General features: G+C 31.3%; 1 protein-coding gene across 1 annotated transcript; it reads right to left on the bottom strand.

Moving 5' to 3' along the window:
- Positions 1-44,260: 44,260 nt before the first annotated feature.
- Positions 44,261-71,175, bottom strand: LOC148310669 (uncharacterized). Its single transcript, XM_088258010.1, has 5 exons — positions 70,970-71,175; positions 48,169-49,834; positions 47,063-47,994; positions 45,555-45,687; positions 44,261-44,678 (listed from the first exon to the last, which is right to left on the bottom strand). Exons 1-5 carry the CDS (start codon positions 71,136-71,138, stop codon positions 44,630-44,632), a joined length of 2,949 nt encoding a protein of 982 aa, XP_088114136.1. The 5' UTR covers positions 71,139-71,175; the 3' UTR covers positions 44,261-44,629.
- Between the last annotated feature and the right edge of the window lie 914 nt (positions 71,176-72,089).

Below are 72,089 nucleotides of genomic sequence, written 5' to 3'. Positions count from 1 at the left end.
TGTTCGGGTTGTGACATCGACCGACTATTATTGTTATTTGCATGTAAATAGAGAATCACCATTCAGTGAACTCAATTTCATAACCTTATGTCTTCGTGTTGGCACATAATGAGAGTCAACCTTGAGTATTCTGGATACATATTATTTTACAATGATTAAAGAAAACACTTCGTTTTTTACCACTTGAGTTTTATTTTAGACTACATTTTTCAGAAGTTAAACCTCCATCATTCAGGTCTGTATAATAACTAAAGTATAAAATATAAAATTGTTCTATAAATAAGGAGAGGGTAAAGTAAGGGGAAGGGGTTAGTCAAGGAACGGAGTTTGAAAACAAAGGAAAAATGGAGAGCAATGGCGAAGAATTTTGAAACAATATATTATTTAATAAATTATTATTAGAATTCAGGTTTTTTTGTATTTCTAAATTTTCAAGATAATTCATAATTTGGCCTTTATATGGAACAAGGTGTAATAATTTTAATTTATGAGAGTGAAATGAGTGATTGGTATCTATTATATGATTTGCAAATTCCGAAAAATAATTACTAACAAGACCGCTATGATGTTCTTTAATTCTAATCTTTAAATTTCTCGCAGTTTGGCCAGTATATTTTCTATCACAATCTCCACAATTTTATATTTTATATTTTAGTTACTATACAGACCTGAATGATGGAAGTTTAACTTCTGAAACATGTAGTCTAAAATAAAACTCAAGTGGTAAAAAACGAAGTGTTTTCTTTAATCATTGTAACATGTCTTACCACAAAGTTAATGCCGAAACAATAAATAAAACATATTATTTTTATGTAAATATTTACATGAACACTATAAAATATGTCGGCAAAAACTAATTGATATTTTATCGTTTAAAAATACAGGAAATATCTAATGGTATGTGGGATGTAATTGTTATTTAATATGCGTGTGTGCTTAATTAATATGGATGTGTTTTATTGATTTGGTTAGGTTTCGTATTCAAACAAGACTGCGAAAGGTTAGTTAAATTCAAGATTTATTGATATTTCAACATCGATGAAGAAGTCTACATGTATTTGATGTGTCTATCCTCAAATACCCCTCTTCATCTCTGTGGAGATATCAATAAACATCTTGATATGAAAATCTCCAAATTGGAACTAATCTAGAATTTATGAACAAATATGGACACACTCAAGAAATTATCTTTTTTTTAAACTATACACAATATCTTCTTCTTCTAACCCATATCCGTAGTCAATGGTGGATAGGGCGCTGCATCGTATTGACGCAGTGTTATCTTGGTCGTTACTTACATGAAGGCAAAGTAATCATTACTTGCACTCCTGCACTTCAGGGACCAGTCCACGGTAATATTAATAGATATTGAGTGTAAAATCACCAATATTTATTTTCATCCCCCTGGGAATTGAACCCGGGACCTCCAGCACCGTAGATAAACACGCTAACCGTTACACTACGGAAGCGGACAATATACAGTATTATAATGTAAATATAATTCTTTTAAAGTTCAACCTTTACTTTGGAGTTCGATAAAGTTACCATAGTAAGTCATAATATATATCTTGAAAGTTCAGTTTTTCGACTTAGATAGTATTTGAAAAAATGTAATGAAGATTTTGATACATAAAATGAAGGTGGTTCGAAATTGACTGGGAAAAATTAAAACTAAACAAAAAAATCAGGCTTCAATCATAGGATCAATTAATTTTGTGGACACGTCATATGGGAATGGAAGAAAAATTGAAATATGTAATTAAAAAATCCTCCATCCTTTGTATCGAGTGAGTTTTATTCTGGATTAAATCCTCGTTTGTTAAAAATATGTTTTGCAGAAGCAAATGGTACAGGAAATTAAAAAGGATACGAAAATGTAGTATGTTTAACGAAACGAAGTGCTTTCATTGATTTATAGTTATGTAGGAAAAAACGGCATTCCGCTTGGGAAATTACAATTTTGGTTCTTCTGTAAATTACTAACGAAAAAATAGATAGTAACAGTATGAAGTATTTGAATGTATTAACGTAAATAAAAAATACTAATTGTACAAGGCATTTTATTTAAATCAAAGTTGAAATGCTTTTTCACCGCACAATACTTTTGTTCATAGAATCATCATCATATTTTGATAAAAATATACCAATAGTGTAGAATTTTGTTAGTAAATGGAATATTTGGTGAAACATTATTTTTCTACTCTAGCAACATTCTATGTTTTAACTTTTTGTGACTGGTGTACTTAATATGTTTGTACTTACAAAGGGAGAATATGAGTAGTAAATTACTAATATATATATATATATATATATATATATATATATATATATATATATATATATATATATATATATATATATATATATTGTTTTCAATTATGTAACATTAAATTCATATCATAAACGTATATCCAAAAAACAACAACTAATTCTTTCTTTTGATTTGATATATTGGACGAGATTTCAGATGTTTCTGAATGATATAGATCTTCTCGTTATTTTCTCTTCGGTGAAACCAAATGAAATAAAATTACGACTCCAACGATGGAAGTTGATACAATTCCACCCTTAAAAGATTTTCCTATTGATGATAATCTTTTTCGATAATCTAGTATTGAATTGTTTCAACATTTCGACCTTCTTTGGGACATTGTGTGATGGAAATGAGAATTTATATTTTTGAAATAGAGTTTACTTTTATTTATTTTTATTTTTCTATCTTAAATAAAAATCTTAAGTGTGACCAAATTACTTTAGAATATATCAGTAATATATATATATATATATATATATATATATATATATATATATATATATATATATATATATATATATATATATATATACGTGGTAATATTTTCCTTTTGAAAATTAAGTGTAAATAATATGTAAAGTGGGTGTATAATAATAAAATAAACAATGTGTTGCTTTGTAATTAAAGAAACGACAATAAAAGTTTATTCTTAATTAATCTTTACAATAATTTTTATATCTATCTGATTCTGACAGTTATTTTTTCCTATCGGATCTCTTTTGTTTAATTCTGTGCGACGCATGCGACATCTGTGGTAGAACTGTTTTATAATATGTAGGTACTTTTTGTAAGTACTTAATAAAATGTATAGGTAGGTACCTAGTTATTTTATTACATCTCCCCCCTTGGGGAAGAAAATTCATAGTAAAATTTTCACTCGTCCTCCGGATCATCTCCTTGAAGTGAAGGGACTGGTATAAGTTTAGTGATATGATAAAGGTTTGATTTTATTTTTTTGTGACCTGTATCAATTCTGTATATTGAGTTAGAAATTTTTTGAATAATTTTATAAGGTCCAATTTTTAGTTCATCCAATTTTTTTCTGTTTAGCTTGTTTCCATTTTCCACATACACCATGTCTCCTACGTTGAATTCGCAGCCTATTCTATTTTTGTCAAATAATGTTTTATTGTAATTATGTGATTTTATTGTATTTTCAAGCGCTATTTGCCTGTCTCTAATCCAGTCATTATTAGATTTTCCTTGTTTTAATTCGTTGGGTAAAATATTTACATCTGTACCATATAAAAGATAACTTGGGGAAAAGTCAGTGACTGAGTGATTAGTATTATTATATTTATTAACACATTCTTGAGCTATTGTGGTCCATGCTCTTCTTTTCCCTTTTTCATTTATTTTGCATCTGATTTTGTTCACCAATGTTTGATTCAGCCTTTCATTTAGGCCATTTGAGAATGGTGCATTTACTGCAGTGAAGATTATTGGGATCCGCTTGTCATTTAAGAATTCCTTGAATTCTTTCGAATTTATTCCTGGGTATTGGTCGGTGAGAAGCATACCAATATCCTCGGTTTCTGTTATTTTCATGACTAGTTTTATAAAATCATTTGCATTCTGAGTTTTTGAGGTTAAAATAAATGCGTATCTTGTAAAGTGATCCACTAAGAGATGTAGATATTTTTTTGTTGATCTTGAACCTCCTAAACCTCCAATTGTGTCTAAAGATATTATTTCAAAAGGCTTTGTGGCCGGGCCTAGATGAGACATAAATCCAAATTTTTTTGTCCTCTTGATTTATTTTTAATACAAATTTCACAATTTCTACAAATTGTTTTTATGTTTTTCGTCAAATTTTTGGCTGTGTAATGTGGACTAATAGTCTTTTGCATTTGTCCAATTCCAATATGGCATAGGTTTTCATGTATGTCTTTTATGATTTCGATGCTAAACGGTTCTGAAAGAATTATTTTTTCTTTTTTCTTGACCTTTTTAAAATAGACATTGTTTTTTTCAATCCATTTGTTTTTTTTCTGTTGAATTCTTTCATTTTTATTCTGATCTCTTAAAATATCTTCTAATTTAACCAAATTTACAACTTTTAATTGTTCATCTGCATTTTCACTCGATTCTAATACTGGATTCCTGCTTAGACAATCTGCTTCTAAATTCTTCTTTCCTGGATTATATTTTATTTCAAATTCATATTGCGATAAATAATATGTTAAATCACCTAACTCTTCATCGGTCCTAGATTTCAGATTCATATTTTCCAAAGGTTTGTGATCTGAATAAACCGTAAATGATTTACCTATTAACCAGTATTGCCAGTATCTTACTGCTTCCTTAATTGCTAAACATTCTAAATATATTGCTTTTTTTTTCTTCTGGGCTTCATTTAGTTTTTTTGAAAAGTATGCCACAGGTTTTTCTCTACCATCGGGCTGCTTTTGTTTCAAAATGGCCCCAACACCTTCTAAAGAAGCATCGGTATAAATGTTGATTGGTAAATCCTGATCAAAAATTTCTAGAACGGGCTGTGAGCAAAGCATGCTTTTTGTTATTTCAAATGCTTTTTGGCATTTATCACACCAAATAAATTTTTGATTTTTCCTTAGTAAGTTATGCAATGGATCTAGTATTATTGCACTCTTTGGTATGTATTCATGGTAAAAGTTTATTTTCCCCAGAAATTGTCTTACATTTTTTATCGTTTTTGGAACAGGAAAATTCTTTATTGAAATCAAATTATCCTTTACTGGTTTTATTGAATTATTTTGAATTATATGACCTAGATATTTTACCAAGTCTGACGCAAATGCGCATTTTGTAAATTTTAACCTGAAACCTTCCGTTTCGATCGCTTCCAGCAACTGTGTTAGATGTTTAATGTGCTCAGCAAAAGTTTTAGAAAATATAAGAATATCATCTATGTAATTAACGGTGAAATCTGTAAGTTTATACTTTCTTAATATGTTACCCAGTATCCTTTGAAAAATTGCTGGTGAGGTCTTCAATCCAAATGGTAGGCAAGTCCATTGGAAATGTCCTTCTTGTGTAACAAATCCCGTCTTTTTTCTGTCTTCGATTCGTAAAGGAATAGACCAAAACGCTGAGTTTATATCTAGTGTTGAAAAAAATTTGCAATTCCTGGTCTTTATCATTAGGTCTTCAATTAAAGGAAATGGTTGAGCTTGAGGCACTACTATTTTATTCAAGTCTCTGAAATCTATACACAGTCTGGATTTTTTGTTTTCCTCTTTTTTAAATGCCAATGTAACAGGTGCAGCAAATGGACTGTAGGATTCTTCTATTAGCTTATTATCCAGTAATTTTGCAATTTGTTTTTCTATCTCCTTTTTATCTTCTACAGTACATCTGTAAGGCCTCTTACTGCAATATCTGTCTACTAGTAAGTCTATCCTCGCTTCGTATCCACTAACAGTGCCGATATCATATTTGTCTTTTGCAAAAACGGATTTATATTTGCAAATCAGTTCATTTATTTTAGATTTTTGAAATTGATTTAAATGATTTATTTTTATTTCAAAATCTTCTTCTTTTACATGTTCATTATAATTTATTTTGCACTCCTTGCTGTTGTTATTTTCTGTATTTTTAAATTCACTATTTTTAATTTTATATTTTGTAGAAATTTTTTCTACTTTCTTTTTATTTTCATTTTTCAAGCATTGTCTTTGTGTTATTTTTAAGTCTTCATTTTGGATTAGTTTAAATTTTTTTATCATATCTAATCCTATCAAAAAATCATATTTGAAATTTTCTTCATCAATAATATATACATCAACGTTTTTTTCCAATTCAAATATTTTTATTTTCAAAGTCGTCAAACCGTTTGTCTTTTTAACACCATTAATTGTTACTAAATCTGCTTCATTCATATTGTTTCCTTTTCCTTTTAGTTTTAATAACTTAGAATTTATTAGAGAAACATTTGAACCTGAATCGTAAATTCCAAATATTTCAATTTGATCATTTAGTAATAGTTTGACATTTATTAATGGTGTTACTATTCGTTTTTTTGATCGGTTTCGTTTAACTTAGCTTCTATAACTGAATTGTTTACATGTCTGATAGTATTTTTATTATTAAACTTATCATCCTCCTTTGTTCTAAACCAGCACGTTACTTCAGGGTGATATCGAGTTCCCTTATTTAATTTTTCACAAATCTTACATGGACTTTTATCTTTAATTTTACCACTAGTTCTTAGATTTCCATATCTTCTTTGATCCGAAAACCTTTTTTTATTTACAATGTTTTCGTGTTTTTTTACTTCATTGAATAAATCGACTGTATCTTCTATTTTTTCTCTATCAATCTTATTAATTATAAATTCTGGTAAACCAGCCACAATAAGATCTACTAAGGTACCCATGTCGATCGTTCTTCTCATCTCCAACAAAAGTTTTTCCTTCCTTATGGCATAGTCTAACAAGGAACCGTCGTTATATTTAAAAGATAATGCAAACATTACATGGTTCCATCCCTTGTTTGTAAATGTTTTACAAAAGTTGTTTTTCCATACTATCCATTCTGAGTTCATGGAAAATTTTATCATCATCGAACTGTACCAATCTTCACAACTTTTATCCATAAACAATCTTAATATTTCAATTTTTTTCTCATCCGTTGTCACCTCAAAACGTGTACATTCTTTTTCAAAAATATCCATCCACTGGTTTGCATTAGGATTTTTGCTTGTAAATTTTTCAATGATGAACTTCTCTGAAATATCTTTTAAATTTTGATGTTTGCTTACCTGAGCATTTTGTATTAATTTTTCTAGTAAGTTTTCTAATGTTTGAGGAGCAGTATCCATTTTATTTTTATTTTGTTTCTTCATTTTTGATTAACAAAATTGTCGTTTTATAACGTGGTAATATTTTCCTTTTGAAAATTAAGTGTAAATAATATGTAAAGTGGGTGTATAATAATAAAATAAACAATGTGTTGCTTTGTAATTAAAGAAACGACAATAAAAGTTTATTCTTAATTAATCTTTACAATAATTTTTATATCTATCTGATTCTGACAGTTATTTTTTCCTATCGGATCTCTTTTGTTTAATTCTGTGCGACGCATGCGACATCTGTGGTAGAACTGTTTTATAATATGTAGGTACTTTTTGTAAGTACTTAATAAAATGTATAGGTAGGTACCTAGTTATTTTATTACATATATATATATATATATATATATATATATATATATATATATATATATATATATATATATATATGTATATATATATATATATATATATATATATATATATATATATATGTATATATATATATATATATATATATATATATATATATATATATATATATATATATATATATATATATATATATATATATATATATATATATATATATATATATATATATGCACACATAATGAACCTTACTACATAAATGTTATCTACTTAAATGAGTAGATAACATGTAAATTTTAGCGTATTTTTCTAGATTTGAAATTAATTAAATGGACGTAAGTCTGAAACGACAAAAGACGAGAAAACGTATTTTGCTGTGTTACTACGATATCTGTGTAATATATTTACGCAGATATTTATTTGTAAGAAACTTACTTATTTACTTATTACTTATTTGTAAGAAATCTCTATAAATTTAGTGTATCGCCTTGGTATTCAGTACTTGACGGGTAGTTGCGGGCACTGCTGGGCAATGGGCAATGGGCATGTTCGCTGTTCACGCTTGGCCAATCCTTACTAAACCCCGACTTCCGTTTGTAGTTTCACATAAATCCTGTCCGCTTCTCAAGTGTATCGACTCCAATAATAATTCCGAATCGCCTCGTTTCGGTTAATCGAAAACAATGATAAATCCAGTGACTGTGATGAAATATTTTTAGACTTAGCAGGAATTATAACTAAGAAAAGACGGAAATTACAAAACCATCAAATAAGAAATTAAAGAGTTATTTATCATACGAGTACATCGTAAAATTAAACAGGTTCAAAAATAGTTAGATATATTTGAATTGATATTTTAACATTGTTTAAGAATTTGTTGAAATGGTAATATCGTATTCATACAGGAGAAAGTGACCAATTGCATTGTTTTACAAAAACGTGATCATTGACTTTTTGATATCTTGCTAGCTTAATATTGCCCTGAAAAAATCCCAAAGGATTTTAAACTTGGTAAATCCCAAAGGATTTTAAAGTATAATATATTGATTCGTCAAAAACGACTAACTGCGTTGGTGTTTATTTTCTTGCCAAGCAAAATTGACTTAAATGGCCCTCCTGAGCATTTTACGTTTTGGTAGTTGGTCACTTTCTCCTGTCTACGATATGGAAGTCTGGGTATTTACACGCCTTACGACCATTCATTTGGCTGATTAAGTGATCTCTTTATACTTTTTTGATAAAGATGAAAAAGAATATGATAGTCTGGGCATTTCAGGGCTAACGACCTGTCATAGGCTGGTTCAAGTGATCTCTTCATGAACCATTCTTCCCATGATGACAACTACACTATTGATTCTCAGGCGTTTCTCAGTATGTGAAATAATCCGGGTTCGAATGTGGCATTAAAATAAAAATGTTTCTGCTAAATGAAAGCTTTCTAAATCCAACTATGGATGGCTATTGTGAACTCAATCATGGAGCGTCATTAGATGGTTCATATATCTATGACATTCAAAATTTGAGCAGTGTGGTTGATTTCGCAACAGCCGCCTATGATTGGATTTAGAAAACTTGAATTTAGCAGAGTCCCTTTTATTTATATGCAAGATCCGATATGGTCCATTTTAGAACAAAGAAATGTCGAACGAATTTTGACATTTCTGGTAAATACGTAAAGATGAAAGAAATTCAAGAATTGGAACCTCCGTTTCTTAAGCTCAATTTGCAGATTTACGCGAAAAAGTCTTATTTTTAAATACAGAAGAAAATTTATGTAATAATTTTTTTAAATCGAACACTTTTTTTTAGTCTACTTAGTTGTATTTTATTGTTAAAAAGCACATAACAATTAAATTGTGACAATTGTTTCGCCTAGTTATGGCATTTACAAACAAATGTCATAAATATGCCATAAATAACCGAAACAATTGTCAGTATAATAATATTTATGTGTTTTTTAACAATTATATTATTAGATTAAAACCAATATTTTTAGCTTTTCCACTTTATTTTTATTTGACCAGCGACCGGGTTTCGTCGTTACCGACATCATCAGACTGGTGATGTCCAGCCTGATGATGTCGGTAACGACGAAACCCAGTCGCTGGTCAAATAAAAATAAAGTGGAAAACTAAAAATATTGGTTTTAATCTAATATTATATTAAAATGCAATTCCATCACGAAGTGTCAGTGGATAATATAATTTTTTAACAAAACTTGGTAGACTCAAAAATATATGTTTGATTCAAAACAAATTGAGTACTGCAAATTAAACGCCAAATCAATAAAAACAGAAGAAAATTCTTCAATATTGTGTACTATGGTTTTTAAATTGGACTTTCTTCACTGCTAAGCTTGTGGTATTGGACTCAGCATACATAGCAAATGTAATGTGTACGAATAGACCACTATCACTTGTCTATGAGTGATTTGTGGCAAGACAATTAAAATAAAAGTATCATTTCTTTGTTTGATTATAATGCCAGCAGATAATGAGTGAAAACCTGTGTTCATTTAACTCGAACGAGCAAAACATGCGTTCTATGAACCCGGTAACTTTTCATTCATTCGTTCACTAGCGGACATCACAGCTATGTTGCTTAATAAATGTATTCTACAAATCGCTCACTCCTTTCCTCAAAAACTTGATTTTTCAGGAGATCGTTTTTAAAGTTCATAAATATAATACAATATATTAAAAATAAATATCAAGCCACATATTGAACTTTTAATGTGCAACAGATCTTTTAAGGTAAAACCTGAAGGTTTTTTCTCCATTTGAAAAATATTTAGTATATTTAAAAAAATAATTAAACAATACCTTTTCTTCGAAATGCAAAAACAACACTTTCTGCCCTGTAGCGGGTAAATATTAAGTTTGAAATATGCCTGTTTTGCTGGGATATAGTACATTTTCTGGGCATTCCGAAAACATGCACAACTGAAAATTGACGATTTTTGATTTATGACATTCTCGAAGGAGTGGGAAAAACTTAGGGAGGAGGATTGATAGACAGTTAGGATTCAAATGATAATTAGTAATGTCTCAGACGTTTCTTAAAAGTTATTAGAGAAGGTGTAAGGAGAAGTATGAACTAGTACAAAAATGGTGCAGTTAAATGATTTTGAATTCAATTGAATACTGTGGCCAACACATTCTTCAAAAGTTGGACAAAGCGACACACGTGTTGCTGGAATCATAAATTGTGTTTGTTCATCAATTTACCGCATTATTCTTCAATTGCCTCACAATGAGTAAACTAGGTTTCTGGGACTCCAAACAACTATACAAAATAGTGCATTTTTGGTGTGCACAAGACGCTGCCTATAATTTGAACAAAACAATATACCATTTCATTTGAACATCTCAAACAAATAATACACGAATAACCATTACGAAGGCCAACAATGGGTTCGGTTGAACTGCCAGATGTGATAATCACAGGTGTCGTATCTGATAGCAGGTGTCTCACGTCATAACAATACAAATTTCTCTCATCTCCATAAAATTAGCGCCCAAATGTAAATGATCTTTCACACAAATTGGCCGGAACTTGTACAATACGAATCTCGAGATTAATTGCGATTTTATTTAAAGTAACTCATTCTGTTGTATATTATAGTTCCACTATCAGGGCTGCATCTAATCTCAGTAACCCAGATATTTTTTTTTCGTTTTTATAATAATATTAAACTGAAGTGAATATTCCACAATTTAAAATAATTGAAAATATATTTAAATACCGCGTGAGATCATATTTTTAGTTCCATTTTCCTTATTAATATATTTTTTATCTTATTAACTTAACATAAAGGTAAATAAATAAATTGTGTTTATACACATATATGCCCGTTTTATCAATATGTTTGTATACTGCAGCTGTCAAGTTCACAATTGTCCAATATGATTGACGTGTGACGCTATTTGCAAAAATTATAGCATCTTCCGATAAGGTGTTTCATATTATATATGATTAAATAAACTAGAAGTTATAAGAATAAGTACCATAAAAATTATTAATTTAAAATGATTTAAGTTTTGTTCTGACATTTATTTTTGGAACTTCATTTTATAAAATAAAATAACGGTTTTTTAAGTTTTTAACAAATAAATTATTTAACAGTGATCGGGTTTCGTCATTACCGGTACTATCAGACTGTGGCTAGACAAAATTATATGCCATATCGCTTACTCCTTTCAAGAACGTCATAAATCAAAAAACTTGATTTTTCAGGAGAACGTTTTTAAAGTTTAAAAATATAACACTATGTGTGAAAAATAAATATCAAGCCACTTTTTGAACTTTTTACTGTCCAACAGATCTTTTTGGGTAAAACCTGAATGTTTTTTCTCCATTTGAAAAATATTTAGTGTATTTGAAAAATAATTAAACAATACCTTTCCTTCAAAATGAAAAAACAACATTTTGTGCCCTGTAGCGGGTAAATATTATGTTAAAAATATGCCTCTTTTTCTGGGATATAGTACATTTTCTAGGCATTCTGAAAACATACATAACTCAAAATTGACGATTTTTGATTTATGACGTTCTTGAAAGGAGTGAGCGTTATGTCAACAAGGTGATTGAAAATCGGTGGTTGAAAATCACGATTTTATGTATATTTTTCTGACAAAATGAATTATAATTTAATGAATTTAAATGAGTGTAATATAATAATGATCATACACAAATTACACGTAAGGGCATTAACATAAGTATGAGTTCTTATAATTTTATTATAGAAATGGATTTTAATATGTAAATTTAAATAAAATATAAACTAAAAAACTAACTAACCATCACGCCGCTTCCCCGCAGGGGTAGGCAGAGAGAATCGAACGCCACACCATTCTGTCTTTGCAAACATTCTTTGCCTCTTCTACATTCATGTATCTCCTCATCCTAATCCTCACCCGACGATTATTACGACTCCTGACCCGGCCGCTTTCAAGTATTTGACATACCTGATTGTGCCAAGTTTTCCTCGGTTGTCCTCTGCTTCTTTTTCCGACTACATTCGCCCCATAAATTTGTTTAACCGTTCTTTCTTCACTCATACGCTCCACATGTCCAAACCATCTCAACACACCTTTCTTAATTTTATCGATAATGCTTATCTCAGCCTTACATTCTTTCCTTATTTCATCATTCGAACATCTATCAAACATTATATAAATAAAATATTACTAATATATTTTAAATAACATATAACTAAGCAGAATTGAAAGCTTTATTTTACAGAAAAAAAATATTGTTTATATTTTTATATGGTATGTGGCTATTTAAAGTTAATGAAAGTTGATGAAACGCTTTTGATAAAAAATTACATTTCTTAATTATTATAGAGAAAATAATTATTTTGGCTTGCGACTTGTGACGAATTTGATTTTTACACTTTAATTTTGTATTTTGTAACATTAGATGTTATTTATGGTGGAACTTTTACACATGAAATAATTTGACTAGAAACTCCGTATATGAAGTCTCCTCTTTCTTTATTCTTCACGTCTTCGTGAACACAAAATTATAAGAGAAAATTAAGATCATCTTAGTTATTTATGCATATTTGGACCGGAAAATAAGGGCAAGGTAACGAAATTCATATTGCGATTAAAATACTATGAAGCGAATACACTTCACTGGCGTCTAGAGATAGAATATATTATACGTTGATAATTTTTCTTCATTAAAAACGACAGTAATTTACACTCGAAAGTTATTGTGGTTACTAAGAAAAATTGATTGCTCTTATCGAATTTCGAAATTTAAATGAAAACAGATTTTTGTATGTGACAACAAATTACATGTATTTCTTTGAATATATTATTAGATTAAAACCAATATTTTAAGCTTTTCAACTTTATTTTAATTTGACCAGAGACCGGGTTTCGTCGTTACCGACATCATAGACAGCTAAAAATATTGGTTTTAATCTAATAATATATTAAAATGCAATTCCATCACGAAGTGTCAGTGGATAATAAAAAATCTATTTCTTTGAAATTATACGAAATGTTATAACAGACAAAGCATACAACAAAATTAAAAATTTTCATCTTCCAACAATTATCCGCTACCAATGGTGAATAGAGTACTGCATCGTAATGTCAAGCATGGATAATTGCATTAAGGCAAAGTGATCGATCCTGCGCTTCAGGCACTAGCCCAGGGTAATATTTGAAAAATATATTAAAATGAAGAAGAAAAAAAACACTTCCATTTAAAGAAAAATAAAAACCTTTACCACCTTGGGAGTCGAACATGGGAACTCCAGCATGGAGCTAAATGTGCTATCCACTAGATGATGAAGGCGGAAATACTACAACTAGTTAAAATTGTCACTTTTTTGTATCCATTTTTAAAAGTTTTACTTGGAAAATACATTTATTTGTGAAAATCCATTTTGGCACGTGTTTTGATGCATACGGGGTTTGAAATACGGTGATAAAAGGTACAGAGCCCTGTGTCCAAACGTTGCAAATAATGACAAGATGACGATAATTTGTAATTATAAATAATTTGAGCTTGAATTCCTTCTTCTTCTTCTTCTTCTTATGTGACTCCTCCTGTGACGCCCTGCTATTCTTTCATCTCTTTGATGGTCTTCCGGGAAGGCAAAGACCTTTGACAAGACAAAAGGTGGTATCTCATAAGCTGCGATGCATGCATTCCTTGAATCATCCATCCTGTTGTTATTGTCTCTCCAAGTCTCGTTCTTTCTCTACTTCATAGTACGACATCCTAGATTTCACATGTCCACCTAATATCGTCGTTTCGAATTCTGTCTCTGAGCGTCTTCTCTGTTATAGCTCTTAAGACTTTTATTTCCTATGTTCTGAATAGGCCCGAATTGGTCTTATCTTTTGAAGGATTCTTATCAACAAATATATATTTAAATGTCTTACAGATATTCCTTCCTTATTATCATCGATTTGTAATATTCATAAATAATTCATATAAAGTAGTTGCTTCATTAATACAACAGTAAATCGTAATTTATGATTTTTTCTCATTTATACTACATGTTCAAGCACTATCTGTCCTCTGATTGTAAAACAGCTATATCAGATATCAAACGTTTTGGCCAATATCACTAGTCTGTTTTTGGTTGGTTGGAAGAAACAATAAGCCCGCCAATGTACATATTATTTTCTGTACATAAAGTTCAAATAAATAAATAAGATATGAAGCAACTATTGGGAAAGAAATAGGAAATATGGATGATGAATTTCTTCGCTCATTTATTCATCGCGCAACGTCCAAAAAAGCAGTTTAGAAATTTGACGTCATAATGCACGTGTAACGTCTCACTTACCTGCGTCCACGGTAGTGTGCCCAAAAACAATGATCCATTATATTATTCTTTAAAAAAGAACTAAGTTGCGAAATTCATCCGAAATAAAACGACGTTTTGTAAACCACATTGTCAACAATAAGAGTATGATTTTGTTTCGTAAGTAGTTTTAAAACAATGGCAAAGGATACGCTTAAATTTACAATAATGTCTAAATCTATGTCTTACTTCCCCATCATAATGATGGGATATTATATATTTAATTGTCAAGTGTTTAATTTTCGTAATGGAACAAATCAAACACAAACTTAGTAAATTGAGTTTTTTTTCTGTTATGTTACCAAAAGTGATTTTTTTTTTCACGATACATACATTTTTTAATAAAGTAAGTAAGCCGTGGAAATTCTGTTATAAATAATATTTAAAACCTAGTTTCGATCATGATTATGTACCTTATAATGTATATATATATATATATATATATATATATATATATATATATATATATATATATATATATATATATATATATATACATATATATGGATATATATATATATATATATATATATATATATATATATATATATATATATATATATATATATATATATATACATATATATACATATATATATATATATATATATATATATATATATATATATATATATATATATATATATATATATATATATATATATATATATATATGTATATATATGTATATATATATATATATATATATATATATATATATATATATATATATATATATATATATATATATATATATATATATATATATATATATATATATATATATATATATATATATATATGTATTTATATGTATATATATATATACTGCAATATATATATATATATATATATATATATATATATATATATATATATATATATATATATATATATATATATATATATATATATATATATATATATATATATATATACATCAAAATGTGCAAATTTAGTAACCAAATTTTTGTTTTCTTAATTTTATAGTTAATTTGTAGATTTTCGATTTTATCGCACAAAAATTAAAATAAAACTGATAATTTCCGACTGGAAAGATTTGACTGCTCGCTATTGTAAGTACAAAAATTTTATGTATAAATTGAAATTGAAACGTGTTTATAACTATTTGTGCGTAAGTACCTTTTTTAGAATTGATTTGAAATGACAATTTAAATTAATATTGATGTTCGTCGATATAAAAACATAAATTAAACCCTAACTTAATTATCCATCACCATAGTGTGAAGAGAGCGCATTTGGCTACCATGATAGTGGTTCGATTCTCATAAGGGTCAAAATAAATGTATTGTGAGCGACCTTTCACTCTATTTGGTATCACCCTACTGAAGCGCTGGGCTGATAAGCCATCCTTCGTGAATATAACGATCAAGATAACACAGTTTATGCAGTGGCGTGCGCACTATTGGGTGCGGATAAGGGTTGGAAAAAGAAGAAGAAACTCTCATTCGTGTATCTATTAAATTCTGTTTTTAATACATCTACTTCTTCAAACCCTCGTCCACACCCGATGGTGCATAGGGCACTGCATCCTATAAACGCAGTGTTATGTTGATCGTTAACACATGAAGATAAGGTGATCGACCCTCCGCGTCAGGGTAATACTATGGCATAAATATTAGAGTGCAAAAATGAAAAAAAATCACTTATATTTATTTCATCTCCCTCTAGGAATCGAAACCGGGACCTCCACTACGGTAGCCGAGCTTGCTGACCATTACACTACAGAGGCGGACATGAAAACATTAGTACTCATAATATGCAATCTATTTTTTATGTAAATTTTTAGAGGTAAAACCTTTCAAGTCTTATCTTGAAAATCCATCATTCGGAAAACGTAAGAATGAATGTACGTTTTTTTTTATCATAAAAGAGACAGCCCGGACAAGATAATCACGAGGAAATGAAAATCGTCTGAATGACGTGTGAACGGATTTCTTTACTGCATGAAATTGATTTTTAATAAGATCATAATGACATTTGTGTGAACTGGAAAGATGGAGAGAGATGCCCTTACAAAGATTGATGAGGCTGTCTGACTAATAATAATTATATTTCACTTAATACATTCGTCATAAAACAAACATGCGAAAGGTGACGGTTTTTTCTTTAATTAATTGATTCGGTAGTCTCGTTATGGAATACATATCCATTTTAATTTAAATTGCACTTGGTAAATACCACTGCAACTGGTCCGCCTCCGCAGTGTTATGGTCAGCACGCTGGGCTACCGTTCTGGAGGTCCCGGGTTCGATTCCCAGGGGGGGGTCAAATAAATATAAGTGATTTTTCCACAGCAATATTTATTCAATATTACCCTGGACTAGTACATGAAGCGGAGGGCTGATCACCTTTCCTTCATGGATCAGTCTCTAGACTTTTTGTCGACCGCCAACTCCCTCGCATCCTCTCAAGTCAGGTCTGTGTCCCGAAGTTCAGACGAGAACTGCCGACGAATAGTCAGCAGTGATCGTTCTGGGCGGCGCGAACCTGATGCCTTGCAAAAGAGGCAAGCTTGATTAAGGGTCTCAGGAGGCATGCGGAGTGTATGGCCAAGCCAACTGAATCGCCCTTTCTTGACGACTTTTGTGACCAAGATTTGGTGCGTACGCACCAAATACAAGTGAAATTAAATTAAAGTCGGATTATTCCTAGATGTTCATGGTTTATTTTATTCTTTATATGGACCAGTTAAAGAATATCTTACTAGGAGAAGTAAAATTATAAAAAAGATTCTTTTATTGTCATTTATAATTTATTATAGATCTTATTTCATTAAACACATTTATGAAGGATATATTTTTGACATAACGAAAAATTGTATAAAAAACGATATCCCGTTTGTATCACGCATCTTCACCAGCCATTGTTTTTTTTCTAATTCGTAAAGTTTTATTCTCAATGTTATTGAAAAATAACATACTTTTATACTGTAGTACTCTACTCATTACATGTAAAAATATGTATTAGAAATGTACCGTGACAACTCGTGACAAAAAGTGTAATCGACTTTTCTACTTTCACGATGCACGAAGTTGTCGATAAATTTACGACGTTACATCGTTTAAAAACTATGAACATAAATTCTCGAATATAAATTTGTTTGCTTTGGTTCAGTTACGTTGTATTAAAAAAGAACCCGCAAAGACTTTTTTTTAGAGGCTTATCTGTAAGTAGAAGAGTAAGGATAGGGAAGGTAGACATGAAAAATATTGATTAACACCCAAATTAATTGAAAATAAATATTCCTTAAATTCATTTTGCGATTGACAGAAATCTATCTACAGGAGCTATCGACCCCAGTTTCACAGTCAAGCGCCTGCCCAACAACGCTAGAGTTTTTGTCAAAATCCCGACAGTAATACGCTTTTTATTTTCTTCGTAAGAAAAACACAAAATATATACACAAGATATAATTTTCATCAATATCACTTGTCTGTTTTTGGTTGGTTGGAAGATATGGCTTTTTAGCAATAAGCCCGCCAATGTACTAATTTGTTTTCTGTGCATGAAGTTTAAATGAATTAAATAAATAAATATACGATACATTATATCAGTCGCTTCAATTCCAGCCTGTTGAAGAGGTTACCATGAACGTATTGAATTGCCATGGTGAAAATTGATATAATGTTGTATGTGGTATGAGCAAGCTTCGGTTGATATATTAAACTTAATCAAAGCAGACGCGTTTAGAATTGCTGGGTGGAAGTAATACGTCTATAGCCGGGCAGTTTGTTCGAGGGGGGTGAAGATACAACGTAAACCGGATCATATGATTATGTATCCTTGTCTACCTTTGTGTTCCTGGTACTTTGATATTTATAACTACAAAATAATTTCATTTTTATTATTAAAGCTTATAATTTGACCAGATAATTTATTTACAACATTTTGAGTGTGTCCAAATACTTGTTAAAAAAAATTATCTCCAATCACAGGAGTTATTTTCATTTTCTTGGCATCTCATCAAAGATGAAGAAGAATATGGAAGTCTGGGTATTTACGGGGCTGACGTCCGTCATAGGCTGGTTTAAGTGATCACTTTTCACTCGTGTAACATTCACCAATTCTACCCATTATTGACAACCACACTACTCAAATTCTTGGAAGTTCTATATATATGAACCAATTTTGAAACATTTTTCTTGAATCACTAGAACTTCACTAGAGACATCCATTGGTAAGATAAAAATAAGCTTTTTATTGAGCAGAAACTCTTTTATTTCTCATGTCGCCCACTCCTTTCAAGAACGTCATAAATCAAAATACTTGATTTTTCAGGAGAACGTTTTTAAAGTTTAAAAATATAAAACAATATATTAAAAATAAATATCAAGCCACTTATTGAACTTTTTACTGCGCAACAGATCTTTTTAGGTAAAACCTGAAGGTTTTTTCTCCATTTGAAAAATATTTAGTATATTTAAAAAAGTAATTAAACAATACCTTTTCTTCAAAATGCAAAAACAACACTTTCTGCCCTGTAGCGGGTAAATATTAAGTTAAAAATATGCCACTTTTGCTGGGATATAGTACATTTTCTGGGCATTCCGAAAACATGCACAACTGAAAATCGACGACTTTTGATTTATGACGTTCTTGAAAGGAGTGAGCGATGTATGTTATTATAATCCAGGATTCGGATCTCACATACTAATAAAAGAGTTTCTTCAAAATAATTTTATCATCTTTTATAGATTTTATTGTATCGGAATAAATTTTATGGAATATCATGATGATTTAAATATATTTCTTTCTTTCTTACCCTCATCCGCACCCAATGCTGCATAGGGCACTGCAACGTATTGAAGCAGTGTTAATTGATCGTTACTTATGGTACATGAAAGCAAGGTGATCACTTTTGTGCTTCAGCGTCCAGTCAAGGGTAATATTACATAAATATTCAATTGTAATATCCCAATAATCACTAATATTTATTTTCACCCCTCCCAGGGAATCGAATTCGGGACCTCTAGCACGGCAGCTAAACACGCAAACCATTACACCACGGAGGCGGACATTATTTAGCATGCATAAAAAAATTAAGGTTTATTTTACTTTTAAGATGTCTTCTTCTTCTTCTTCTTGGTACATAAAAAACTATATATCGCTATTCAGATGTTGTAGCAACAGAAATTGCGCTGCTTTACTCAATCCTACAATGACACTCGCGCCATCTCGCAGCATTTCACCACAAAACCAATTCAGTCGATGTTTCTCCCGATGTAAATAGTCTTTCCACACATTTTGAAATATTTAACTTGTTTTGAAAAATAAGTGTAATTACGTCATTGTTGCACCAAATGAGCGATATCGCTCATTCCTTTCAACAACATCGTCAATTTTCAGTTGTGCATGTTTTCGGAATGCCCAGAAAATGTACTATATCCCAGCAAAAGCGGCATATTTTTTAACTTAATATTTACCCGCTACAGGGCAGAAAGTGTTGTTCTTGCATTTTGAAAAAAAGGTATTGTGTAAGTATTTTTTAAAAATATACTTAATATTTTTCAAATGGAGAAAAAACCTTCAGGATTTACCTTAAAAGATCTATTGCACATTAAAAGTTCAATATGAGGCTTGATATTTATTTTTAATACATTTTATTATATTTTTAAACTTTAAAAACTATCTCCTGAAAATCAAGTTTTTTTTATAAATGACGTTGTTGAAAGGAGTAAGCGATATGTAGTTGTTGTTTTATTATGTAAATGCAACTCCACCATGAAATTTCAGTACAAAACTTGAATCAGATAAGGAGATAGTTCTCTTTTTACTTTTGATTTGCACTGTGGACGAACAAAAGAAGATGGGTACCAATTCTCGCAAGTACCTATACCAATTTGTAATTTGATCATAATAAATTCCTAAGTACCCAGCTGGTACAAACCACAAGTAATTTACGGCATCTCGGCCTTGCCGGTATTGATTTCTATTGAATTTAATGCATCGATAATTTTAATACTGGCGATACGCATCATGCCCCATGCCCAACGTCTTTGTGTTTGTAAAACTATTAAAATTAACCGATCTAACAGTACTTGACAGATGTTCAGATCGAAGTGTCAGGTTTTAGCCTGCCTTCGTAATGGTCAGCACGATCGACTACCGTTCGATTTCCCAAGGGGGGTCAAATAAATATAATTGATTTTTTCACTCTTATATTTATTCAATATCACCCTGGACTGGTACCTGAAGCGGAGGGCTGATCAACTTTCCTTTGTGTGTTAACGATCAAGATAACACCGCGTTTTTATAATCCAGTGCCCTATGCATCATTGGGGTGCGAATAAGGGTTTGATATGATATACAATGTAGCAATTGGAAAATATTGAAATAAGGCAATGTTTTTTACTCTGATTCATATTTTATAAAATACAGCATGTATAAAAATGAGATTATTTAACGTAAAAATAATACTTAATATATAAATAAAAGAAATATTTCTGAGTAAACAATTATATTACAAACAAAATTTTGGGATGATTTTTTTTGTTGTTTGAAAACAAATACAAATATATACACATACAATATTATTATACGAAATATCCTACAGCAAGTTTAAGGCCGAGATCTCAAGCGTTTTTTAATTATTTTACTATTTTTTTTACATAATGCGTTTTGAAAATTTATTTTTTTAAAGAATATATATTGAAAAAATACTTAAGTATTTTTTTAATCTTACCTTTCAATAACTCTTTTCTTTTCAAAAACCATTTGTTTATTGCGAAAAATTTTTGTTTTGTTTTTTAGTCTTGTTGAAAAATGAATGTTTTAATATAGTATATAAATATTTTTTAATTATGAATTATTTTTAAATATCATTAGTTTAATTCATTGACATTAAATTCTGCTGATTCCACGGGAAGCTATTAGGCCTATGGTTAACCAGGATTACAATTTATTTATTATAATTTAAAATACATGCGTTTATGTACAAGACAACGTGGTTATTATTCGATATTAACAGGAAAGAAATCGAAGCCGACATTCCTACCATTGCGATCAGACCAACTGATATGCGAATTAAAATTATTTTCAAATGTAATCGGACGCGTAAAAAGGTTCATCTGAAAACAACAATTCTACTCGAAGTATTCTGTTCATGCTGCAGAGATTCCACCGAGAGCACTCCTGAAAAGGATATAATGATACCTTTAATTATCGACTCGAAGATAACCGTTTTTCAAAAGGTGATGTAGGCATGTGAAAAATAATAATAAAAATACGTATTTTTGTCAGGTTTTGGTTGATGACGCTAATGATGGTATGGGAAAGAAAGGCGATAAATCAAAATGAACAGTCCCAATGAAACGGTGAAGCCTTAGTAAGGCAAAACATAATCTCTATCTTATCCTTGAACTCCATGCTCATTTGCTTCAATGCGACATTCTTTATAACCAAGAAATTTTACTAACTAACTAACTAACTAACCATCACGCCGCTTCCCCGCAGGGGTAGGCAGAGAGAATCGAACGCCACACCACTCTGTCTTTGCAAACATTCTTTGCCTCTTCTACATTCATGCATCTCCTCATACATACCCGACGATTATTACGACTCCTGACCCGGCCGCTTTCAAGTATTTGACATACCTGATTGTGCCAAGTTTTCCTCGGTCGTCCTCTGCTTCTTTTTCCAACTACATTCGCCCCATAAATTTGTTTAACTGTTCTTTCTTCACTCATACGCTCCACATGTCCAAACCATCTCAACATTTCTTTCTTACTTTTATCGATAATGCTTATCTCAGCCTTACATTCTTTTCTTATTTCATCATTCGAACATCTATCAAACATCGTTTTGCCACACATTCGTCTGAGGGATCGCATTTCGACTGCATTCAGTCTGCTTTCATCCTTCTTTTGCCAACTCCATGCTTCGCTTCCATACATAAGGGTTGGAACCAGAACTCCATTGTGTACTGCCAGTTTAGCTTCCGCTGATAGATTTTTATTTGCTAAAACTGATTTTAGTGCACCATTCACTAAAAAATTTTTATGTATGTACTGGAAAAAGGCGTGAAACACTTGTAGACATAGTTATTGTGAAATAATTTTTTTCCAGCGTGAGTCTATTTTATTAAATTTCTTTAAAATATTTTGAAGACTAGTTTTTATAAGGTACTTTGTAAATACCACCTTTTCTTACAATCTGTTGTGACACGTGTTTTAATGCATTCCGCATAATTTTCAAACAATAGTAGTTCTTGAAAATGTAAATAATAATACCCACATAATTAAAAATAAGACTATGACTAGAAAAATAAGTCTATAACTAAAAAAAAGGAAATAAATAAATAAATAAAAATAAGAAACAGCTCCTACCCTTACTACATCCTTCAACGTCACAGGGCACACTTCTAAAATTTAGACGTAGCTTTGCATACGGTGCATCGCGGTGTTTGAAAGTAATGCAAAATGCATCGAAACACGTGTCACAATACATTTTAATAAAAAGTGGTATTTATCAAGTGAAATTCAAATTTAAAAAATATAGATATTACAACAAAGTGACTGCTGAATAAATTTATCACATTTATAGGGTACACTAAAGTTTACGAATTATTATGTATGTAAATCTATATATGTAGGTGCATAGGGTAACTTCCTTGTATACATTTAAAATCGTTATGTACGTTTGAACGAGTGCCTACGTATATAAAACGCTCACGGGGTTGTCATTTCAAAACAACAAAAAATCCTTTGCGTTCCTGTGAGTCCATGAGATGTCACTGCCTTTCCGAGACCACGCCAGAGTTCATCAACCACACATTCAGTGGCGGCCAGAAAAAGGTATTATAACCTTATTTTAGTATTTTTTTAAATCACTGTAATTTCAACATTCTCCGCTTATACTAATATAAGTTAATTTAATTCCTTACCTGAAGAAATGAGGATGGAAAATGGTTATGATAAATTAAAAAATGTAATTCAAAGGAGATTCAATCACTTGAATAATCTATCTTACATGTTTTCTGTTACCTTGTTTCATAATTGCATATCCTTTTTCATCTTTTAATTCTTCTTAGGCTTACTCTTTTATTATTGTTTCAATATATTAAAGGATTCATTTTCAGATATTCCAATTACTCTATCCAATATATTTAAAATTTCAGTTATTAATTAAGTTTGTAAAACGATCTCCCTACCTAAACACAAGCAGTACACTCCATTAGAGAGGCAACTCGTAAAAAATACTGTACCGTTTAATGTCATTTCTTCTCATGAATCAAATTATAACTTTTTTACAAAAATTAATTTTAAAAATTATCTTGGATAAAACAATAAAATTTAAAATCTCATTGAAATGGTTTTGAAAAAGTTTATTTAAAACCTCTGTAAAGTTTATGTAAAATAAAACTTTTTTCTTTAATTATCTAAAGAGTGGTAAGAAAAATATGATTTGGAGACGCTGACTATACAAAAGTTGATATTCAAGTAATATAGGATCCATTTAATTTACATAAATGTAAAAACAACGAAAAAGAATTATACAAACTGAGCAGTCATTTTAATTGTTTCATATTGATTTTTTGGCGTATATATAATGTATCATATTTATAAAAATATATTTTTTTAAACATATGCAATTTAGAATTTTTTTTAAAGATTGTTTTTCAGATGAGACCGTGGAAGATACAATAGATACACCGGAGGTTTTAATTTAAAATTTTACTTGTTAAACACCACTATTAAAAATGGATATATATTTTAACAAAGTAACTGCCGACATAAGCAATGGATAAACGAGTATTTATATTTCCAAAAAATGAACAATTTTTTTACTAGACTTTACATTTATTTAATGCCATGCAATTATTGGTTACATATTTTTTCAAATTATTAAAGTATATTTTAATTTGAGTGGAAGAAACTTTATAGTTGTTCTGCCACTGGAATAGCAGGGATAAGTAGAATCAATTTACTGAGCCCAACATAACTGCAGATAAACACTTGAAGACGATTCGCCGCGATTATTCTAAGTAGCGTAATAGTCGCGTGTTACAAGATGATTAAACTGATTACATACACGTCCTAGGTACAAACTACCTTCTATTTACTAGGTATGAAGTACCTACTAGATATAAGTTACGAGGTACCAACTAGATATTAGGTATGAGGTACCAGCTAGATAATATGCGGTGTGAATTACCTACTAGACAATAAGTATGAGGTACCAGCCGGATAATATTAGGTATGAGTTACCTGCTAAACATAAGGTATGAGGTACCAGCTAAATAATATGAGGTATGAGCTACCTGCTAGACATTAGGTATGAGGTACCAGCTAGGTAATATTAGGTATGAGTTACCTGCTAGACAATATGTATGAAGTACCAGCTAGATAATATGAGGTGTGAGTTACCTACTAGACACTAAGTATGAGGTACCAGCTAGATAATATTGGGCATGAGTTACCTGCTAGATACTAGGTATGAGGTACAAGCTAAATAATATTACCTGGTAGACATTAGGTATGAGGTACCAGCTAGATAATATGAGGTGTGAGTTACCTACACGACATTGATTATGAGACCAACTAGATATTGGGTGTGAGCTCCTGCTTATTAGGTATGGAGTACCAGCTAGATAATATTAGGAATGAGTTACCTGCTAGACATTAGGTATGAGGTGTCAACTAGATATTATGTTTGAGTTACCTACTGCATATTAGGTATGAAGTACCAGGTAGATTATATTAGGTATGAGCTACCTACTGCATATAAGGTAGGAAGTACCAGGTTAGATAATATAAGCTTTGAGTTACCTACTAGACATTAGGTATGAAGTTCCAGATAGATAGTATTCGATATGAGTGACCTCAATTTCAAAGTAATATTAATGTAATATGAACGTGAAAAACCCCTTTTATTTATTTTGAGCCTTTTGGGAATCGAGCCCGGGACCTTTAGCATGGTAGCTAAATGCACTAAGCACTACACTATGGAAGAGATTGAAAAAAATGCCATAATTCATGATAACTTTGTTGAGAAAAAAACTGTATATATCTGAACTTAAACTGTCAAGAATTTAATTATAAAGCCAAAATTCATTCTTGACTTTAAATTTAAAAAAATGCTTTTGGCATTAAAACTAAGTTGGATTGTAATTTTATACAATGTTATTTATATAAATGTTAGTATATATAATCTTAAGGTTATGAGTGTGAATGCTAAAAAAACATGGTTTAACTATTTAAAATAGTAATAATAAAACCCTTATCCGCACCCCAATGGTGCATAGGGCACTGCGTCATATAAACACAGTGTTATCTTGATCGTTTACACATGAAGGAAAGGTGATCAGCCCTCCGCTTCAGGTACCAGTCCAGGGTAATATTGAATAAATATGACAGTGAAAAAAATCACTAATATTTATTTTACCCCCCTTGGGAATCGAACCCGGGACCTCCAGAACGGTAGCCGAGCATGCTGACCATTACACTACGGAGGCGGACAAAATAATATGGCCATATATAATGATAAAATGTTATGGCCCAACAAACGTTAAAAGCAACTTTATTTTCTTTAAACCCAGGTATCATTTGACGTAATTGATTTTTTATTCTCTTTATACACCGTTTTTGTATTGAAAACCCAAGTTTTTCTTCAAAATAAAGTGGGATGACGACCGGCTCTCAACGCAGCCTGACAGATGCTTTATGAATTCTATTATTGCGAGTAAGGTATTAAAGCTACAAAAAATATTTAAAATATTTATAATTATTATTTTAAAATATTTAATAATGTAGAAAACAATAAAACTTTCCAAATTCTTACGATTGCTGACCATTCGGAATGTTCCACTTCCAAATATGCTGAATGGAATATTAATGTTATGCAATAAGAATGTTTAATGAAATTTAATAATGTAATTTGCGGTTTTCGTGCATAGAACGGGCTCACGCGGTATTAAACGGAGGGCAAATTCCCTCACGAATGCGCTCGTTAGACGGAGTACGCAGATAAAACATATCAAGCATGCTTTGGATGATAATATATTTTTCTAGGGGCACGAATTTCACCAAATTAAAAACAATAAAAATTATGATACATGAACTTTCACAACATTTTTGGGTGTGTCTAAATTCTGGTTCACAAATCTGAGTTTCTCGACTTATAATACACTTACAATAACAATATATATTTCCTTAAATTTTCAATTTTTTGCCGACGGAGAAAGGAAGTCAAAATAAAATATGTAACTAAGGTAAAATAAAGGAATGGGAAAATAAACAAGAGTTTATTCTTTGAAAAATGTAAAATTGTTTTATTTTTCTTTCTTTTTGTGTATATATTAGGTTGAACTAGATAAATGCAATAATAAAAACTACGTAAAAAATACTCCACCGACAAGATACACAATGTGGCTTGGTGAGTCTCTGCAAAAAAATATTTTATATGTTTGTAACTTTAAAAAAAAGTAGTAAAAAGGTGTTTTAAGAATAAAATTCAATTATGTGAAATGTTACGTGGGTTTTAGAAAATTTAATTGCGGGCCATCGATTATCCCACTTAAGCATTATGAGATTTATGATGTGAATAAAATAATATGTTGAAATCATAGGTTCCATAAAAAATAAGAATCATGTTTTCAGACGTATGTAAAATAACATAGACACCAATCATTGAATATTTTTTCTGCCTTGTTGTAAAGCATACAAGTATTTTTGATAATGCTATGAAAAGGAGGTGGATTTAAGGGAAATTTTTTTTATACTTTAAAGAAATAATATCAACCACTTTTTAACAACACCATCACCAAACTTTAGGTCATTCTTGTTTACAAACGATTTCAAGAAACATTCCTATTGCATTTTTTGTATGTAAATCTCTCATAGGTAAGTTCCTTATAGAGCTTCGCCAATTACCTCGTGCATAACCCTTCCCGGGGCTGTCTCAAGCAATATCAGGATGACATGACATCCAAGTGATGGATGCTTGTCATATGACGTCATGTATGGACATAATCCATCTTGTCCCGAGACGAAGAATTGTCAGCGATGAACGTAATTAATAGGTATACAGTACTTGAGGATAATAATATGGAACCCTACAAACAATGCCTTGTATTGTTACAAATGAATGTCTCAGCTTACGTTTGTCTCATTTTAAAATTTGGACAGCTGTTGATATGTTGTTTTCATACATTATAGAATTGCTGGTGTATTATTTCAGCTTGATGGAAATTGCTGATAGATTGTGAGAGTGGTCATTCAATTCATGAAAGAATTGATAGTGTTATGTTTCAGTGGCCAACGAATTAATTATGGTATTTGTGTTGTATTGTGACTGATGTCATCCAATGCAGAGGAGCATTGTTGTTGTATTGTGACAGTTGAGAGAGTTCGAAACAAATATTATATTTAAGGTTTGTACTGTCATTTCTTGGTGGAGCTGCATTTTGTATAATAAAACAAGAACGATTCAATTTTTATCAGCGGAAAAAATATATTCGTATGAATCAAATATGTTTTGAGACGCATGGGAGAAAAACGTTATGGACACTGGACTGGCACTGCAAAGAAAGGGAAGCTAAAGGACTTTAGCCATTTTATTAATAGAAAGAAAAACGGAGTAACTCGTACATAATAAAGAGCAAAGTTCAAAGTAAAAAAAAAACACAGGAAAAAGACTTTATCTTGGCTTAATGACAAATACTTGGCCGTAGTGACAAAAAACGCGCTAAGAGTGTCATAAATGAAGACTGTAAGGAGCAAATAAGAGTCTACGAGATAAAATAACGAACACCAGGATAAGAGAAATGTTTGAGATCGAACATGTCGGTAGCTGGTGAAGGCAACAAAAAGACAATGGTATACGCATGGGAGAAGAATGGAACTATCCAGAGTCCCCCACATTGCATTGCATGGCCAACCTAAAGCTAAACGACTTCCGAGCAGACCACTAAACAGATGGATTGACAGTTGGGAATTAACATCGTAGAAGACTAAAAACAGGCAAAATGCCTACACCAAGAAAAAGAAGAAGTTATTCAACTAAAATATTTGTGTATCCTTAAATACCTATAAAATTATTTAATATTCTCTTTCTTCTTATGGCCTATCTGCATTCAAGTGGTGTATAGGGCACTGAATGATATCAACGTGGCGTTAACTCGAATATTATCAACATGATAGAAGCGTTGGCATCCCCGCTTCACAGATTGTTTTTTAAATGAAAGGGTAGAATAATTATTAAAATGTTATTTATCAAACCAACACCGCGTTGATTCGATGAGGTGCCCTATTTACGCCATTTGTGAGCTTAAAGTAAGGTTTTATTTTGTTGTTGTTGTTATATAACAAGTTCCTCTTTTTTTAATCTGGGCTTAATTATAGCGTACATTGGATTACTTCGAATTGAAAATAAACTCGTGACACCATTTTTCGTTTCTATAGCTTTACGAGTTTTTCAATATACCCTCTTGTGCTGAGAAGCATCTATGCATTTCTCGTCAGTTGCATCTGGGTAAAAACCGGGAGAATAATGAACGCATCTCTCTTTATAGGAATGCAACTTTTTACCATTTGCAAGCATGTTTGCTGCAAGATGCGACCAAGAGTCTCCAGTGCCGGACTGAGAATCAATACATTATACTATTTTTTATCAATAGTGAACCAATGGCTTTCATTATTAATTCCTAAATGTGTACAAAGATAGTATTTAATTTTTTTTCGTAAACCACTACGCTGTTTCCCCGAAGGGATAGACAGAAAGTATTAACATGCGTGTAAGGGAGTATTTACTTCCCTGAAAAAAACATACAACAGGTAAAATTTCTTGAAAATGAATCTAAAAATATTTTTTAGGTAATTAATTAATTGATAATTCTTAATATAACATATTACCTGAAATTTCATTAAAAGTTCTATTTCAATAAAAGGTATTTTGTTTAATAAATATTTATACATATTTAATGAGTGCAACACCAAAATAAAATATTTTACTAATAAACTAAATACATGTAACATACATTATAGATACATGTGTTTGGAGGCTTTATTGTTGATAACTACTCTAAATGTTATTATTTAATTCAGAATTTCTCCTTAATAAAATTAATATATATTTCTTAAACTGCGTTTATTTATTGTATATAAATCGTTTTGAACTCATCAAAAAAATTAATAGAGAACTAATTTTTCAGATTCACTAACACCAGCCCTGGATAATTATGATCGTTGGTGATCGAAGAGTTCTGCATTGGTGTCGTGGAAGTGATTAGATAAAGTATCTAGAATATTGATACCAGATACGTAATATACAGGATGGTATGAATATTCCGTCACAAAAAATGTCTGGAAAAAATAAATAAAAATATTTATATATTTTCAATACATATTTCTTTGTAGAAAACATAAATTTATTATTATGACAAGAATGTCTTGTGGCCCAGAATAACAAAAATAACTTATTTTCCTATGAATTCATAGAAAAAAGATATTTTAAAAAGTGTATCCCTGAAATATTTTAAGTAAAAAAAATATCGGAACATTTAAAATGCATGCGCTTATCATTTTGGGGGGAAACTTAACTCTTAAAAAAAAACAAGTATTTGTAATCAATAAAACTCTGGTCACAGCATTACGAAGAAAATGGTTTCAAGTAATTTGTGAGATTTACTTTTTTGAAATAAATATTTATATGATGAGACTCTAAGACATGCCAATAAAGCGTTTGAAATATCGGGATGCCTAAGAGAAAAAATCTGAAAGAACAAACACATGAATATTAAAAGCAAAGACAAAATATACAAGACATGTGTAAGACCGATTACCACATATCGCTCACTCCTTTCAAAAACGTTATAAATCAAAAAACTTGATTTTCAGGAGAACGTTTTTAAAGTTTTAAAAAAAATATCAAGCCACTTATTGAACTTCTTACTGTGCAACAGATCTTTTTAGGTGAAACCCGAATGTTTTTTCTCGATTTGAAAAATATTTAGTATATTTAAAAAATAATTAAACAATACATTTTCTTCAAAATGCAAAAACAACACTTCTGCCCTGTAGCGGGTAAATATTAATTAAAAAATATACCTATTTTGCTGGGATATACTACATTTTCTGGGCATTCCGAAAACATGCACAACTGAAAATTGACGATTTTTTATTTTTGACGTTCTTGAAAGGAGTGCGCGATATGGGATAGAAGCCAAAGCAGAAACAGCGAGAACCAGATCTCTTCTAAGAACTTCAGAAATGAGGACATTGAGATGCATAACCTTAAAAAGGAAATTCAGAAAATGTGTAGTACGGAGGATATAGTCAAATGATGAAGACAGCGAAGACGATTCTGGAATACTTGCGTTAAAAGAATGCAAGAAAACAGACTGGCCCGAATTTCTCTTCAAGAGAACTCAGACGGAAGAGCCACCAGACCTTTGGAGGTCTACCAGACCACCTGGTAGACCTCCAAAGCGATAGCGTGGTAGCTGGCAGTCCACAACACAAGAGACGGATAACGGAAGTGACAGATCTTCAGATCTATAAGGCAGAAGAAGAAGGAGAAGTATTAACATTATTTCAAATATAAATAATAATAAAAAATCAAAAATTTTGTACGATTGTTTAATGTGGTAAGTTGAAAATTATTTTTAAAACACACAATAAGGAAACAAGGTGCATAAAAGACGCGTCATATTTTCGTATTGATCATTTAATATCATTTTACAATCAATAAATAGATTTGAAAATAGCGTTTAAATTGAATATACTTTATTTAAGGGGAGATAACAATAATTTCATTCATTAATTCGGCAGTCACATTGTGGTAAAATCGATGGATTTTAAATTTATGTTTTAATTGGGAAATACCACTATTTCTTAAATGTGTCGAAAATGATGCGGAATGCATCAAAATACCTGTCTCAATTTTAAGAAATACTGGCATTTACCAAGTAAAATTTAAATGAAAAAAGAGATAACGATAGTTTATTAAAATGAATAAGTATAAGCGTTGTCTATTCTTCTGTTTTCATATCATTGTTTATGAAGTACGCCAAGATTTATTGGAACATGAAAAACTAGCCTTACGCAGGTACCTTAAGCATTCTCATCTCGAGTTCCCCAGAGTCATGTGTCTACGTTCCTTATCAAACACAATAATTGCGGATGTCTATGTCACAGTATGCAGGAGAGCAGCAAGTATGCAACGAATGCAACATGCTGCAACGAGTCATACAGAGGAACGAATCTCAAATTGCAACACGTGCGAGTCCTACCAACTCGATAGGGGTATTTAAACTAAACATAGACGCTTTTAATTTGTTGATGTATTACTTTTTATGGAGCCTCATACAAGCACACAAGTATATATACATATATATATATATATATATATATATATATATATATATATATATATATATATATATATATATATATATATATATATATATATATAAATATATATATATATATATATATAAGGTGACCAGTCCAGAGGAATATTGAATAAATATTAGAGTGAAAAACTCACTTATATTTATTTGACCCCCCCTCTGGGAATCGAACCTGGGACCTCCGGAACGGTGGCCGAACGAGGTAACCATTACACTACGGAGGCGGACAATATCGATCTACAACTAACTTCGATGACATCGATTACATTATATTCTATGTATAACGCATCGATAGAGATCTATTGTTTGAGGTTCCAACATTACATGTAAATAAGGATAGCCCCTTGCTGCATTGTTTGTTATGCAATATAATGCAATTCATCCCATATCATCCGAGCGAGGTACAAACACTACTCGACCTGAATAAAGGATGACCCTTTATACAAACTATGGAAGCTATTATACTAACGTTTCTATCCATCATTCAACGCTATCAAAGTTAAGGGGATATTCACAAATGCAGAATACATTGCATCGGAGACCACCGGAGAGATCACATAGCTCACTCCTTTAAACAAAGTAAAATATCAAAAATCTTCCATTTTCAGATGTTCATGTTTTCGGAATGCCCAAAAAATGTACTTTATCCCAGCAAAAGAGGCATATTTTTAACTTAATATTTACCCGCTACAGGGCAGCGTTGTTTTTGCATTTTGAAGAAAAGATATTGTTTAATTTTTATTTTTATTAACTAAATATTGTTCAAATGGAGAAAAAAACCTTAAGGTTGTACCTAAGAAGATCTGTTGCACAGTAAATAGTACAATAAGTGGCTTGATATATATATATATATATATATATATATATATATATATATATATATATATATATATATATAAATATAAACTTATATATATATATATATATATATATATATATATATATATATATATATATATATATATATATATATATATATATATATATATATATATATATATATATATATATATATATATATATATATATATATATATATATATATATATATTTATATATATATATTTATGTATATATATATTTCAATACATTTTGTTATATTTTTATACTTTAAAAACGTTCTCCTGAAAAATCAAGTATTTTGATTTATGACGTTCTTGAAAAGAGTGAGCGATGATTGTTCACATCCGATTTTTTTAAAGAATGTATTTTGGATATTTATTTCTTTTTTAGAATATGTATATAACTCCTTACCTTTAAATAACTCTTTGTATCAATTACGATATAATAATTATCAAAAATCAATTACGTAAAATGTTACCTGGATTTAGAGAAAATTAAGTTGCGACCCAACGAATGCTGGGCCTTAAGGCCCTAATATGATGAATCGCAACTTTATTTTTTTTAAACAAGTGAATTTTTTCTTAAAACACCGTTTTTTTATTGAAAAAATAAGTTTTTCTTCGAAATAAATACACGGTTTAGAAAAGAAAAGAGTTATTAAAATGTAATGATTTAAAGAATATTGGAAAGAAGGGGAAGAGGACTATATCCAGCAGTGGAGGTCAGAGGGCTCATAAAAAAGATTTAAAAAGTTAAAAAAATATTTTTTCAAAATACGTATATTCTAAAAAAAATGGGGGTAAACTAACGTCCGGGTCTCAGCGTTACCGGAAGCTAACTGATTTTTTCTTATTACAATCACATTTTTGCTAGTAAGACCTTATGTTACATATACACAGTTAAAAACGACGACAAGAATAAACCATTTTTTATTAATGTATTATGCGTAATTATTATTACATGTAGGTACGCAGGTTCTTACATATATGTATTATGAAAATTTGTTTAACTATTTTGCAATGAAAAACAGTTACATAGACATCATGAATATCAATCAAACTTAAAATTACATTAATCGGATTAATATAATTTCATACTTCTGTAAATTACAAAATACATTATGTTAAGATCAGAGTCCACACTCAACCGTACTCGTATGTAATGTCAGTATGTATTTCATTAGTAAAATTAATTTTTATAAAAATTTAATAAATAATCTTTCATTAAATTAAAATAAAATAAATAATATTTTTGTGTTGTAAATATAAAAATAATAAAAAATTAAGATAATAATTAATAATATTTAGATATTAATTAATGACTAAGGAAAGGGAAAACAAATTTATGACGTGAATGTGGTTAGAAATGGGAGCAGAGGAAGACCGAGAAAAATTTGGCATGTTAAAGTATGTCAGATACTTGAAAGCGGTAGGGTCAGGAGTCGAAATAATTCTTCGGGCATATATGATATGTATGAATGTGGAAGAAGCGAAAAATATTTTTAAAGAGTGGTGTGGCTTTCTATTATCTCTGCCTACCCCTGCGGGAAGCGGTGTGATGGTCAGTCAGTTAATTAGTTAGTTAAACGTCATTTATAACTCTTGTTTTAAGGCTTGTCTTAAATTGTATTGTCTACTTTTGTATTGTCGTTCCACAAATTTAATTTTAAAATATTCACCATTATATCGAGAGTTATATTAGTTTACACCTGGATTCATACATATTATATTTTACATAAATAAAAAATCGATTGATTGTAAATTATCTTTAGTTCACGTATTCAAAGACTCGACTCTTAAGATAAGCAGAGATATTACAGAAGCTACGCCATCTCGCATTTCTTACTTTAATTTAAGTCGAGTCTGAACAGTGGCAGATTTGATTTCAAAGTTAATGAAGCTTGAGTATTTTGAGGCCCTGAGGCCTTGCAGGACGCCTCAGACTAATAAATTCCTTTAAAATATTCTTTTTATACGTAAATTTAAGGCTTTAGGTGGATATCACCTTTATTTCATCTGACAAAAATCCTTCGTATTGGCGCCGAGGGCGGTCCTTTCAAATTTGAATCAATCTACATAAAGAAAGCGAGTGAGAAAAGCGTGTAGTGTACTTTATATAAAAATGATTATTTTTCATTTTAAAAAAAGAAGGAAATGTGTTCAGATAAAGAATTGTAGGAAGAGAAGAACAGAGAAGTACACTTCTGCTTGAGCGATAAGAAATCAATGATTAAGTTATAAATGTTTAAAAGTTTATTAACGCTATTGAAAAGAGCATGTATTTAAGATAATGTGGATCATTTCAACGAGCCTTTAGTTTGCGCTTAAATAAATCATTTAGAAAAGATTTGCCTAAGTAGGCAATTGACGACATTAACATTTTTCTCTATTTTATTTATTGTATCGGCATTAACTTTGTGGTAAGACATGTTACAATGATTAAAGAAAACACTTCGTTTTTTACCACTTGACTACATGTTTCAGAAGTTAAACTTTCATCATTCAGGTATGTATAATAATTTATTATACAGACCTGAATGATGGAAGTTTAACTTCTGAAACATGTAGTCTATAATAAAACTCAAGTGGTAAAAAACGAAGTCTTTTCTTTAATGATTGTAACATTTTTCTCGTTTAAATTACTTTTTTCGTAAACTTATTTGGTGTTTTGAATATTGAAATCATTAACTTTGTGGATCATATTGATATATTATTTTGAGAAACAAAAAGACTTTGTTTTTTGATCCACTCTTATTTAAAAAATATATATAATGACACACCAATCTGTATTTTTTTATTTTTCTGTCTGTTTTTTGTACATCTTTGCTTTGCTGGCCGTACTCGCCAATACTATCCAATGTGAGTGCATCAAAAAAACATAGTCTTTTTATTTCTTAAAATAATATATTTTATTTGGTGTGTAATATAAAAAGATAATTTATTTCGGCCCCCTAATTACAAAATCCGACACTGGTCTGCAGTGTTATTATTGATTGGAAAATATTTTACATTTATACATCGTCCATTATTATAAGTGTTGGAACGTATTTCATAGTACTTATTCAGTTTGAACACATGAATTAAAGTAATTATCACAACATATTGCAAACGGTTATCTCATGAATACAAACTTAACACATCATGGACCTTACGTTTAAGATGGAAGTCTCAACGACAAAAATCGTTAGTGAGCCATAACATTTTTTGTGTAATACTAGCTGTACGAGTTACTGTGGCTCAGTGTGCTTTAATGGAAAAGAAAATAAATATAGAAAGCATATATTTCTAATATGTTTGATTTCACAATGCTTCTGAACCAATGAAAACATAAAAATATATGAAACAAAATTGTTATCCAAAATAATGAAAATGCTAAGCGAAAGCAGCTGTCAAGGAAAACGCTGTCCGTTATGAGTAATATTTAGTATAGCGTATGTTGCTGTTATATTTAACAGATAGCGCTGCCATTGCTGTGTTGGTTCAGAAGCCTAGCTCCTGGATTCTCCAATTTTTCAATCTATCAAATCGCCTCTAAGTTCGCTGAATATACCAATATTACGTTCATATAATAAAAGGATAACTGTATTTTTTTTTTCATTTTTATTTCATTTGACCAGTGATTGGGTTTCGATATCAGTAACGACGAGACCCGGTCACTGGTCAAATGAAATAAATTTGGAAAAAGTATGTAGTGGTTGTTTAATTATTATATATAAAATACAGTTCCTCCAAAAATTAAATCTAATACTACGCACATTTTATTTTCACATCAATTTAAAGGTAAGGTACCTACTATTAGTGATTTAAAAATATATATTTGGCAAACGGTTTGCGGTAGCACAGGATATGAGATTGTGAATTTGTTTTTTATCGACTTCGCAATCAAACATTGACCTATTTTTATTACCACCTATTGTCGTTTAAGGACCTTTTTGCGATTGCTGAATCACATTTTCACTATTTCCGCTATTTCCTGATAATACAAGATAAAGATTAATTTGGATAACTTTGGTATGAAAGTTTGCTTAAAAGGAACCGAATCGAATACCACAACCCAATTGTAAATCATTATATAATCACAACCTTTTGAGTATGTTCAAATATATACTTGTTCACAAATCTGTGTTTCTCCACATAGGAGTTATTGCTTACATTTTCGACATCTCAACATCAGTGAATGTGCACAGAGAATCAATAAGTGTAGGCAGTAGAGATAGGTAGTAAGGTAAGCTAGTAATTACTTACTAGGGAAGGCAGTAATGGTAGGTAGTAAGGTGAGCTAGCCAGTACTTGCTAGGGTGGGCAGTAATGGTAGGTAGTAATGTAAGCTAGGTACTACTTACTAGGGTAGGTAGTAAAGGTAGGTAGTAAGGTAAGCTAGGTACTACTTACTAGGGTAGGTAGTAGAGGTAGGTAGTAAGGTAAGCTAGGTACTACTTAGTAAGGTAGGGTACGTACTGTTTGCGTTTTTATATGTCACGCGGGTAAGTTAAGATGGCACTGCTTTTCTGCCTATGTGGAATGCACGCCCATCTTCAACTATGTTGAGCAGGGGCTCAACGTAGATGAAGAGAAACATGGAAGTCTAGGTATTTACAGGGCTTATTACATGTCATAAGCTGGTTAAGTGATCTCTTTACACATGTGTAACATTCACCATTCTACCCATGATTGGTTTCGTCTGGCCCGTCTCGCCTGGAAGTGCTAAGAACATCTTAATCCATGTAAGACAGTTTGAGTATTGTAATTTGTCATTGCTCGTTACGAATGTAAATATAATTCTCATGAACAGTGTCATTAGGTCACCCTAACTGTTTAGGAGTCTACTGCATGCTGCAGACAATAATTATTTGTGTAGAGTGGATGGTAGATGGCACGTTGGTACACGAGCTTGCGGTCTCCGCTTCAATGGATTCCCATCGGAATTCAAATGATTACATGGGCGTTTTGACGACACACAAAACAGCCTGTAGAGCTGTAAAAAAACCAATGACTCTTTGACACAGTTGACAAACGCAGATGAATAAAAAAGTATCTAGTGTTTGCTGTGATGTTAGTTGTATATGAATCACTGTTAAGGAAGGATATTCGATAGCCCGAAACATAATTGCTATAAACCCAAGAAACGTTTAACGTAATTGAATTTTTTACTTTCACACCGTTTTTTTTTAATTTTTTTTACAAAAATGTAAGGAATATTAGTATATAACCACTCACCGACATTAAAAAAATGTAAAAAAATAAAAAAGTAAAAATGACTAACCACAATGTAAATGCTTTAAACATGAATAATATTTTCGTTTTGAAACAATAAGTTTTACTTCGCAATAAATATGTGTTTTTCAAGAGAAAAGAATTATTGAAAGGTAGGGAGTAAAAATAATTGACTTTGTTGTTCTAAATATATATATTTTTTAAATGAATTCATTTTGTGATTTTTTTAAATCACGCGTGAAAAGACGTCCGACCTCTAGAGCGGTCGTTTGCGTTCTGAATTTAATGATTCCGAGTTCTCCCTTAAACATAAGGATCAAATCTACTTACAATTTGGTCTATAGCCTATGCTAAAAAACTTATTAAGTTGAAGCCTAAGTAGGGCCATGATAAGCGGTGTTGCATAAGCCGTAGCCATTTTTCAGAGAAACTTGGTCGTTAAGCAATTTTAAAAAAAACTTGTACATATATTGTAGTAATGTTATTTTCTATAAATATAAATAAATTAATATTTTTTTATACATTTATTTAAATCACAATTTTTACATATTTAGAACCTTTTTTTGCAGAGACCTACCAAGCCACCTTGTGTGTCTTGTATGCTATACATATGATACATGCATTAAATGTATCACTCAATTTTGGGTGCTTTGCCAATCAAAAAATAAATAAAAAAATACACACATAGTCCTTTGTGTCACATATGTATATACATATGTATGTAGAGACACAACATACTGAAAATATCAGCATTTTGAGAAAAGGCAGTGAGTTGGCATGTCCCAAGATGACTGTGATTAATGCAGGAGTCATCGGTCTCCTTCGGGAACCATTTCGTCTGGCAGATAATGTAGAATGGAGAACGGAGGATAGTTCACGTATTGAAGCCAGGCTGTCCATACTAATGTGCCTCGGAATGAGTACAAACAGATATCAAAAGGGGTTTTACAGAACTCAAAATGAATACGTAAGTTACGAATAGAATACGTAGGTATGTAGGTTATACGTAGAATACGTTATACGTATTCTGTTTATTTAGAATACCATGAAAAATAAACCTTCGTCTTATATAGATTACTTTACAAATTAAACGTTCAACGCTCACTGTCCCATTGAAATCATATGTAGTATGTATTTTATCTCTTTAAACATGCTTCTTGCCTTATGTTTTTTATATGCCTATTTACTGTACGTTTTATTACTTTTTATTTTTCATTTAGCCCTGTATTAGTTACTTTCTTATTTGTGTTTCAGTCTTGTTAACCTTAATCCCATGTCCCAAAATGAGTAATGGAAATTACTCTCCGGGAATGTTATATACATATCGCTCACTCCTTTCAACAACGTCACTTTTCAAAAAACTTGATTTTTCAGGAGATCGTTTTTAAAGTTTAAAAATATAATAAAATGTATTAAATATAAATATCAAGCCACCTTTGAACTTTTTACTGTGCAACAGATCTTCTTAGGTAAAAACTGAATGTTTTTTCTCCATTTGAAAAATATTTTGTGTATTTAAAAAAAAAATACACAATACCTTTTCCACAAAATGCAAAAACACACTTTCTGCCATGTAGCGGGTAAATATTAAGTTTAAAATATGCCGCTTTTGCTGGGATATAGTACATTTTCTGGCCATTCCGATAATATTTTCAAGTGGATATGATATTGACATTTTAAAATTTAAATGGATGCTATATCAATATGTATTATAGAAGTCTCCACTCCAGAAAAAAATGTGAAAGCTAAATACTTCATAAATTCGTAACTGATGGGAGCGATGTAAGCTAAATTTCCACATCTAACAAAATTACAACAAACGTACAAAAGGAATCTAGCAACAGTGGATATCTCAAATCTTAAAAAAAAATGCAATATGGATGAGAACGTTACACAAGTGTATGAAGCCAGTCAAATGCCAGATCGTAAGCCCTAGAATTCTCACACTTCCATTTTCTTTCGTTAGTTGAGACACCTTTAATATATATTGATATTATACAAATTATTATCACTAAGGCCAGTTGAGAGAAATACATTTTTCAGAGATTAAAAAAAAAATACTCAAGGCTCAAAATACTCATGTTTCTGAATCACTCAATTTTGGGTGCTTTGCCGATAAAAAAAGTGTTTCTGAATTCTACGTACTACTCAAAGTCTCGAGTGAAAAATTATGTCAAAAAACACTCGCTTTTTGGCGATTGCTCTAGATAGTAGGATTCGACGCAAGGTTGTCATTTCATTGTATACTCATACGAGTAAAAACATTAAAACGAAAAATTACACTTTAAGCAATGAAGCCAAATGATTACAACAGAGTATTATGTTAGATTTTTTTTTTTACTTTTACAGAAATAAATTATTCTCTGCCCTGGTTTAAAATTTTCAGCCACAGTCGAGGACAAAAGTTTCTTGCCTATTTATGAACTGGTTTTAAGGTTTACTTCCCATGTATATTTGTATGCCATGGTGCGTAGGGCATTGCGTTAGATCAAAACTAGATTAACTTTATCACTGAAAGAGTTTTCGAAATGTTAGCGAAAAACACAAACATTAGTTTTAAACGCAAATTAATGTTAAGAAACATATAAGTATACATCAATCATAAATTTCAACAGATATTTAAAATTATTTAGAGACTGTTTTCAGCTGTTTTTTTTCTTCTGAAATAGCTCATGAGATGAGTTTATCATGTTTTTTTTTATTAATGTAGCACTCATTTTCTGAATCTAGTCTAAATTTTATCTCATGTTTGCTTTTTGTTAGATATTCTTCTGGTTATTATAATAATCATTATTTGAAAATAAATAAATAAATAAATATATTAACAACTAATGTGTAGTAAATAACGATAACAAATGAAGCGAGCGTGGGATTTTTTTATAATTTTTCAAGTGTTTACATCAATTTATGTGTCTCCTTTATAACAATATTTAATGATATTTAAAATCAAATACGTAAGAATAAACAACGAATATTTCTAGGTTATCAACAACTGCCGAACTATGAAAATTATGATAACCATGTCAAGTCTTTGTTTCGACATTAATTAATTATTAATTGACGTTAATTATGGTAGTATCTGCCATTTTAAAACATAAGTTAATTTAGATATCAATAACAATTATATAACTTTATTGTGACCCGTGTTTTTTGATGAAATTAAATACCATATCGAGCGTATCGAAACACGCGTCATAATAAAATATAATAGTCAATGATATTTACCAAGTTATCTACAATTTTTTTCCTTTATTTACGGCCGTAGTCAATTTGTACATAATAAATACAATGAAATGGTTGTTGTATAAAATAATAATCTCTTTTTAAGGATATTGAATAAGGATAAACATATCAGACTAGGAATTGTACATCAGCCTGAAATATTGTTATTATTTTTACTTTATAGTTAGCAAGTGACAAGTTCCAGATATCGGTATGGTTTTGCATTCGGTGAATGGGAGTATTAAATCCAGACACTCTACGGCTGTTAAAATAGTTTTTTTTTATTTACTTTAAAAGCTATTCAAAATCATTTAAAATCAAGCTAAAGAAACATTTGCTCAAGACTGTACCTAAAAGTGGTGTTTTGTAATTTCTAATTTGTCTCAGTCGCATTAAAGTGAAGAATATAAAAAGAACGCAAAAGAGATTCATAACTCGGTTGCATAACTCGGCGTCATTTATCTTCCAGAAAGGAATCTGCCGTATAGAGGTGGATGTTTTCCTTGCATTACTAACTAAGAATTCAGATATTGCATTCGAAAATTTCAGAATATAAATGAGTATAAGTTAACGCAACGTAAACTGCATTAGTAAATGCCCAGACTTCCATATTCTTCTTCATCTTTGATGAGATGTCAAAAAATAATATAAAAATAACTCCTGTAATAGGAGATAATCCAGATTTTGTGAACAAGTATTTGGACACACTCAAAATGTTGTAAATAAATTATCTGGTCAAATTATAAGCTTAAATAATAAAAATGAAAATGGTATTTTCTGGCGTTTCTCGTGTGTGTGATTATAATCCAGGATTTGGACCTCACATACTAATATAAGAGTTTCTGCTTAGTAAAAAGCTTCTTTACATCTCACCAATAGATGTCTCTAGTGAAGTTCTAGTGATTCAAGAACAAGGTTTCTAAATTGGTTCATATATAAAGAACTTCCAAGAATTTGAGTAGTGTGGTTGTCAATAATGGGTAGAATTGGTGAATGTTACACGTGTGTAAAGTGATCACTTAAACCAGCCGATGACGGTCGTCAGCCCCGTAAATGCCCAGACTTCCATATTCTTCTTCATCTTTGATGAGGTGTCAAAAAATAATAATAAATGTGGATCTTAATAACAACAAAAAAACTATGGTTTTTGGTTTGTTTAATATTCAACAAGGACACTTCTTATTCCAAAGACTGCATATTAACAATAAAGGTATTTATGTAGTAAAATATCTAGTCTCATTTTATAAAAATCTTAAAATAAAAAATAAAAATTGTAAAAGTTGGTGAATTAGAATAAACTTATGAGAATTTATGTTATTTTTCCTTTGTTGACTTTTATTTTATTGATTTTTAATTGTTTTACATAATTTTGGGGAATTACGCGGCTCATATAACACATATTAGATAAGAGGTGAAATGGACCATTTCAATTGATGAATATGGCAATCTATAATACTTTTGTTCCACTAACGTCGTGTTGTGTCGCGGAACCTTACCCAAAAAGGTTTCAGTAAAAGGTTTCAAATTGTACGTAATCGGAGGGCATGTATGACTAGATTGTATGGATGGAAAAGAAGCTAGGAGTGTATGTCAGGACATAAGAGTGTGGCGTTTCGTCCCTCTGCCTACCGTTGTAGAAAAAGTGAGATAGTAGTAGGAGCAATTTAGATATTACCGACATTTAGAATTTCCTTAATATCGGTAGGTACAAGGTAAATTATCATAAAACCAAAACGTGAAATATACAATAAAAAAATACCAATTAGTGATTTTGTAGAATATTTTGCAGCTAGATTTTAGGTAAACATACAATCATATTATAACATTTGACGTTTTTTTACGATTGTTTACTTCATATGAACCGATATAGCTCTGTCGGTAAGGAACTGAACTAATAATAAGTAATGTAGATAATGTAGATGTCGCTAATAATAAGACTTTTTAAGTACGTCAATAGATGGCGTTATTCGTACTGAATCTAAAATTGTCATTGAAATGTTTTATTTAATTTTTATTTTATTATTTCCAACTGTAAATAAATTGAAACAACACTGATTTATGACTGAATATCTTTGAGAATATAGAAAATATACGCATTTTCAATATAAATATTTAATATGATGATATAAGTAATAGACAACAATACATTTATCGTTTTTATTGAAAAAGAAAATCATGTTAATTTAGGGAAGGACAAATTAATGTTGCTATTGAAGAAATCTAAAAAGGAATTTATTGGCAATATTTGAGTTTATCATCTAATTTAAAGGTTTTTATAATTGAATCTCATGTTAATATTGATTTACACTGGGTTAGTCCTGCTATCAGATAAAGGTGCATCCTGCGATTTGACAGATATCCTTTATCTTTGGCACATTTTCCGGGAACGTGTGCACATATCCCAATATATTTCTAATAATCTTCACTAAACTTACTCTCTGACTATTCGAGTAAATACTTATGTATGGGTTTTGAGTCTTGGCTAGTGTTTTTTTTCGTTAATTTTTGTCAATAACTTTTTAATGACATTGTTTTTGAAACATTAATTTTCAGGATAGTAAAATACCTCCTAATTTCACAATTTTGATTGAATTTAATAGTCACATTTTGGTATGATAAGGTTCATAGTGAAGTGTGTTAAATTTTCTTTGTAAAAAAAGACATCATTGTTACACTACCTTTATTTTATAATACCTTTTGTTAATCTGAAAGCAATCTTACTATATATGTTTATCTTTCTCAAAATACACTTTTACTGATAACAGCAATCATAGCAATGATTCTTTAAAACGTGTATGGTGTTTAATAAAACAAAGCATTAATGTTGTTCTCATTTATTATTTACTACACATACATTTCATACACATAAATACACATTACTAAATGGAAAATAAATTGATTAATTTAAATGTTACACAATTATTTAAGGTACACGCGCTTTATAACAAAAACAAAAATTATACAATTTAAAATATACAAAATTCTACACATTCACATTACGTACTAAATTGATATGAAAATTTATAACAAACAATATTAATTTGATTACTCACACATTTACTGACATAATCAATGAATAAAGCGCAATTACTACTAATATGAATCAAAGTAATTAAATTATTTTGTACATTTAAAAATATGTGAATACATTTCTTGACTTAAAATCACACTGAGAATTCTTGACTCGTTAATCTCCAGACTGGATAAGATCTGTACATGATTTTGCCTTTGACGTTCTGCAAAATAAAGCAAATATTTCATTAGAACAATATTGATATGTTTTACTCACAACTGAGGAATTGCGTAGAAATAATATTAGCTTTTGCTTGTCCGTTACTGGGTGAGACCTCTAAGTGGTCGAACAAACAACTAGAATTTTGTACCTTGAATATTAGTTACAATGAAGAATGTGCTAATATGTTTACAATATTTTTAACTTGTTCAGTAAATTCGTTGTAAGGCTTTGGTCTTGTCGAAGAGAAGTCATTTGTCTGAGGCTAAATTGGCCAAAGTTAGTTTAATAAGAAAAATAAGAAATACCAGGATAAGAGAAATATGCGAGATTCATGTCGTTAGGTGGGGAAGGCAATGAACAAGACAATGGTATGCAATGTGTGGGCAATGAAACCATACAGACTACCCTACATTGTACTGCACGGTCAACCCTAAGATAGACAACTTCCAAGCAGACCACCAGAGATGGATTGACTGCTGGGAATCGACATAGCAGGAAGCTAATCCATCTTAACAACAGGCCACAAGGCCTAAACTAAGAAGAAGAGAAGTAAATTCATAAGATTATTTATTGTAATTGCAGACAGTTGGTGGAATTCCATATTGAGTTGTTGGGTAATATATCCAAAATAAAACAAGGTTTGTTGGATTGAATTCTACATTTATTTATGTATATGTTAATACATCACATATTAACATATACATAAATAAATGTAGAATTCAATCCAACAAACCTTGTTTTATTTTGGATATTTTACCCAACAATTTGTAAGTTTAGTTTTTTTGTGAAATTTCAACTGTAAAAGACTGTCAAAATAAAAATGTGTGTAAAGTAAAAGTTTAAAAGTAAAAAAAACAAGAAAATCAAAGGTTCTTACGTTTCTTTGGGTTTCGTTCTGCGACAGACATGAAGAGCAACTGATCCAGTCCTAATATTCTTGAAAAGGGCCACAGCCTCACTATGTGCGAGGTCGTGACAAACATTTCCATTAACTGCCATTATTTCATCACCTGGAACAAAAAGATTGGTTGATTTTGATATTTTTAACACTAGACTACGGGACTTCAATTTACTTTAACATGGGACTGTCGTGAAATGTACGACGAGAAGAAAAACTCACATTTTATCAAAAACGTTTACTAAAAACATTTCAAAATATTATTTTTTGATGAGGGAGTGAAAAAATTTTAATTCCTCGAAGAGCTACAACAGGAGATATGTTATCAAAAGTGACACAAGACTCTATGAGACTGCTTTGTATATTTTTATGGATAAAATCGCTAATAAGTCAAGCATAGATTTGCCGATAGATAAGGATGCCTTTGCTAACAAATAATTAGTGTGGTATGCAGGTTTTTAAATGTGTTAGTAGAATTGTATCAGCTGATTGGTTAATATCATTTTGCAACCATAGCAACGAAGCATCGATATACCTGTTAGTGTGTATACTGTCCAGATGGGCGCACATTGCTTTGTTTAGAGAATAATATAATCACTGTATCTGAGGCGTTTGAGTGGACACTCAGGTTGGTATAGGGAAATGGACATTTGGTTATTAAGATTTTTGTGAAATGTCAGAACATTGTATATACACATATTTTTCTTACTTTAATTCAGATCATTTCTGATGTTTCTTATGCATACATTTCAATAAGGGTTTCTGCTAAATAAAAGCTTACTCAACTCAACCTGCCTCAATGCAGCCGAGAACTCACATATGAATGAATGTGTCAATACACTATATATATATATATATATATATATATATATATATATATATATATATATATATATATATATATATATATATATACAAGTTCCAAAAAATTTACTTGTATGGTTGTCAATCATGGGTAGAATGGCGAATGGTTACACGCCTATAAAGTGATTACTTCAACCAGCTTTTGCAAGGTGTAAGCTCTGTAAATACCCATACATCAATTTTCTTCTTCATCTTTGTTGAGATGTCAATATAAAAATAATGCCTAAATAGAGAAACCCAGATTTGTGTTCGATCGATTTGTTGCAATGCCCTATGCACCATTAAAAAAGGTGCGTATTTTTAGCTCTCAATATTAACATATTTTACAATTAGACATTGAAAAAAGGCTGGGAAGAAATATAAACTCAGGAGAAGAAATATAAACCCAGAAAAGGTAACGAATACTATTCCAATCATGAGGAACTGATAAAGTAATATGTAATTACCCATTAGTCCTAACCTACAGTTTCGTTTTCAACTTACAAATATTAAATTTGATAAAACGAATTATATTAAACACTTATGGATCCAATACTTTATAAATAAATCATTTATTTGATTTTCATAATCGGTTAATCACATCCCTACGTACCTACCTAAACATTAAAACATGGTGTATTTACCTGCTTTTAAACGTCCATCGTCAGCTGCTTGTCCATTTGGAAGGATGCTCTTGATGAAGATGCCGAGCGCTCCTCTGGGGGAATCCCTTCCTCCTACGATAGTGAAGCCGAGCGACTTCTTCCCCGCGCCCTTCTCGAAGATGACCGTGTGGAAGGTGCACACGGCCGAGCGCGGCCGGCGCGGGAGCGTGCAGAAGTTGGTCGCCGAGATGGACTTCTCCTCCTTGGGCCGCTCGTCCTGAGGAACGGCGATCTTCCTGAACAGCTTCTCGGGAGAATCCGGCACGTCAATGTCCATGGAGTCGGAAGCGCAGCTCAGGCTGAGCCCTTCGTTCGCGACGTTTCCCCTCGCGGACCCGGCATAACTGACCACTTGCCTGCGTAACATTTTGTTGTTCATACTGCTGTAGTTACTCCCGTTGTTCTTCTGGAAGTGATTACGCTTTTTAGATAAGGGACTCGGGCTGCACTCGGACGAGTCGTCGGCCGATAAAAGCGCGCTTTTCGATGTCGCCACTGGAGCCGAATCGCCGCCGATCGACTTGTCTGCCTCGTCGGACTTGGAATCCAACTGACTGAATGCCGGACATATGCTCGGCGGCATGGACAATCTGTTCAGTTTCGGCGTGCTCTGCGCTTGAATCATTATATCGTTCCTGTTTACGTAAGCGTTCTCGTGCTGCCCGCTGATGATTGTATTTTCGTAGTCGACAGGACTCTCCTTCATTTTGAAACTGTTTTTGAACTTGGATTTCATGGATGTCTTTCGGCTTATCGCAGGACTCGACTTTTTCTCGTGATATCTGCAAATAACCAGATCTATTTCGGAAGTTCCCCCGCGGAGTGTCTCTCTCGCTTGCGCCATAGTAAGGCCGCGCAATCTTCTTCCGTTAACATTGATTATCTCGTCTCCAATTTTCAGCGTTCCCTCCCTGAGAATAAATAAATGAATTGTTAAACTACAAAATTACGAGATAAATTTCTTTCAATATGACTATTCGCTTTAAAAAAAAAAAACAAAGATTGTATTATTTACGAGTTCTATTTATTTTCGAAACAAATATATTATTGTTATGATTTATAAAAAAACTAAAAAAAAAACTTACTTTTCAGCTAGTCCAGAAGGCACCACATGCGCGACAAGGTAACCCACGCTACCCTGATCAGTGAATTTAGTTTTTGCAATGAAAATTCCGAGTTCATCCAAAGGATCATTTCTCACTATCCTCACCACTTTGAACTCAGATTGCAATCTATCTCCTTTGACTCCGTTTCCACCAGTTTTCCTGCACGGTGGTATTGGTGGCAAATCGCAGTCTACCATGTCTGGCATCCTTTGACGCCTTTTTTGTTGTTCCGTCAGCGCTAACATTCTCTCGGTGTCGCCGGCAGATCGAGGTATTCGACGAAGAATCTCTTTTCTATCCAACGATAACGCCCTCTGTGCGTGCCTCGTCATATTTGGCTTCCTCTCAAATGGTTCGTATTCTTCCAGGCGATTCTTTGCTGCCGGCGACTTTGCAGGATTGCTTTGATCTCCCGAAACACTGCGATTGTGGGAAGGTACGCAGAAATGCGACGTAGAACTTTCACACCGTGAAGGATTTCTTTCACTGTCAAATATGGAAGAAGTTGCAGATTCGTTTACCAGTATTCCCGAATCTGCATCCTCGGAATCTTTTATGAGTGCTTCTTCATCTCCAAAGGAATTGTTGATAATCTCGTCTTGGTAAATCGGGTTATGGTTCTTTTGAAATTCGTCCAGTCCCGGAAGTGCACCGTAGGAGAAGCTTCGCAATTTCGCTTTTACTCCGTTACGATTTTTCTTACGTTTTTCAAAGCCGGGAGTACTCGGTGATTCGTTAGCGGATGTGTCATTCTGTGGATTATTTTTATACAGTTTTGCGATAAATTTATTTGTAGAAGATTTCAAGTATCTATCGGACATCGCTCTCAATTTAGCCGCGAGACAAGAACTGGGTCCGATTGTGTCTTTCTCTAATTTAACTCTAACTCTTTCACCCCGTCTACTCAATTTGGAATCAATTAATCTAATATCACCTATTTTTGGCATCGTTTCAAGATCATCGTCGTAAATTTGATCGCTCGATTTAGACAAAGGAGTTTTCACTTTCGGTATTAAATGATCGTCCGGAGCGTGATCCGAGCTGGCGCTGTAACATCGCATGTCGGATCCTCTTCGCTGGTGAGTTGTAAGTGATCTTTTTCTGACGCCGGAGAATACATTCTCGCTTTGGTCGGTAGTGAATACATCGTCATTGTCGTCTGTTTTTACATCCGATGCTTTTTTACTCCACAGACTGTGTCTTAGATACTTGTTGTAATTATAAGGATCTCGCGTGAAATGGAAATTTTCCGGGTCATCCACGTGAGTGGTGTTGAGGCCGAACGAGCTGCACTCACTGCCGGAGGTCGAGGTAGAGTCTTCTTGCGATATGGAGGGAGAAGCTTTGAAACAAGATAGCCTGGTGTGTTTGACTTTATCCAGTAAAGGATTTCGTTTTTCCCTAGAATAAACGTGTTCTTTTTCTAGCGAACCGCAGCGGTCTCTTTGGAATGTAGGAGTTAAGTGTCTCGGCGGGGAATTTCCCGGGGTATGGAGAGATATTTTCCTCCCGTGTGGAGATAAATAGCGCGGCCGCCTTTGCGAAGGCTTATCAATGATGATTAACTGCTCGGACAAATTGTACAGATTTGTCTCTTGAGGACTGCTGCTGCTTTTCCGATGCGCCCATCTAACTGGCGACATATCTGGAACAAAAATAGGGACTGTTAACAAAATTGTTCCAGTTGGATTAAGACATGACAGTTTTCAAAACCTAATATAAAAAAAAACGAGAATTCCTAATGTTTAAAGCCACGTGTTTGCATTATTATGATTTGAATATAAAATAATTGACACTCACAATACGCCCACTTCATAATGATCTCCAACATGAAAGCACGACTCGCTACAAATATAGAAGTTTTCGAACACCTTCTTTTGACCGCGTTAAGACACCGACTGAAGGAATAATTGGCGGCTTTATTATTATAAACATAATTAAATTCTTCGAATGCTGACAATTCTGTTCCGCAGCGTTGTAACGAGCGACAGGCGAACTGATACAATAGTAGAACTTGGATTAAGTAATACGAAGATTCATAATCGTCTGTTTATTTGATTTGGTTTGAACATAAACCGAATATAGAGGTGCTAGACAGGAAATATGAGTAAGCTACGTGAGCGCAGGATGTACTTTGCGGCCATCTTCTTTGGTGAACAATGATTCATTCAGACGATAATATATTGAACAAAAATGTCATTACAATACTCCGTATATTCGTAATAATAATAATAGATCACACTAAATCATGGTTAAGGCTTGCACTTCCTTATGGTTTATATCGTAAGTCATATGAATACATGTGGTGAGCTTGGATACTTCTATTTTCTACCTATGATGATAGAGAAATTGTCTTTTCGGGTAATATGTGGTAAATATGGACGATAGAATCAATAAATCGAATTTAACTTTAAAATAAGACTTTCGGTAATTGGATTTTCTATTGTGGTTCCTAATATTTTTGACAAATTCACATAAAAAACTCGTTAAATGTGACAAAAAATGTGAAAATCAGTTTAATGTGATAAATGTGGCCGTTTTTCTTTGCAAAAAAAAAAAAGGTTATTTTTGGTCAGCTTCAGTCTGAAGGTCTTCGAGTTGAAATCAAATCGATCAAAAACATATTTCGGCGATACGAATTACATATCACAGTGTAATAATTACACTGATTGATTAGTAATATATTCCAGCAATTGTTTTTTTTACAGATTGAATTATCTTAGTCAAGAGATTGTACCTCTTGGTGTAACTTCGTGAGCCTTTGAGGATACGCGTACCACTGATTGAAAAACACTGCAGAGTCTATATTAAAAATAACATTTAAGTGCCTTGGAAAAATCAATACGTCGCGAGATATCGGTGGGTGATCGGTGACATCGAGTAGCGAGTAATATAAAAGCTTTTCAATCAATCGAGACGTTGGACAAGAATTGCTAGACGATAAATTGAGTAGCAGAGGCGTATTTCAAGAGGCAGAAATTCGCAAAGCGAGGAGACGTAATGTGGCGCCAAGGTTTGGTATTCGACATCACCGGTGAATTTGGTATGCAGATAGATACCTACTAGATTAGGGTCGCCATATTTTCTCGAAATCGTTCACACCAAAAGATCCAATTAAAAAAATGGCTATCAATATGCTGTTTTGAAGATTTTTCAAAGATCATGGAGTTTTTATTGATGAGCGGGGGAGAACAAGATTTTTAGATCATTAGGGCTTAAGGACACCAATATTTAAAAATCAAGTTTATGCGTTCCCACCCAACGAAATAAATTATATATATATATATATATATATATATATATATATATATATATATATATATATATATATATATATATATATATATATATATATATATATATATATATATATATATATATATATATATATATATATATATATATATATATATATATATATATATATATATATATATATATATATATATATATATATATATATATATATATATATATACATATAAGTATATATATATATATATATATATATATATATATATATATATACATATAAGTATACATATATATATATATATATATATATATATATATATATATATATATATATATATATATATATATATATATATATATATATATATATATATATATATATATATATATACATATAAGTATACATATATTACTTTAATCATAATAATTCTCAGACTAACCTCTATATAAGGTTGAGTCAAGTATTTACGGAACTAATGATATCATTGTACTCGGTAGATAAGTGAACTGAACTGACCCTAGACTTATGTAGTTCTGGCGCCATTATTCACCACAAACATGTATAATTTTCTCTAACTGTCGTGGTTTTACATTAATCATCTTACACTATAAATACACAAAAACAGAATTATAATTATTAACAAAATAATAAATGCATTATTTGTATACACAATAGTGTTCAATTTTTTACGTGTTATACTTACAATCTTAATAAATTCAGTGTCATTTTCAAAATGTTATCGTATTACAAAATATCTGTTGTCTGAATTAAGACCGAAATTATCAAATGATACATTCTGATTTCCAAGAAAACTGAAGCGCGCTCAAAAAAACGCAATGACATCATTTTGTAATAAAAAACTAATAAGATATTAAGACCAAATTTATTCGCCGAAGATGCAAAAAAATGCGGCATCTTTAATGTTCCTTTTCTGCGACGCAATTATTTTTCTAGTATATTTTACTTTACAAACAAAAAGATATTAAGTATGTGATCAACAAATCCAAAATGAGTGGTCAATCAATCATGAAAAATATGTAATAAGACACTAACAAAATAACGTATTACCACAAACATAATTAAATATTCTAGCCAATAAGAGATGCGAAGGAAATAAATCTAAAACAGTTAATCCTAATATTGTCTATTAAAAATTCTTACATACAATAATTTTATATACCATGTACATATTTTGGCTCTTTAGGCATAGCGTTTGTTTAGTCAAAATGCTAGCATAAACATCTTGAATACAAAAACAACATTTGATACAATTATGATGGATGACAACGCATATCATTTGTAGCACATTAAAAAATATTAAATAAAGAATAATCAACAACATAGAAAATATATTGAGGAACATAAAATTGACTGATATGATAAAATATGGCAAATTAAACGTAAAAAGGGCAGAAAACAACTAAATATGTTGATTTTTTATCTAAAAAAAGTAAGAAGTTTTAATATCAATCATTTATGTGTAAAAATAGTAAAATATTGAAACAATATATCAAAATGTTAAGGCTAATGTAGGTAGATAGGTAAAAACGCAAATAATTATTAAAAATTATTTGAAACTGGAAGAACATCGACTACGGACCAAAAACATTTTTTTTAAATCATAAAGATACCTTACCACGTAAATTTCATCTAATATGGGTAATTTAAGATGTCCAGATGTCATAATTTTTTAAATGCAGGAAATTTTATAAGGGAGGATTTTGTGGCAGTCAAATCCTTTGTACTGTTGAATTAAGAAGAATTGAGTTCAGACAGTATATTTTTTAAATTTAAAAGGCTACAAAATATGAGTGCATGTATAATAAATAAGATGCGTGAATGCAGTATAGCGGTCAATCGCCTCAATCGCCCCTTTCTAACTCCCCGAGATGTGATACGACGGTTTAATTGTTTACCCGAAGGCCTCGGGAGTTTTTAACTATTACAAGTTTTAACAAAGAGGCCGAGACATTGAATTTTCTCACCAATTTTCTCCCAGAATATTCTACAAGTCAGGGTTAACGCTCTGATAATTACTGCAGCACCATTGAGCAGATCAAACCGCCAATTGTTCGAAATATAATCTTCTCCTGAGAAGTTGATCCTCGATTGAAGAAATCAAGGTGATTTGTCCGATCACCGTCACATTTTAGGAAAAAATATGGGCATATTGTTCAAAGAGTATTCCGACAAAGGGGTTGGAAACGGAAAATAATTGTATAATTTGAAACATCTTGATGCATGCAATGTGTGGTTTTTATACCAAAGTCTTTTATTTTATTTCTGTATTATGAAAAAGATATTATTAAAATTTTATTGTTGTTGCATAAAACATAACAACCGATTTATTTTATATTTTTTTAGGAACTCGCAAAACTCCAATTCACTAAGCAATCGACCGCGCGAGGCATCAGCCGAGTTTCCACGCACTTTTTTAAAAAATTTCTTTACTTTCAATATCTCTTTTCTTTTCAACCCCCTTTATTTATTCGAAGAAAACCCTATTTTTTCTATATAAAAAATGTGTTTTAAGCGAAAAATTCAGTTACGCTAAATGTTACCTGGGTTTAAAGAGAATTAAAATGCGATATAGAGTATACTGGGCTTTAATGGATACTAATCACTGCCAAAAAAGGATGTTAAAATAATGAAATATACGAAATAGCAATATAAAATGAATATTATAGACACTTTTTTCTAATATAAATTATATCTACATATATATATCGTAAATACTCGAAAATACCCTGAATTTTCAAGAAAAATAAGTAATAATATTCAAATTAAAAAAAATATTTATTTCTATTATTTGATGTGTAAAAGACATACACAGGTAAGATTTACTATACATATCTTAAATAAATACAAATGGAACAATAGGATGAAAAGATATCGGTTATAGGATACTTTGCCTAAGATGACTTGCGTTTTGTCTTCAGTGCAGCCAAGCGAAAGGAAGATCCAACTAGATATTAGGCATGCTAGACCCGATACGATTAATAAGAATAAGTAAATTGAAGCAATTTATGGAACTGTGAAAGAAAAACTCGTTATGGCAGTTTTTAACGCAGTAAAAAGCTCACAAATAAATAACTAATCACGCGGGATTTGAACTTAGGTCCTTTTGATATCATGCCGAAATTTTACATTTCGAGTTATTTGGGGATATTACATGCTGAAATAAATCCCGGTTCGATCCCTGTGAAAGGCACTTTATTTAGTAAAATGATTGGCAATCGTATATATGTATAAGTAGTGTCAAAGTTTCAGAGGCTACTATATTCAAGCCCAAGTGTCCTAACCATTGCAGGTTTTCTCCTTTTCCTACCTACGATATCTCTTCCATTTCATTCCCCATATGGCAGTAACGTGCTTCACCGTAAGCTCCTTTACTTACGTTATTTGTATCTTATCAAATATATTTTATCCTACACCCATAAATTTAAAGGGCAAGATTGATCATGAATTTATCCTTGTTTTCATTTTAAAACTAACTACTGATCAAGTTAACCCAGTGTCAAGCCTGAGGCCAAAAAAATTAGTCGGAAAAAAGTTAAGGAATTATTCTCTCGTTTTATTTTTTATATGACCGCCTCCGTAGTGTAATGGTCAGCATGCTCGGCTACCGTTCTGGAGGTCCCGGTTTCGATTCCCAGGGGGGGATGAATTTTTCATTTTTGCACTCTAATATTTATTTAATATTACCCTGAAGCGGAGGGCTGATCACCTTTCCGATCAAGATAATACTGCGTTTATATGATGCAGTGTTCTATGCACCATTGGGATACGGATAAGGGTTTGAAGAAGAAGAAGAAGGTGATTATTTTTTTATGATTAAATCATCCAAAAAAATATAAAATTTAACCTCCAAGTATTTATTTTTGAAATGGAAAAACGATATATTTCCATTTAATAATGTGCGTTTCATTACTTTTTATAATATTTTAATGTACATAGCGTGAAATTAATTAATTTTTGAACAAAAAATAGTAATGGACTCTTTATTCTTTGGCCTCAATTAAAATATTATAATAATAACTCCATTGACCATCATATCGTGGATATACTGGCAAAAAACGTTAACTCGAAAATATGCAATTCTGACTAATGATCCAGTGTTATAATGTTTTCAACGTTCTATAAACTAGCAAATACACTAAGTAGTTTGAAATGTCATATTTATGTGGTTTTACAAGTAAATTCAACTTAAAGTATAGTAACGGGTATTTTATTCAGGCTAAAAGCTTTTAAAAAACAGGGATTTATTAAACAGGGATTTTAGAGTTAAAGTTTTTTGCCAGTATGCCCACACACAGTATGATTTAATTTCTATATGATGGTTAATTGACTCTGTGATATCTGGATTAATGTGTCACCATGAAAATTATTGTTAGTGCCGTATTATCCATATATTTAAAAAAGTTTAATGCCAAAATATCAATATTGATTGATTGATTTATGTTATTGATTAATTTATGTATGTATTTACATTTAAACTTGCTTTATGAGAATTGTAAATTAAAAACTTAGCAACATAGCGGGAAAATTATTCATTTTGGCTGATCTAAGTCAATGTTACCATTTAAAAAAGGTCATGAAAAGGAGTTTCAAGAATTCTGAATTTTATATAGCACATAAGTATTGCAAAAACAACAAATTAAAAAAAAAGGTGACTGATTAAAATTTATTTTATTTTATTCAGTAACCAGTTGAACCCACTCGCGCGCTACTTCTAGTCAAATGGAAAAGAAAGAAAAGAGAAAGCTCGCATTTCTTTAAGTTCACGATGCTTGTGGGTATACAATATTTGAGCAGCTGCCCAGGAGCACGATGTCTCCCATGAGCAATGATAAGTGTTGCGTGGTTAGCATATTATTTCCAACAGATGGCGCTGCCATTACGATAAAAATCTGTTTGTACAAAAAAACATGTTTCCTGTCACCCATAAAAACACGCGCGTATTTCAATGCAACGTTGTGTCCTTATTTCAATAATCACTTTAGAGGTTTGATATTTTGAACAAACAAAATATTATTTATATAGGTAAAAGTGAATATTTTCTCGTATTTCTCACGAACGCAAATCAATGAAAACTTTTGCTTTCGTTGCAATTTTTTTTAAACTTATATTCATAATCGTTACTCGAAATAACTACCGATTTGTTAATTGAATTATTAATTATCTTCTGTAATAGTTTTATTTAAATGTTTTTTATTTGTGCAATTATTTTTTATAATTTTAACTGCGTACCTAATTTTTTTATACTTATATATAAAAAAAATAGTTTTACGAGTACAAGACTAAATTAAAAATATTCTTTCGAAAGCAGGACCTAAAAAGGGTGGCCTCTTTTTAAGAGGGATAAGCCTCCTGCGATGTCGATTTCCAGCTGTCGATCCCTCTCTTTCGTGATCTGCCCGGGAGTCGTCTACATTGGGGTTAGTCGTACAGTGCAATGTGGGTGGAGTCTGGATGGTTCCATTCTCCTCACACGCGCATACCATTGCCTCCTTCGTGGCCTTCCCCACCTAACGACATCTTCGATCTCGCATATTTCCCTTATCCTGGCGTTCCTTATTCTGTCTCTAGTAGACTCTTGCCAGATATGATTCATAGAGTCCTCTATAAATTTATTGTTTAAATAATTTCAGCAATTATACATCGTGTTATGTAAGACGATCAAATGTAAATATTACACAACAGCAGAGAAAGTTACTGATTGCGGATCACATTTTTTGATTTTCAAGTATTCGTTAACGTATTATTGTGTATTTTTTCACAGCGGGTCGCTTGTTAGTAAAATATTTCAAAATTTAGACACATATTATCAACACGATAATGTGTTTTTGGTACTCACGTGTGTTTCAAAATATGTTTAATGTATAAAGACATCCAACAGGTCTTAAACGTAACGCACGGCGAGTGGTAATTACAAAGGTACCGTAAAGTGGGTTTACTTTGCACCATGGGTGATACTTTGCACCACCTTCTGTAAAGAAATTGTAGAGCTGGTCATCTCTGATACATGTCATTTTTCATTCTACTTTCTATTGTTTCTGATAGATGACACTTCAATCTACTTTTTAGTTTACAGAAGTAACAATCGGTCGCTATTGCTTCAATGCGTTTTTCCTGTCCGAACGTAAAGAAAGTTTTCTGTCTGAAAATTGTCTCCGAAAAAATCCAGTGGAATCAGTATACTGAAACTAGTTACAACAAGTGAGTGGTCTCTAAATCGTAGGTAGATAGGCCCTGCTTTTCTCAAATCCTATATTTTTTAGTTACGTTGTCAAGTTTGTGTAAAAATAATATTTTTTTAAGAACTGACTTGTATTGACCACATTTGGGGTAACATTGCACCAAGTGCAAAGTATCCACAAAAGGCCATAGTTAATTAATTTGATGAAAAGTCTTAAAACGGCTAATACAACTTGACATGTTTGCTAAATATCTATTGGTTTTGTGTACTTACTTAATTCCTGATGGTATATTTTTTTCAAAAATGTCAAGAACACACAAACAGCGGCCTTATGCCAGACGATACTGCGATTTTACACCAAAGAGAGTGGAGCAGTGTTTGGAGGCCATTTGAAATGGTACAATCAGTCAAAGAAAGGCTGAAGAAATTTTCAAAATCCCCAGAAGGACGATTAACTATAAGCTCAAAGGTCAGCACACAAAACCTGTGGGAAAACCTCCGATATGTGACAAGGGCGAAGAGCAATCCTTTGTAAACTGCATAGTAGACATGAGTGAGTACGGTTTCCCGGTGAGTGCTTTTGACATTCGCTACATTCTAAAAGCCTATTTGGATAGATTTGGCAGAAGAGTACGAATATTAAAGAACAACGTACCAGGCTCTGAATGGATAAGATCATTTTTGCAAAGACATAAAACCTTGACTGTTGCTAAAACTAGTCAGTTGCTTAATCGGTTGCCATTAAAAGCGTATGACGATGACGTGCGCCAGAGTTTTCAACAGTTTTTGGAAGAAAACAGATTCAACCCAAAGAATTCAGTCTTAAAACGCAGGAAAACGATACCGATAGAACCAGGTAAGAGCATTGCTCACGATCCAAATGTCGAAATGAACGTTGACGAGACACAAATGCTACCTGAACCAACTACATCAATGATCCCACCTTCCGCATCGAAACTTCCAGCATATCTAGCATTAACTGATTATAGTTCACACGGAAGCTTTGAGGAAGAGGGAAAAGAACAAAAACGATGACTGAAACCAGTTATCGTATTTGTTCTTCCGTTTCATTAGGACCAGTAAAAAAGAAGGTGGGAAAATATGTCGTATTTCATTATGAAGGAGAAAAATTTCCGGGACAGATTTTGGAAATAAAGAAAGACAGAGCTGTTAAATCCATGCAGGAGAGTCTCAAATCGTGGAAGTGGCCGACGAAGGATGACTTTCTTCAATATTCTTGGAAGGATGTAGCGGGTTCCATAAAAGAACCGAAAATGCAATCCAAAAGAGGTTTCTTTACCGTCCCGGAACTTGACCATATTTAGACCTAATTTAATTTTAATTCCTATTACCTATGTAGTACGATATGTTTTAATATCCACCTTTTATTTTATATAATTTTAAACCTTCAGTATTGAAAAAAAAAATTTTTTGTTAGATTTTTCAATATATTTTTTTTTAAATTTCTATCAAGTGTCTTATTTTTCCATAATTATACAATATTTTAATCTGCATTTAGTGAACTGTGAGCCAAAACCCTTCATAAGGTGCAACAAAACTTGTAGGATAGCCTTTACTTTGCATAAATTTGGATTCTAGTACGAAAAGTGTAGAGAAAATATCATGGTGCAAAGTTGTACTTTACCCCGGGATACTTTGCACCAAAATATAAATATAAAAAAAAAATACAGGCAAAATAGATAAAAATTTAAAAACGTATCAGACATGTTACAGGTATATGTGTTATTACATTGCAATAGTTGAAACCTCAGAAAAAGTAAAAAACCTGATCTGAATAGACAATTTTTTGAAAAAATGCAGTATTTTGGTGCAATGTATACCCACTTTACGGTACCTTAATAAATAACATTGTTAACTAAAATATGATAGAGAAAATGGATTAAAACGCACCAACTATAATGAAAATAATAATAATTCTTGCCTAACTTATACACAGCAATGTATTTGTAAATAAACGATAAGTTTAGAAAAAATCATAATGAGGCATCGTTAATGTATTTAAAAATAAAATGAAATGTAGGGTGATGTTGGGTTATTCCATAGTTGGTAACATAATACTTAATTCTGTTATATATGCCTTCTTCTAATCCGTATCCACACCCAATGGTGCATAGGGCACTGCATCGTATTGACGCAGTGTTGTGAAGGAAAGGTTATCAGCCCTCTGCTTTTGGTAATATTGAATAAATATATATTTTCAACCCCCACTTGGAAATCGAACAACGGGACCTCCAGCACGGTAGCTTAACACGCTAATCATTACACCACGGAGGCGGATACCACAATGCTTTCAATTTACAAAATAATTAAAAAAAAAAAACAAAGTAATTTATTGTCCGCCTCCTATGGTCAGCACGCTCGGCTACCGTTCTGGAGGTCCCGGGTTCGATTCCCAAGGGGAGTAAAATAAATATAATTAATTTTTTCACTGTAATATTTATTCAATATTACCATGGACTGGTGGTACCTTAAGCGGAGGGCTGATCACCTTTCCTTCATGTGTAAACGATCAAGATAACACTGCGTTTATATGACACAGTGCCCTATGCACCATAAGTGTGCGGATAAGGGTTTTATTCTTCTATTCTAGTTTATGGTATAAATTTAACTAGCGTATTTTAAACGTAATATTTGCGACTAAGTTCAAGGTGCGCTTAAAGTACGATGACGAACGACGCAATATTGCGCTCGAAGGTCTAATGTCTGTGTTCTCTTAGCAAGGCATACGCGGTGTAAATAACCTAGACAAGGAACGAAATTGCAATCTGCATGCTTTACGAGTAGGTCTATGCTCTATCGCAACTATAAATTGTCGAGTAACGGCCTACCCAAGGCGAAATGTAATATAGAGGAAAGTGAAAATACCAACTCACTTTTACCTTGCCCGTATGTAGTGTGGAGTTATAGCCTAACTTGCTAAGCCGCGCAACTTCTAATGTAGTATTATGCCCGTAATGGCAGAACTCTTCGCGGTTAGATTAAAACACATTAACTGACATAATAAATAAATAAAATAATAAAAAAAAAACACTTTTATTTGGATGCTACCGTAGCGAAGTGAATTGTATTTGGTGATTATTTTAAGGTAAACACACTACTACGTACTTCCACTTGCGAGATCGAGAGTTAAAAACGTAATAAAACGTAAATATAATATCTATTTTCAGCGGTGACATCCAGTTAGGAATTTTTTCATGAATTCAGTACCTTCAATACAAATTTTAAGGCTTGTTACTTGTCGAAAAAAACTTTTAATTAATTTATTGGAAAACCAACAGAATATTTAACAAAAATAGCATTCTTAATATAATAAAATTTAAAAAATAGGCATTCCCATTAGAGGTTTTTTACTTAAGTAATCTAAAAATAAAAATGAACTGTCATGTACATAAAAGTTTAACGATATAATAAACTTACATTACATGTTTTTATCAAATAATAGAATTTTTCTTTATCAACTAGTCAAATAGACATCAACAATATTTCTCTTAAACGTATTAAAAGAAACATTATCGATGTCTATTTCATTCAGCATTACATTGCACATATCGCAGGCTCGATTTAAAAATGAATTTTCGTAGGACTTAGTATGCATTTTAGGGATTTTAAACTTAAAAAATTATGCAATATCATAACTTGCATGCAATGGCGTGCACAGAGTTTTTTTGTCAGTGAAGGCAGAAGGGTTAATTAAGGATAAGGCATTGTAGGCACTGGTCGTTTTTCTATATGGAACGCGAGTAATCCAGGGTAGGCACTGCTTTTCTGGTTATATAGAAAGCACTCCTCTGCACGTATGATACCCAACGATACTTTTCTGAGAAATAAAATTAGCTAAAAAGAAATATCATATACTCCTTTATTTATGTAACTATTTTTTATCAACAACATTTTGAGTGTGTCCAAATACTTTTGAATGTTACGCGTGTGTAAACTGATCAATTAAACCAGCCTTTGGCGGTCGTCAGCCCCGTAAATGCCCAGACTTCCATATTCTTCTTTGTTTTTTAAAGAGATGTCAAAAAATAACATTTTTTTAATTAAATTATATGGTACTAGAATTGTTTGTGGATATTTAACTTTTCTTTTTTCTGGCTCCATCCCAACATATCGTCTTCGTAGACTGTTGGTGTCAGCTCTCCTCGTCCTCAGGTTGTTCTATCATGGACAACGTCACCTAGGCCATGCCTTCGAATCATGTTATCTTTCTGTACATCCATGAATTTTTTGGTCTTCATCTAGATGTCTTTCGAGGAAGATCCATGGCGATTGCCTGGTTCATTTGTTCAGGTTCTCTGTGTCCATCTCGGTGCCCATACCATCTCAATTGCTTTCCCTCTGCCTTACTATTGATATCTGTTACGCCCGGCTTCCACGAATGCGTGAACTCTAAGGAACACTCCAGCTGACAATATAAGCATTCGCATTACAGCAGTTTCTAGTTGCCTAAAGTAAGTGTAATACATCGTCCAGCATTTGGAGCCATAGAGGAGTGTGATCTGACAATGGCTTGGTAGACTTTTTCCTTAAGCTTGGCTATCATTTTTGGGTAATGATGGATTGATTTAGTTACGAAATCAAATCAATATTGATTTCGTTACTATACGAAATTAAATTCATATATTTTTTTAAGAACAAAGTTCAAATATGATTAAAACTACTTACCTACATACTTCAGAGAATGCGAAATTGACTATTAGGTACAAACTAAATTCCATTATTATTTCAGAGACCAAAAAAATATATCAAACATCATTATTTTTGTATTTGTTATGAAACAAAATAATGGTTAAAGTACTAATCAATAATACAATTGGATGTGCCAACAATATGAATGGGCAATCGTGATGAATGACGATGAAAATGAAAATTGTAATTTTGAGAGAACTTGTATAGGTCAGCTACAGTATGTAACAATTTATGATGAATTAGATTCTGTATATTACATTGCCCTGGTTGCTGTTGAGTTAGATTCTTGACTACCACGAAGCTTTTTGAAGTGAACATCTTAGGTAGCGATTCGATAAGCTGAAATAGTTCTTTCATTGTATTTTTTCTAGGATGAAATGGTTGTATCATTCAATCATTACCAAACTAAAGGCAAGTGACTCCGGCACAATGATCTTAGCTCTAATAGGCGATAGACAGGAATACTTCTCCCAGAATGGAGGTATTCCAAGTAGGGTGGTAAGTCACGTGATTTGCATACCAGTGCGTGTATTGTAGAGTTATTGCTAATAGAAATTAAAACCACGTGCGGTGGCGACATAAACCATACCGGGATGGCTCGCGCCTAGCGCTTATGGAGTTGTAAACTGACGCGAATATTACACTAACATTACCGCATTTCACGCATCATAATTTTTAAGCATTTTTTAAATTAACAATAAATAATCAATAATTCCAAGAATTAACAATAAATATGGGAGTCGAACACTGCAATATATCGTTCCGAACATTTTTAATTTGCTGCCGACGGATGTAAGAAGTCAAAATAAAATATGGAACAAAGGCAAAATAAAGGAATGGGTAAATGATCAAGAGTTAATTTTATGAAAATTGAAAAATGTTTATATTCTTAATTTTTTTCTCTTTTTTGTGTCTATGTTAGGTTAAAATCGTTAAAAACAATAAAAATGTATTAAAAAAGAACTCCACCGACAAGACACACAAGGTGGCTTGGTGGGTCTCTGCAAAAAAAATCTAAATATGTATAAATTGTGATTTAAATAAATGTATACAAATAAAAAAAATTTAAAAAAATTAAAAAAATAAAAAAACATTTTAACCATTTTTTATTATAAGATTGTAAAGTTTAAATAACCGAACTGACCCTGAAAATCCACATCTGAATTTTCTTCAATTTCATCAATTGATTCGGCTGTCACTTTGTGGTAAAATCTATCCGTTTTCAATTTAAGTTTTACTTAGTAAATACCACTATTTCTTAACCTTTTCATAGCCGCAAATAAATTACGCCGCAGTGCTCAACAGGCCAAGTATTTTTATGAAAAAAAAAAGCTGTCTAAAGATTTTTTTTTGTTGTTGTTTTTATTGAATTATAATTTACTTACCAAATATTATATCCCGCATCGATTGTTAGAGTTTTATTCTTGAAGTTAAACCAGTTTCAAATTTTCAGGGTTGTCACACTAAGTCGCACACGCAAGTTTTTATTAAATTTAATATTAACACACAACTATTATTTATCAATGGAATATTTTAAAATAATAAGAAAAACACAAAAAAATTGATCAAAATAAAAACCCCTGGCGTTCAAAACAATCGATTAAAATAATCAATATTTCAAGTGGTTTGAGTGGTAGCCCTAATGACATCTGTCAACTGTCAGCTGAAAGTGATACCGATAAATCACTTAAAAGTATTTAAAAACTTTATAAAATATTTTGTGACAACTTCAACTGATGGCAATGTATGTTCCGTTTTTGACAGATTGTCAATATGAGTTAAAACTGCGGAGTAATACGTCATCAAAAGTACTGACGAGATATCTCGTCTCTGGCCATACGGGCACTCCGCCATTTGCCGAGATATCTCGTCTCTGGCAACCATCGGGTTAAAATACATACGGCGTTTGAAAATGATGCGCAATGCATCAAAACAAGTGTCATACATTTTTTTATTGTATGATTGATTCCCATAACTAAAATGTTGCCAGATAGAGATAGCTTTCCCGCGGCATCAAATATATGGCCATTTTTAAGATTAGCAGGATTTTTTAAATTATTTTTATATTAATTTCGATTACAAGAGGCCCTGAATTTGGGCGGCAATTTTTTTACGAAAAATTTGTCTTTTATACACTGTAAAATGCGGTATTTAATTATGTAGTGATATTTTTGTAAAGTTGTGATAAAACATCAATCATAAATTAATAAAAATGGGGGTGATAATTTATCATTATTTACGAATGAATGTTGCCTTGGTAACACACGGCGTTTTTAATTTAAGGTTACCTAAATTAAAAATTACACAATCAAAGGTTTTACGCGCAGTTTACTTTGTTTTCTATTATTAATTAAATGCAAAATGACCACGAAAGCGTCTCAGACCAAATTAATTATTTCATTAATTGAATCGGCAGTCACTTTGTGGTAATACCTATTTTTAATTTGTGTTTTACTTGGACCACTATTTATTAAAATAACTGTTAAAAAACACGATCAAAGCTGTCACAAGTATATATTAAGACACACGCGTATTTGAATGCAACGTTTTGTCAAAATTCAAAAGCAATAGGCGAATAAAGGAGTTTTAACATTTCAACAACGAACATATGCATTTATAATACAATAAAAAAATATCAAAAAAAATCCATTTGTATCGATTGAAAATTTTCATATCTCCTAAACATTCATTGATAAAGTATTGAATCTTATGGGTCCTATTTGAACTTTTATTAAAGGTTAAAGAAGTTAATATCATTAGTAGGATTTGAAATCAAGGGTCATGACAGACGACATTAAATGAACACATTAAATTTGAAATCACGTTTGTTGAAATTAGAAAACGAAATACACAATAAGCACTTTTCTCTAGAGGGCAAATACCTTTAAACGTTGCGAAAAGAAAAGAAAAGTAAAAAATGCTTTCAATTACTTATAAAGGGCGGACTAACAATTGTAAACATGTGTAAAAATGTACTAAAGATTCAGAGAACAATGGTGAAAAAATGTACTAACAATTCAGAAAATAAAGGTCAAAAAATGTACTAAAGGTTCAGAGAATGATGGTTCAACATGTTCAATTTACAGAATATTAGAAAACCATACGTATGTACATATATCGCTCACTCCTTTCAACAACGTCATAAATAAAAAAACTTGATTTTTCAGGACAACGTTTTTAAAGTTTAAACATATAACACAATGTTTTAAAAATAAATATCAAGCCACTTATTGAACTTTTTACTGTGCAACAGATCTTTTTAGGTGAAATCTGAAGGTTTTTTCTCCATTTGAAAAATATTTAGTATATTTAAAAAAATAAATAAACAATAACTTTTCTTTAAAATGCAAAAACAACACTTTCTGCCCTGTAACGGGTAAATATTAAGTTAAAAATATGCCGCTTTTGCTGGTATATAGTATATCTTCTGGGCATTCCGAAAATATTCACAACTAAAAATTGTCGATTTTTGCTTTATGACGTTCTTGAAAGGAGTGAGCGATATAGAAAGATATGACAAAGTCATAAATGCTCGCTTATGAACTATTGTGCCATATGTAAGCGAAAGGTGAATAGCCTTAAAATAATTGGCGTTTGATATTTGGTTCGATAATACCAACGTCTCAATTTAACGAAAAAATCTAGGCCATGTTTAATTTAAATCTAATCTAATAATGATAATTTGGAGAAATAAATATGTATTATTTTAATTTACTTTCCAAATGTCAATCCTTTTAAAATTTGGCTGCGATTTGGTTAACGAAGAGGTTAGAATATAATATGCATACTGATCATTAATCACCTTAGAAGTTTAAAGCCAATTTAAGATTTTAAAAAAAACAGATTATAAACCACATTAAAGTAGCTTATAAACCGTTGTTTAGTTTTTCTGATATTCAATTGAATTCTGATATTCAATGAGGATATACAGTATCTACTCAATGAATTAGGGCCACGCAGAATTTCGCGCAATTTCTCAATTCAAACAGGAATAACTCAGAGAAAACCTTGAATAAAACAACAGTGAATTTTATTTACACATGAACACTTTATTACGCTTAAATTATGCATATATTTTCATATAAATATAGTTAGTATTTAGTATTTCCACCTTTGGCAGAAATAACTGGCTCAATTCTTTTTGGCATACTTAAAATCCACTGTTTTATCATGTTTTTTTTTCTTCGTCTTCTGACCAAATTTTTTGAATATTTTTTTTTAGACAGTCTACTGTCGGATTTGGAAATGAGTATACCTTATTTTTTAACATGCTCCATACGTTTTCTATAGGATTAAGTTCCGGAGAATTTCCAGGCCAGGGGAGCAAAGGCAGATTTTTGTTAGACAAAAAATTTATTATTGATTTAGCCCGGTGGCAAGGTGCCCCATCCTGCATGAAGGTGTATGGACCTTCTGTTGGGTCGAGTGTATGGTAGAAGGGCAATAAAATTCGTTCGAGGACCTGCTTATAGGAATTTTGGTTCATTGTTCCTTCCACGAAAAACAACGGCCCAGGTAAATTGTTAATAATACATGACCATATCATTGTTGCAGGGGGGTGTTTGATAACTTTTACCACACAGGCCTCATTGTAACGTTCCATTGGTGTTCTCCTGACGAATCGACGGCCCTCTGTCACGGCTTCTAACCGGCACTCATCACTAAAGATGACCTGAAAAATAATGAAAATTTAAGTTTAATACAAATATATAAGTTTATTTACTAAAATGATATGTTGAAAATTCAATTTAAATAAATACCTTTTTCCAATCATCTACCGAGTAATTTCGATGTAGCCTGGCCCATTTTAATCGATCCGCTTTCATTCGTGGTGTCAATTTTGGTACTTTTACAGGGCGCCTGCATTTCAGATTTACTTCGTAAAGACGTCGCCTCAGTGTTGATACCGATATATTTATACCCTCTTCTTCCAATTTTATTTTTAATGTTTTTGCTGATGCACTACGGTTTTCTAAGGCACTTTGAACGATTTTTCGATCAGTCCTCTGTGTTGTTTTTCTAATCCTACGACAGTTCTTTCGCCGATTGCTGGTGGCGGGTGACTGATTTTTTATTGATTTTGAAATTCTGTCCACTGTTTGGCGAGAAACGTTTTCTTTTTTTGAAATTTCTCTATTAGATAGTATTCCTAATTTCAGTAGCACTATAACACTAGACTTTTTTCCCTCAGAAATGTCTTTACTTTTTCCCATTTTATCCTTTTCAAAAAAAACACTTGTGTTTACAAAAAAAAATTATACTTTATGAACTAAAATTAAAAATTAAGTTTTTTTCACAAGACACGATAACTATATAACCTCTCTGAACAAAACAACAACCAGAACTCAAGAAACTTCACTAATAAATGAGATAGGACTATTTTTTGAACTTTCAACTATCTGTCTACCTGTGCTAATTAGGGACCTTTCTCAGAAAAAGGGTTTGAAATTTTGTAAAGGCTTAAACAATCCAGGTATATTTTACATATTATTGAAGGTAATATACATGATATTAGATGTCAATAGAAAACTTAAAGTATTTATGTAAAATAAATATAATAATCCAAAAGATTTCAGAGTATTCGAAAAAATAATGGGTGGCCCTAATTCATTGAGTAGATACTGTAATATAATTTATTGCATATTTTGTCCTGTTGATTTTTAATGTTTTATTTCGTAAGTTTAACTGCTGGTTTTTGTGTAGATTCTGATTAAAGTTATATCGAAAAAAATGGCGTCACAGTACTTCCGTACTGAGAAAAAAAAAGCGTCGAAGTTCGCTTAAAAAAATACCGTTTAGTATTCTTATATGACAGTCTAACTGAATACAAATTATTGTGCGGTAAAACAACAATATTTTCTTTGAGATACATTTATAATAGTAAAAACATCAATATTAATAATAACAGGAAAAGAGCGGTTTGTGAAAAGGTTAGTCACTTGTATTATGTCTACAAAAACTATATACAAATAATATATTATGTTACATGTAAGTTGAAGGGAAAAAGAAATAAAAAACCCAAAAAGGCGATTTGAGATATCATCAAAATATAACAAAATAAATTATATCGCTGCTTTACGTATGCTTTACCCTACTTACCTGAAGTATTTAAAAATACGCATACTCTGAAGTATTGTATGTAAAACATATTTTTAATTGTAATTATTATGGCCGCTTAAAATTGTTTACTTGCGGCGACACTTGAATTTAAACTTGTTCAATATTAACATTTTATGATTTTTTTTACATTTCACAGAATTTTTGTGCGTTATATCTAAAATTCGTTATATAGAGGTCCGTTATATCGATGTTTTACTGTACTTCAATGCAGCTGCATGTCCAAATCCTATTATCAAATACATTCCGCCACCTTTCTAATGAAAATATGGAAATAGGTTATAATCATTAAAAAATATAAATGGAAATGATAATCGATATTATTTTTATATATTTCTAGTTGGTATACAATTTTACTTTTAATTTAACTCAAGGGCGTTGTAATTCTGTTTAATGGTGACCACAAATAATATAATTATAATGACTTCCAATGAGCAGTATAATATAATTTAAACCATTTATCGTATAGGTGCGGTTTTCGTGTCATTGAAATGCTGACTGTGTAACGACTGCCTACTTTTTCTAATAAAAATACAATGCGTGAAGAGCGACGAATTAACTAATTAAATTTTAAGTAAGCAAAACAGGCGTATGTGCATATTTTCTTGTCTTTACCAGCGTGTATGAAGAACATAATATCATAAATTAGTGACTTGCTGGATTTCGAGGGATATAAATATTATTTAATATATTTTGTATATTAAAAGCATTGATAAATTTGTGATATAGTAATATAACAACACTCTCCTTATCATTCATCGTTTACTTTGTGTAATACCACTTTGTAAACAGTTATTCGTGACAATAGATTACGGAAAATTATTCCAACATCAGGTCATTAAAATATATTTTTTTACTAATTTATTGATTTGGCATTTTATTTGTAGATCTCCATTTTAATTTATGTATCAATTTAAAATCAAACACAGATTTTTTTGAGTCTACTTAATTGTATTTTACTAACAAAAACACATTAAAAATTAATATTGTGACAATTTTCCGCCTAGTTGTGGCATTTTCAAACGAATGACATTCGTTTGAAAATGTTCTTCGTTTGTAAATGCCATAACTAGGCGAAACAATTGTCACACTATAAATTTTTATGTGTTTTTGTTAATAAAATACAACTTAGTAGACTCAAAAAATCTGTTTGATTTTAAATTATTACATAAATTAAAATTAACGATTTGACATTTGTATAAAAATAAAATTCTGAAAGAGTGAAAGAAGATAACAAAAAAAAATTCGAACAATAAAGACAAAAAGAAAGGGAGAAATGCAATATTTGTACAGAAAGGAGACATGTTTTGACCTATATTTTCATTAATTTGATACAATTTCTTGCCACAAATGAACATTTTAGCTAATGGAATCGAAATCAGTTACAGGTGAAAAATAAATAATCGTAATGCGGTGAAAGCAATAGATAAATTTTGAACATTACTTCTAGGTGATGAAAGTCATTTAAGCCAGAAATCGGCACTAGAAGCGGAAAATGGACAGATTCGACTAATTTGACCATTAAACGCGTTCATAAATCGACTTGGAAAGCGAAAAGGGCCTAAGTTATTTATGTAAGCGATTCGGGTCAGATTATTTTTATCAAAATTCTCCGCGTCATATTCGAACGATTCGTGGCATTTATTGTTTGCAAAGACAGAGTAGTATGGCGTTCTATTCTCTCTGCTACCCCTGCGGTGAAGCGGCATGATGGTTAATTAGTTAGTTAGACAAATATATATTTTTTTATCGATCCAAAGATCTTTTACATCAAATCAAATTGAAAAATTACTACATTTTGACGTTGAGATGTCAAAAAAAAATAGTAGGAATAATAACTCCTATAATTAGAGATAATTCAGATATCGCTCACTCCTTTCAAGAACGTCATAAATCAAAAATCGACAATTTTCAGTCGTGCATGTGTTCGAAATGCCCAGAAAATGTACTATATCCCAGCAAAAGAGGCATATTTTTAACTTAATATTTACCCGCTACAGGACAGAAAGTGTTGTTTTTGCATTTTGAAGAAAAGGTATTGTTTAATTATTTTATGAAATATACTAAATATTCTTAAAATGGAGAAAAAACCTTCAGGTTTTACCTAAAAAGATCTGTTGCACAGTAAAAAGTTCAAAAAGTGGCTTGATATTTATTTTTAATACATTGTATTATATTTTTAAACTTTAAAAACGTTCTCCTGAAAAATCTAATTTTTCAGAACAAGTATTTCAACACACTAAAACAGTTGAATATTAATTAATTACAAATAAATTATTAAGAAACGATTTGTTTTTTTAATTACCTAGAAAACCTCTATTTTAAGCGCTTGTTTGCACGTAGAATAGTTAGGAAACGAAAGATAGATGTGAAAAATACACTACAAACCCAGAATAATTGAAAATTAATATTTCTTGAATAGAAAATTAATATTTCTTTAACCTTAGAATCGATAAATTCGTTTCCAAATCAATAATAAATACACAAATTATTCCGACCTATTCTCGATCGTCTGACGGTCCGAGGGGGCGGCGTGAGGGGGCCTCCAGGGCCGGGGGGCTCGGGCGGCGGAGGCGGAGGCGGGGGCAGTCCCCGGGGGGCCTCGCCCCGCAGCGGGGACAGGCTGATCAGGCGGGGGGCCTCCCCGTTCCTCTTGAACCAGCGCATCGCGTTTGTGCCGATGGGGAATTAAGACATCACGAAAACTGAAATAAAACGAAGAAACGTGTTAGAAATATTGCAAAAGTTCTAAAATAAACATTAAAAAAATATATATTAAAGATATTTTTAGTTTTATATATTAAGTAGAAAATTTAAGGAAAAATTATACTTTCTAAAATCCCTTTATTATGGTAGAGATCTCAATCGTCTAGGCGTGTTTACTAAATTGTATTTGAAAAAAAAATACTTTGGAAAGACATTACTTTTTTTAAAAATAATAATTTTACAAAAAAAGGAAAATGCCATACATATAATATAAAATACATATACATATTACATAGGCTTGTGCATAAATATCGATAACATTCACGATTTTATTGAATCCCATCATAGATGAAGTTATAGAGGTGAGAATTTAAGAATCTGGGCATTTACAGGGCTCACTTCCTGACATTGGAAGCTTTCAGTGATCACTTTATACAAAATCTAATATTGACTTTTTTACCCATGACTGACGACCTAATTTCTCAGATTTTGATAGTGGTATACATTCGAAGTAAAATTACCATTTTATATAAGTATGATAGTTACGAATTGTTAACATGATTGTAAATATAATTAACGATTTATTTCACCACGTATTTTGCATGTTGCACTAACCACGCTCAGATTATTGTTTGACATATGACAATTTAGCCTATGACGGTCGTCAGCCCCGTAAATGCCCAGACTTCCATATTCTTCTTCATCTTTGATGAGATGTCAAAAAATAATATGAAAATAACTCCTGTAATTGGAGGTAATCCAGATTTTGTGAACAAGTATTTGGACACACTCAAAATGTTGTAAATAAATTGTCTGGTCAAATTATAAGCTTAAATAATAAAAATGAAAATGGTATTTTCTGGCGTTTCTCATGTCTGTGATTATAATCCAGGATTCGGACCTCACATACTA

Source organism: Brachycentrus maculatus, unplaced genomic scaffold (genome assembly GCF_059751285.1).
Source record: "Brachycentrus maculatus isolate JH-2025_06_01 unplaced genomic scaffold, ASM5975128v1 h1tg000089l, whole genome shotgun sequence".
Taxonomy (NCBI): Eukaryota; Metazoa; Arthropoda; class Insecta; order Trichoptera; family Brachycentridae; genus Brachycentrus; species Brachycentrus maculatus.
This window is presented reverse-complemented; position numbering and strand designations above follow the sequence as displayed.

Bases quoted from the DNA above. Each gene is read 5' to 3' on its own strand.
- LOC148310669 (XM_088258010.1), bottom strand. From the start codon at position 71,138: ATGCGCTGGTTCAAGAGGAACGGGGAGGCCCCCCGCCTGATCAGCCTG. The intron at 45,688-47,062 runs GTAAATACACCA...TTTTTGTTCCAG, and splicing joins CGATGGACGTTTAAAAGCAG to GTGATGAAATAATGGCAGTT. The intron at 44,679-45,554 runs GTAAGAACCTTT...TTTATTTTGCAG, and splicing joins AGAACGAAACCCAAAGAAAC to AACGTCAAAGGCAAAATCAT.